Here is a 54,047-nt window from a genome sequence, read left to right as displayed (position 1 = left end):
ATCATATTGTTATTATCTGGTGGGTCTAAGGGCCACAAACAAAGTCACTCCCATCAGGCATGACATTCCAAAGTTTAGAGATTGCATCCTCAGAAGGGCAAAAGCCAGCCCTCTCTTTGAATAGGATTAAGTTCTTCACTATTCATTAACATACGTATATGAGTATACATACACACATATGTATGTATATATCTCAGTGCTAAGTATTTTGACAGGAAATAGGCACCAGTGGTAATAAAAATGCTAAGAAGAAAAATTAGAATAACGGGATAATGACAGAAGGAATGTTTTAAAAAATATTTTGGTCAGGAAAGGCTTCACTAAGAAGGTAAAATTTCTTCAGAAACACAAGTCCAAGATCAAGGTCTGGACTGATTTAGTTCCTGATAAGAGCTCTCTTCATGGCTTGTAGAGTGCCTCTGTTCTCACAGGGTCTTTCTTCTGAGGACTTGTGTCTCTCTGGTGTCTTTTAAGAATTCTCTCTTGGGAGTTCCCGTTGTGGCCCATCAGAAAGGAATCTGACTAGTATCCATGAGGATGTGGGTTTGATCCCTGGCCTCCCTCAGCGGGCTAGGAATCCAGCCTTGCCATGAAATATGGTGTAGGTCATAGATGCGGCTTGGATCCTGCGTTGCTGTGGCTGTGGCATAGGCCGGCAGCTCCAATTTGACCCCTAGCCTGGGAACTTCCAGACGCCACAGGTACAGCCCTCCAAAAGCAAAAAAAAAAAATCCTCTCAAACAATCCACACTGCTTCCTTCTCATTTTGTCCCTGCCATCTCCAATATGACTCTTCAGTCTTATTTACTGAAATAATTCATATATTTGTCATAACAGGTGTATCCAAAGGGTTCATTTATTGTAACTATTCATTCCTATAATCCTAATATTTGACAAGTACTCCCAAAATGTATAATCTCAGTCTGCTCTCTCTGTGCCTTTAACTAAAATAACCAACTGCTTTCTAGACATCTCAATTTGCATGTTTGGAATGTTTCACAGGTGCCTCAAACTCTACAAGAATTAATTAAACACATTAAGTCAATCCTCCCGCAAGCCCTTCAAATCCTCCTCATCCTATATTCACCACAGGATAATGTTATCTTTCCATTTGATCACCTTTCAAATCTTAAACTTGTAAGTCATCTGACCCTTTCCTCTAATTTTCCACATCCAATGAATCATCAAAAAATCTTGACAATTTTTGTCCCCTACTGTCTCTCTACCCCTCCTTTTTTCTCTTTTTAAAGCCACACTTGTGGCATATGGAAGTTTCCTAGCTAGGGGTCGAATTGGAGCTGCAGCTGCAGGCCTATACCACAGTCATGGCAATACCAGATCTGAGCTGCACCTGTGACCTATACCACAGCTTGTGGCAATGCCAGATACTTAACCCACTGGGCAAAGCCAGGGATCAAACCCACAACCTCATAGAGACAATCTTGTGTCCTTAACCTGCTGAGCCATACTGGGAACTCATTATCCCCTCATATCTCTTAATTCCAGTCCTTTCCATATGCCATCTTGCTCTGTCATCCCATTTGGTTTCCCCTATATCATAGCCTATTATTAGTCTCGCTACATCCACACTTACCTCCTCCATTCTTTTCTACTCAAAGCAGTCAAAGTAATCACTGCCCTACTTAAAATGTATTATTGCTCTTTTTCTGGCATGTAAGGTCTTTCATAGTTAGGATCCTTTCTATATCTTTGGCCTTCACCATCAGTCTCTTAAGTTTCAGTGTAGAATTTTCTCTCTCCAACCTTTTCATTATCTTTTCATAAACATTGTTCCTTCTACCTGTAATAATCTCTTTACTCCTCATTAATTTAGCTAAAGTCTACTTATTTCAAAAGTCATCGCTTACCCTCTCATTCTTTAGAAAGAACTAACCAGACACCAAAATTAAATTATTTTTCCTGTAACATCTCATGGCTATTGGAAGGTGGAGGACTCTTCCTTTACCCTCCTGTTTGGTTTTGGGGGAACTGCAAATTAAACTGACAAAAGGCAGATTAGCAAGTCATAAAGTAGATTTAATCACACACCTATGGAAGTTCACAGAAAACCGGGACTCAAGGCCATAGTACTACTTGGGGCTTATATACCATCTCATAGCAAAGGGAAGGAGGGGAAAGTTATTTATGGGAAAACAAATGACTTTAGGAAAGGTAAATGAACCCTTATGAGAACAGATGGAAGATATAATTTTGTTACAAAGTCTTTTCAGATGTGGTGTTGATTTGCAGTCTTCAGTGATAAAAGTCAATCTTCCCTGGTTCCTCTCCCAGAGAAGAGATTTAAAATAATTGAGTTCTTCCGAGTTCTTTTGGGAAGCTCTGCTTTTAGGTAGGTCAGAGATTTCAAGAACTCAAATGTCTCTGCTCAAAGTAATTTTTATTCCACAGCAATGTACTCTGGACTTCCTCACAGCAAACAATACACTTATTTATTTAGCCCTTATCTTTTACTCAAGACTGTAAGCAAATAAAAGCTGATGCTTTATTTGTCTTGTTCAGTGAGTATCACCACAATCTTTAAATCAGTACATGTGTACATAAACTGGGTATCTCCTGCTAAACATCCAAGCTTGTATTGCCCAGTTATTTGATTATTCAAGAATAGCTTGTGCTAGACCCTCAGTTGTGTGGTCAATCAAAAATAGACAGCTTCATACAACACAGGAAACTTCAACTCCTGTTTCATTTGCATTCTCTTAGTGTCCTGCACTAAATTTGGGTAGACAGGCTCATCTTATGCTTCTGGATAAAGTTAGTAACTAATGATAATCCTTTAAAAGAGGCAGGGACATTTTATACTTAACTATATTTGAAACAGGTGCTAGGGTGTTTTCATGACACAGCTACTAGTAAAGAAAAAAAAATGAACTCATTTCCTTTAGGAAACAAAGCATTCTATCCACAGGTTCTTTCACTGTGCCAATCAACATTTACAGAGACCGATTGGAAGCAAACTCGGATTTTACCAGGAAAAGTATGAAAGTAAAACTCAAACCCCATTTCTTCATATGTTGTGCGTAGGGAAAGAAAACCTGCGAGCCTCTTGCTTGCTCTCTCTTCAAAAGTACAAAGATAAACAATTAAGGTCACAAACAATTTCACTTGGGCCAAGCTCGGGACCTACAAGTCCCCGGACCCGTGACGTCACCGGAAACGGCTTCTTGTGACGCTCAATATCCCTCCCTCTCGCGCTGGGCGCCGGAAGCAAAGCGGAAGTGGGCGCTCACTGGCTTCCGGGCCCGGTCGCCATTTCCAGCGGTTGTAGCTTCTCACGGGTTGTAATCCGCTGGGACAATGAGCTATGACTACCATCAGAGCTGGGGCCGCGATGGCGGGCCCCGCGGCTCCAGCGGGGGTTATGGAGGAAGCTATGGAGGAGGCCGTGGAGGAGGCCATGGGGGGAACCGAGGTTCCGGAGGTGGCGGCGGCGGCGGAGGAGGGGGTGGTCGAGGCGGCCGAGGCCGACATCCAGGGCACCTGAAAGGCCGCGAAATCGGCTTGTGGTACGCGAAGAAACAAGGACAGAAAAATAAGGAAGCGGAAAGGCAGGAGGTAATCTGAGACTCGGTAGTGGAGGGGGGTAAGGCAGGACTGATTTTCTTTTCCATCTTGCTGCCCCCTTTCTTTCCTTTTTTTGTATCTTAACTTCGTTTCTAAACTGATGCATGTGCTCTGTGAAATGCAAGTGCTGAAGCGTCCCATAGTGGATATTGTTACAGTTGACGGTGACTCTGTGCATCTCACTTGAAGCAGTTGAGATTTATGTGGGCTCAATGTGTACTTTGCTTAAAAGACGTGAGAACTGGAGATAAAACAAATGTTAAATTCAGGGTCCAGCCGAAATTTACTGGGGTGTTACTGTCATAGTATCTCTTCCTACCATTTCCCGTAGAATAATTAATGCCACTTTCATTTAAATTCCTTGCTTGATGAACTCTAAAATAGCAACTTTATACTTGAGATACAGGTTTGTGCAAAACAAAAACTTTCAACCACTCTTTTGAATGTAGATCCTTCAGAAGAATATTCCAACTTTAATTTTTAGTATTAAAATAAACACAAACCCAAATGTTTTGCTTTTATGTTGGGCTAGAGAGGTTTCTGCTAAAGTAGCTCCTATTTGAGAAGTAAACCTAGGATCCTAGAAGTGGAAGAAATTTCAAGAGATAATTTGACTTGTCTCTTCAGGTTGGTAACTAACTGTCCATTTGATTTGTATCCTGAAGAGGTGTAATAAAGGAAACATTAAAGATCCCAGAGTGGCCTATTCTCTGTTCTGATAGTAATTTTATGTATTTATATAGATATACATATATGATTAAACAAGTTTTCTTAATATAAGCTTTAGAACAGCTTTTTAGTGACTTTAAAAGCATCTTTCATGTTAGATAGAGTGTAATTGAATCACCATTTAGGCTTCTGTTTTAAAATCATCCCATTTCTTTATTTTTCTTTTATCCATGTCATTTTTATTGATTCTTTGAGGATGTATCCATCTTCACATTATCATATTCTCTTAAAAAAACCACCACCAACACCATATTTCTTTGACAACCAAAAATTAACTTATTGAGCAAACCAGTTTTTCAGAAGTTAAGGAAAAGACATCTAAGTCATCTTGAAATTGGAAGAATAATTGAGTGATTAGTATTAAAGGTACGTAATAACTTCTTAACTATCAGATTTTGTTTACTTCTTGTTTCACACAAGGTTTATGCATTTGCTTTGGGGAATCTGAAGAAATATGATATTCAGGGAGGGAAAATAAGAACTAAATAGATGAAACACTAAGTAAATCAGGAAAAATTCTTCATTATTATCTTCATTATTATTTCCATCTGAGGCCATTTATTCATTAGATTGTTATGAAAGAAACTCTTGACTTCCACTTCCTCCCCAACCTTCTCCATTTAGTAAAATTACTACCATTTATTCACTTGCCAAGGCCAAAATGAGATTTTTGATTCTTCTCTCACATTTCGGTAAATCCCTCTTCTGCCTTAATCTTAAATCCAACCACTTATCTCCACAGCAGTTACCATAGATCAAGCCATTGTTTTGTTGTCTATTGTGACCTCCTAACTGGTCTTCTATTTCTGCTCCTTCCCATTAAGTCTGTGTTTTGTAGAGCCTTAGATCATCTCATTCTCTAGCTCACAATTTGAAAGCCAGGTGGCTTCTATCTGTTTAATATATTTCAGTTGCAGCCTAACATATTTGCCAGGAATCTTGGTATTTTGGCTTCAACATATTAGGTTTCCCTGTCTAGTATTTTTCTGAGCCCATGTTCCAATCTGATGTCATTAAAGCTTTTGTGAACAAGCTTTTATTTATTTTTTGTTTTTTGTGCGTTTGTTTTTTGGCTGCACCTGCAGGATATGGAAGTTCCCAGGCCAAAGATGTGGCAACACCGGGTCCTTAACCCGCTGTGCCTGGGTCAGGATCAAAACTGTGCCTCAGCAGCAACCCGTGTCACCACAGCGGGGCCTTCTTTGCTTTTTTATTATAGTTCTCTAATAGTCTCCAGAATGTATCCATTTTTTTCTACTGAATATGATTGTATTTCAGTTAATTGGCTCATCCTGCCTCTTTCTTTGATCACATTCAGCCCTTTGTGATTGCTTCTGAGTCAGAATTTCCATAGGTTTTACTTTTTAGGTAATTCCTGTGTTTACAAAGTGACTGCATTCTAATGATGCACTCTTACTCTTTCAATAAATATTTTTGAGCATCTGATATATTTGAAATAGTATTATAGGCACCATGTAAATAAGCTTACTTACGGAAATTGCAGCATGTTAGGGTTTATGCAGTGGTTAGAATACAGTGTATTACCGTAAAGAAGATGTGGGCAATTACCTAACTCAGATTAGAAAGAGTCTAGAAGATTTCCCAGAGGAAGTAGCCCTTAATCTGAAACTTGAAATAACCCCGTGTATTTGGGATTTGAATGTTTGGAAAGGGATTTTTGGGCAGAGGCAACAGCATATGCCACAATCTAGAGGTCAGGAAGAAAGTCTTCAAGGAACTGAATAACTAGAGCATGGAGAATCATGAAAGGAGGGTAGAGCAAAGGCTTTCACACTTTTGACCACTTCCCACAGAAAGCAATATATTTTAATTTGCAACTTAATACACATATGTGTATATCAGAACAAAAAGTTTCATAAAATAATATTTAATTACCCTGGGACTTTTGTTATTGTTGTTTGTACCTTTCTGCCCTCTTTTTTTTTTTTTTTTTTTTTTTTAATTAGTGCTGGTTATGTTCCTTTAATCTTACAGACAGCAGTGTGAAAGGTCCTGAACTAGAAAATAAGCAGGGTTTGAAATACTTAGCTCTTGCTAAGAGCTCCAGCAAGCTGTGAAAACATTTTAAGCAAAACATGAAATGATTGGATTTGTGTTCTAAGTTCACTCCGGGTAGCAGTAAAAAAGGCAGTTCTGGGACAGAGAGACCAGTAAGTAGCCCTTGGAGTAATTAAGGTGAGAAATGACAGCTGGAATTAGGACATAGCTTAAAGTGATTTAAGAGGTTCACTCAAAATGATTTTATCTGGAGGATAGGGGAAGCAGGTATGAATGGATGGTACTTTAGTGACTGTATAAAGAGCCAGCTTGTTGGAAGGAAGATGATGGACTCAGCTTAAGGACTCTGAGTTTGCTATTATAGAGTATACAAGTGGTGATTTCAAGGAGGTAGAAAGCAGTGTGGACCTGATGCCTAAAGAAATCTAGGCTTCAGGTAAACATTTGACAGTTTGTGGGCCTGTGGATGGTAGTTGGACTACAGAAGTGAATGAGGAGTGGGTGCAGGCCTGAACTCTGTGGATCATTGCTTTTCAAACCTGAATCACCTGGCATCTTATAAAAAAGTACAAATAGGGTGGGTCCAGAGAATCAACTTTCCTTACAGACTTCCAGATAATGTCACTGCTGCTGGTCTGCAGGTCACTCAGGCTGTACAGTGTAGAACAATTTAAGAGGAAGAGAAGCTTGCAGAAGAACCAGGGAAGGATCAGACAGAGGAGAAACATAAGGACATGGATATTGTTTTGTAATCTAGGAGTATGATTTAGAGAGAAAAGAGTATATAAAAAAGAAAGTAATCAATGGTGGCAAACTGCACAGATTTCAAGTAAGGTAAGAGCTCAGGACATCTTGAGTTTAGCAACAGTCATTGGTAACCTCAATGAGAACCCTTTTTGTGGAAGTATAAACCAGATTGTAATGGGGTGGCTAGTGCAGGAGAAAAAAATGGGGCACTTTCAGGCATTTTTGCTGTTAAGAGGAAGAAAAAAAGTGGGTGGGAGACTCTAAGGAATGATTTTTTGGTTCATTTTTAATATTTTAAAAGTAAGGAAATTTGACTATGTTTAAAGTTCATGCACTAGTGGTAAGGAGCCAGTGGAGGGGAAAAGTTTATCAGAGAAGACCATATTATGATGCACTAGTAGTAGGCAGCCTCCAGATCTTGATGACTTATAAAGCAAAAGTTTGTTTCCCATTCATATTTCTTGATGATTGGAGTTCATTAGAGAGTTCACATTATGAGAATGAGGTAGACAGAGCCTCCATCCATTGGGAACATAATTGGTTTTGGTCGCAACAGAGGGAATACAGTAAATTGCCCCTGATTCTTAGAAACTCCTCTTCACATTTCTCTGGTCATGTGGCCATGGGAAATGTATTTCTACCTTATATTGAGAAAGAAACTAGGATATTGTTTTATATTCAGCCTTAAAGACTGCTAGAGAGATGGAGAGGGAAGGAGTGAGCCCTTGGGGAAGGAAAAGGTGGAATTAGTCATGGCTTAAGTGGAGAGATTAACTTAAGCAGGAAAATGGACTCTTCCATTTTACTAGGAAGGAAAAGAGCAAAGGATGGGCTCTGATACACTTGGGTTTGGGTTTGGTGGCAAGCAGTTGAGGACTTAACCTTTGGGTTTTTTTTTTTTTTTTTGTCTTTTTAAAGCCTCCTTTGGATTTTCTTTTTTTTTTTTTTGTCTTTTTAAAGCCGCACCCTCTGCATATGGAGGTTCCCAGGCTAGGGGTCGAATTGGAGCTGTAGCCACAAGCCTACAACCACAGCCACAACAACATAGGATTCGAACCGCATCTGCAACCTACCCCACAGCTCACAGCAACGCTGAATCCTTAACCCACTGAGTGAGACCAGGGATCATGGATGCTAGTCATAATCATTTACACTGAACCACCACAGAACTCCTGGGTTTTCTTTATGAAACACTGTGTGTGAAATGTTGAGGGTGAATGGAAAAATAGTTATGAGTGTGTTACAGAGAATGGAGAAAGTTTCAGAGTTGCAGATACTTAGAAGCTGATGAGATAGACAATTTGCTGGACATCATTGAGGGTCTCCTTTGCCAGGAATTTACAATTAGAAGCAGAAAGAATGTTTGAAGGTGTCCAAAAAGGAGGGAAATAGTAAAAAGATCAAATGCTTAGATAAAACAGCACAAAACATAAAATGTGTATCTGTCTGAGATTCTTCAGGCAGGAGGTGAGGTAAAGTGAAGGATGGTGGAACTGAAAGAAGGTTAGGAGAGAGGCAACCTGCATAGAAAGGCTAGATCCAGGTTTGGAATTTCAGCATTCCTAAATTCACTGCCCACAGCCTCTGGAGCCTCATTGTGTGGAGAACCTTATTAAAAATAATTAACGAAAAAGTGTAAATTATGTTTGTATTAAAAAGTATAAAATTTTTCAGTGGCAGTTTTAGTTTTCAGTCATCCTGCCTTGTAGTTATTCAAAATTCACGTAACAAGGTGAACATGAGAACTTTGTTCTGCTAACAGAGGTAAAAACTTCAAAATGTAAAGCTCTGGTTGAATAAATGCTTTAGTGTGAATGAGTTTTGGTGGGAAAGAAATTACTTTTAAAATTAGTCTTATCTTTGCCTTTTTGAAAGTGAATGGAAGAAACTAGAGTTTCGAGCCCTTGAGGTGTTTGGAATGTGCGTAAAAATTAAGGAAGCTGTGTTTGACTTCTCAGGTCTTCCATCTCAGAAGAGGCTTTAATCAAAGTATTGCTAAGGATTCTAAAATTTCAAGGGCCAAGAAAAAATGTAGAAGTTGATAATTATCTTATGTAGCTACTCAAATCAGTAAATGTTAATATGTGCTGAAGGCATTACAGAATTTAAAGCATAGGACAAAAATGTTCTAATAGTGGTCTTCTGTGTTGGTGGTTCCCAAGACTACCCTCAGGGTCTATGATTCACTAGAAGGAAACACGCATCTCTGAAATGCTGGCGTATTCATAGTGACAGATTTCAACAGCAAATTATTACAGAATAAAGTTGTCAGAAGTCAAAGGTACTGCATAGGGTGGAGTCTGGAGAAACAAGGTGCAAGCTTCCAGTCCTAGTGGAGAAGGCATATCATATACTGTGGAGAAAAGATACATTAATACAATATGGTAACAGTTTTAAAAAGATTTCTATTCAGTACAATTATTAAAAAGCAAAAAATTTAGACTTCATTGTCCTGTCAGTAAATAGGTTTTGCTGCATTTTGTAATTTCCTAATGTTTTCCTATCAGCTAGAGTTTGCCGTATTGGACTTTTTAATCGCATGAGCATAATGATGCTTTTAGCAATAAACATTTTAATAATTTATCAGAAGTCTTTTGGAGACGTCCCAAAAGATTTCATTGCTTTCTTTTGTGTGTGTGTTTTATTTCTTAAAGAGAAACACAAATGTCTTACATGCTCGTTGTAATAAATAGCTTTATCCATTGATTTGATAGACTTCTCTGAAGGGCCTGCCATGTGTCAGAATTATATCTTGAAATACTGCAAAAAAAAAAAAAAAAATAGAACGTGAAAAGTGAATAACCTTTTAAAAATTAATACTAATGAGAACAAGATCCTAGTGCACATATTTTCTGCAACTGGCTTTTTTCATTCAATACTTTGGCTGTCTTTCCTGTCTGTATACTTTAAAGGAAAAAAAATCCACCCTTTTAACTGAGTTTGCTTATAATCCAGTTACTTACAATTTGCTTTATAAAAGAATAGTCTTTAAAAGTTCTTGTTCATGGAGTTCCATTGTGGCTCAGTGGGTTAAGAACCTGACTAGTATCCATGAGGATTCGGGTTTGATCCCTGGCCTTGTTTGGTGGGTTAAAGGATCTGGCTTTGCCACCAGCTGAGGCATACATCACTGATGTGACTCGGATCTGGTGTTGCTGTGGCTGTGGTGTAGGCCGGCAGCTGCTGCTCCAATTCAACCCCTAGCCTGGGAACTTTCCATCTGACCCAGGTGTAGCCCTAAAATGGGAAGGAAAAAAAAAGAGTTTTCTTACTGTGTACAGTGTAACTCATTTTCTTCCATGTCTTCTACACCAAGAAAACAGTGTAACTCAGATTTTCTCTTCCAGTCTTCTACACCAAGAAAACAGTGTGATTTTCTCTGTTGTGTCTTTTTAATTAAATCTCATTGTCTGAGGCAACTGCGTTACCTGGATTATCATTTTAATGAGCACTGATCACTTTATTTATTCCCTCAGCTCAGCCTTCTTACTTCCCCCAATTTATTCCTCCTTTTAGTGTAAGATTTAAATGCTTTTAAAGCTCACTGCAACCAAAATAGTGTGTGCAAGTTTTTAACTTTTGTTTTTACCAGAACATTTGGGTTTTAATAAATTTAATTGTGGGTATCTTGAAATTTAAGGTAGGGGAATGATCATAACAGTATTATTTGAGGGTAGGAAGTTAAGGGAATCAAAGTTTTAGTAAGGGACAAATATGCTTTCTTTGCTAATAATACTAGAACTACTTTTATAGGTATATACTAGAAAAAGGACTAGACAGATAAAAATGTTAATTAGGTCTAGGAAGTTGAATTGGGCTAGAGGGCAATTTGGGGATGATTCAAATTTCTTTTATATGTTTGTGGCATATTACTTTGCCTTTATTTTTTTTTAGTTGTCAAATTATTTTGCACATGCTTTCTCTTTTTCCTTTGCACAAAATAGAGAGCCGTAGTGCATATGGATGAACATCGAGAAGAACAAATTGTTCAGCTGTTACATTCTGTGCAAGCTAAGAGTGATAAAGATTCAGAAGCACAAATATCCTGGTTTGCTCCTGAAGATCACGGGTAAAGCAAAAAAAATAAAAAAATAAGAATGACACTTCTTTCATAGGATTGGGTAGAAAAAAATGATAATAAAAATAACATCTTTGGACTCATCTATAATTGAAATCTGGCCTCAGCGTAATCTTTGTTCTTATGTAGAATGAGCATGTTTGTCGAAAGACTCAAAAATTTCAGTGGCATATTTTTTCCCACAGGAGAGCTTAATGGTAGGAATGGTCTATCTAGTTAAGAGATTTATTGAGTTATTATTTATTGTTCTTCCTACCCATTATCTTTGTGTTTCCAGAATTCTTGGGGGAATGGGTGTGCAAGAATTAAATTGCCTCTGTATTAGGAATGTATAGGAGCTGTATCATTGGGGAAAAATTAGAAGTAAGTTTTTCTAGGATTGTGTAATATAGCATCTCATTTATAGCTCAGAAAGAGTGGCAGGAAGAAAATGAAGTTGTGAAATAAAACTTAGAAAATTAGATAAAGAAAAACATAAGTCACTGCAATGAAAGAATGACTTGTGTGGATTTTTTTATTTTTTTAACTACCACAAAGAATAACTTCTCTAGTAGTATCTATTTGAAGGGCAGAAGAATTTGAATTCATTACAAAAATGAATTTTCAAATTGCTCTACTAAGAGAAGAGAATTAAGCCTTTTGATTTTGGTGATTCTGAAATTTTTAAATGGCACATTGTTTTGATTTAGGGCTTGAGTGGCTCTTAAATCTTTCATCATTTTTAAATTTTTGTCAAAATAGGTACGGTACTGAAACTTCTGCTGAAAACAAACAAAACTCAGTAAAGAAAATCGAGAATCAGGAAAAAAAAATGATAAATCAAGAAAAGAGGCCGTTTAGAATCAGGGACAAATATATTGACCGCGATTCTGAATATCTCTTGCAAGAAAATGAACCGGATGTAACTTTAGACCAACAATTACTGGAGGATTTACAAAAGAAAAAAACTGACCTTCGATATATTGAAATGCAGGTAATGGGAAGCAAGATGGGGGAAATTTTTACTTGTCATCTCTCTCTCTCTTTTTTTTTTTTTTTTTCCTCTCAAGAGCTGTGCCTCTGGGCATATGGAAGTTCCCAGGCCAGGAGTCAAGTTGGAGATGCAGTGGCTGGCTTATGCCACAGCCACAGCAACGCCAGAACCTAGCTGTGTCTGTGACTTACACCACAGCTCATGGCAACGCTGGATCTTTAACCCCTAACCTGCCTAACAAGGTCAGGGATCAAACCTGCATACCCATGTGTAGTAGTTGGGTTCCCAGCCTGCTGAGCCATAGTGGAACTCCTCTTGTCATTTCTTTTGATACTTGATAAAAATGCATTTATGATTTAGAGGTAGCTGCCTGGTATAGATCAGTGAGATTCCTCATCAAGGCATCCTCAGAATTTTTTCCCTCATATAGTACAGAAAAGTAGTGGGAATGGAATTATACCTAAGTAGATTATGGATGTCTATTACAGAGGAGGAATGAGAATCTTAGATTAAGTGACCTATCTTATGGTTACACAGCTAGTAATGGAACAAAGTCTAAAGGTGTGTTTAAGAGCCCGAGTGTTTAATTCCTCTTGGAAATATGCCATATTTTTTCTTTATGTCATAATTTATTTGGCAAACATTATTCCGCTTGCTAGATGCTTGTCATTGTGCTCTGTTTTCCAGACTAATAAAACATTCCGTTTGCAGACTGTAATTTCATTGCTAAGTTCATTAGTTCTTTTTTATAAAAATTTTTTAAGTCTTGATACTTTATATAAGCTCTGAGGTAGTAAAAATACTTTTGGACCCTAGCATATTTATCTATGGTATTTTATTTACTAGGATTATAATTTAATTACATTTATTTTGTGAAGATTAAAAAAATTTTTTTAATTTCAGCATTTCAGGGAAAAGCTGCCTTCCTATGGAATGCAAAAGGTAAAATGAATATACACTATTTAATTTTATTTGCAAAATACTTAAATACATTATATGTCAAGAAGAAATATAAATTAATGAATCTTTCCCTAAAGGATATTCTTTTTGTTGTTGTTGTTTGTCTTTTTAGGGCCCCACCTGCAGCATATGGAGGTTCCCAGGCTAGGGTCGAATTGGAACTGTAGCCGCTGGCCTACACCACAGTAACTCGTGATCTGAGCCACGTCTGCAACCTACACCATAGCAATGCTGGATCCTTAATCCACTGAGCGAGGCCAGGGATCGAACCTGCAACCTCATGGTTCCTAGTCGAATTCGTTTCCACTGCACCACAGCAAAAACTCTACCTAAGGGATATTCTTGGGTGTTCTATTCTTTTGAATTGTTGAAGTACAAAAAAAAGAAAACTAGTTCCGACAGTTTTCCTGACATTTTCTCTTATTTATGTCCATGATTGGAACCTTTAGAGTTTAAAAAATAAAGTTCTCACGTACAAGTTGCTTGGGTAAATCCCCTTGCTCTTAATTTGAGACCAAATATTTTATTTTATTTTGTTTTTTGTCTTTTGTCTTTTGAGGGCTGCAGCTGCGGCACATGGAGGTTCCGAGGTAGGGGTTTAATCAGAGCTGTTTCTGCCTGCCTACTCCACAGCCACAGCAATGCCAGACCTGAGCCGTGTCTGTGACCTACACCACAACTCACAGCAGTGCCAGATCCTTAACCCACTGAGCAAGGCAGGGATCGAACCCGAAACCTCATGGTTCCTAGTCAGATTCGTTTCTGCTGCGCCATGACGGGAACTCCAAGACCAAATGTTTTAATTACAATTGAGGCCCTACTGAAAATACAGTGTCTTAATTTATTATGCTGCTTCGTAAAATCACTCTATATTGAATAATATAGTCTCCTATCCTCTGACCTCTCAATCTTTATTTTGATTTTTCTTTGCTTTCCATAGCACTTACTACCACCACTTACTTACTACTACATCGGTGTGTCTTCCCCTTCTAGCAGTGTATATTATTGAGGATGGAGTCAGTTTTGTTAATTACATACCTTTTGACTTGAAACAGTGCCTGACAGTCTATAGAATGTCAGTAAATATTTGTTGAAAGAATGAATCACATTCTCCTTCTCAGTACTTGGCACTATAATTTTGATGCTCAAACTTGGAATCTGTTCTGATGTATATGTTGTGTTAGAATAGATAAGAAAGTTTTAAATAGTTTTCAGGTTAAATTGTTTTTTAAATAAAAATTACTCATAACAGCCCCCTAAAGTAGTGGGATGGATTTGTTAATACAGTGAATATTAACTTAAAAATACTGATGTTTATCTAAGATTCTTAAGACGGATCTTTCCCAAGTAGGTGGTTTTTCACATACCTAAATATTAGCCATTTGATTTAGGTATTTAAAACTTGACTTTATTTTAATTACTTAAAAGGAAATAGTCTTTTTTTTTTTTTTAATTTTTTTTTTTTTTTTTGTCTTTTTTGTTGTTGTTGTTGTTGTTGCTGCTATTTCTTGGGCCGCTCCCGCGGCATATGGAGGTTCCCAGGCCAGGGGTTGAATCGGAGCTGGAGCCACCGGCCTGCGCCAGAACCACAGCAACGCGGGATCCGAGCCGCGTCTGCAACCTACACCACAGCTCACGGCAACGCCGGATCGTTAACCCACTGAGCAAGGGCAGGGACCGAACCCGCAACCTCATGGTTCCTAGTCGGATTCGTTAACCACTGCGCCACGACGGGAACTCCGGAAATAGTCTTAAATTTTCTTCTTCCTCGTTCTCAAAAACAGTAAATGAAACTTGTCTGCAAATGAAGCCATATTTATGAATTATCGTATAAATTCTTAGTGTTTTCAGTAGTTGATAAGGTATCAGGGGATTCGCCCTTATATATACTCAGTAGCCCCACATGACTTTTTTTTTTTTTTTTCCTGCTTTTTAGGGCTTCACCCGAGGCTCATGGAGGTTCCCAGGTTAGGGGTCCAATTGGAGCTATAGCTGCCGACCTGTGCCAGAGCCACAACAACAAAGCTGAATCTGCAACTTATACCACAGCTAATGGCAACACCATATCTTTAACCCACTGGACAGGGCCAGGGATCCTACCCACAACCCCATGGTTTCTAGCCTGATTCGTTTCCGCTGTGCCACGAGGGAAACTCCATTCTTTTTAACTAATGTTAATTCTTATGCATGGGATTATAAACTCTCTTATTCTTGTCAGTATGTTTAACAGTGCTTTGGCTCTGTTCTTTTTATAATTTAGTGCTTCTTATCTTTTGAACACTGTTAGATCCACATATTTAAACTGTCAGTATTGCCTATAACAGAATTTTAAAGGTATTAATGTGCTTGTTAAAAATAGTTACCTTCAGTTTGGTAAATAGTTTGATAACTCTTTTCAGAGTCAATCTGTGATGTCCTTCACTTATTTTCTTTTTTGAAATAGGAATTGGTAAATATGATCGATAACCATCAGGTCACAGTAATAAGTGGTGAAACTGGTTGTGGAAAAACCACTCAAGTTACTCAGTTCATTTTGGATAACTACATTGAAAGAGGAAAAGGGTCTGCATGCCGAATAGTTTGTACTCAGCCGAGAAGAATTAGTGCCATTTCAGTAAGTAATCTCTCTTTTTTAAGAAATTCCCCGCTTTGTTTTTGATTCTCCTTATGTAATCTTGCTAGAACTTACTGATTTTTGAAGGTTGGGGTGATTCTTAACTAAGACTGAAAGATTGAATGACTTCTATCTTGCTCATCATAGATGTTTAGGAGTTCAAGATAAGTTATAAATCCAGACAATTTTCAGTATAAAACTAAAAGAATGAAAAACTGTTGTTTACAGAATTTATTATTAGCTTCAAATAATCTCCATTACTAGACACTTTATATTTACTCCTTTATTCATCAATGCTGTTTTGAACTCTCTCTGGTTTTTTGGTGTTTTTTTTTGTTTGTCTTGGCCATGGCATGCAGCAGCTTAATATGGGTTCCCAGACCAGGGATTGAACCCCTGGCCACAGTGGTGAAAGTATCAAATCCTGACCACTAGTCCGCCGGGAGACTTCTTGTATTTTTGAGGGGTTTTTTTGTTTCTTTTTGTTGTTTGTCTTTTGGGCCACACCTGCAGCATATGGAAGTTCCCAGGCTGGGGGTCAAATTAGCTTCAGCTGCCAGCCTATGCCACAGTCACAGCAACACCAGATCTGAGACGTCTGCAACCTACACCGCAACTCAAAGCAATGCCAGATCCTTAACCCAGTGAGCGGGGCCAGGGGTTGAACCTGCGTCCTCATGGATACAAATTATATTCATTACCACTGAGCCACAATGGGAACTCCCCTTGTTTTTATGATCTTGTAATGCAATTCAGTAAGAGGGAGTTTATCATAAAAAAAAAAAAAAAACAGGGCATTCATATGTAAAAGGTATAAGTACGTGTTTATACAGGTGTGTATATATGTGTGTGTATATATATATGTACGTGTTTATTACAAATAACATTTTTTGTGTTTAGTTGGATGACCTATTTAAATATATGAGTTATATGTTTTTTAAAGATGTTTGAGGTTTCTTACAACATTCACTGTGTTATTACATTTATTTCAGTATTATAATTGTATGTGTAAATTTAAATTAGAGATTTATGGTTGCGTTTGGTTTTGTGATAGTGCTGTGTATTGTATCTCTAAGTCATTTCATACAGAATCTGATCAGAAACTGCATTACCCATTATGGCAGTATTTTGGAGGAACTATAGTATGCACTTTAAACTATGGTTTCTAAGAGATGTTTTTAGAAAGTAAAGCAACAATCTATATGGGAGGACCATATTCCTGGAAATGGTGTGAGTTAATAGAATGGTGAAAAATAGAGCACTTTTGTCATGACACTGTTACATAGTTGTTAGACCTAAGTTAGTTAAAAATCTAATTTTATAATTTTCACTAATATATACAGCTACTCAGTTACTGTATATATTGATAGTAAGAAGAAATGCTTACCAGGTTTGTTTGGTTTTTTTTTTTTTTTTTTTTTTTTTTTTGGCTTATTTTTCCAAGATATGTTGTATTTCAGTGGGCAGTTAATAAGTACTAAAAAGTAAAATAATGGTGTAAATCAATGTATATAAGGTATAATGATTGGGAAATTTTAACTTCTGAAGTATTTATTAAAAATAATATTTCTGGGCCTCATAAATCCCTGTTTTGTCACAAGGTCACTGTTGGTAACTTTTAGTTCCATAAAACATTATTGGATTACAGGAAGATTTTATCTATCCAGAGCTTTTCTTTGTCAGCCATTACTTTCAGAACATAACTAACTAGGAATTGAGCATACCGATCTCCACCAAAAAGAAAAAAGTATCAACATCTATTTACCCTCAGATTACACATAAGTTTTACAAATTTAGATTATGATTTCTGACTTTTTTAGAAAAGTCAGAGAGGATGCTATAGAAAGTCACTTAACTCATATGAAAATCCAGTGAATAGTGTTTCAACAGTCCATGCTTTTAATAGATGTTTAGGATACTAGAAGAAATTATTTCTTTGTAACTATATTTTACTTTAATTAAAGGTTGCAGAGAGAGTGGCTGCAGAAAGGGCAGAAACTTGTGGCAGTGGTAATAGTACTGGATACCAAATTCGTCTCCAGAGGTAAAGAATGTTCGCTTCTTATTTATAGGTAGATTTTAGTGAAACTTTGAAGTTAGACTCACAAGAAAGATTTTCCTCCATTTTTATGCTGATTATTACTGTTAGACTTAAAGTAACGGCAGCACAGGATGCTTACAATCCACGAAATCATTTTTTTAAACCTAAGTTTGGATTTGAATTGGCATTTTAAAATGTCTTTTACATTATGAAATGGTTAGAAAAGTAACATTTTTCCTGGATATACATTAGTAGGCTATCACTCCCCTTGATATGAATTGACCTCCAATGTATTTTGGTACCATCACACAGACCCTGATTGACTTAATTGCTTTTGATATCTTTAACCCCCTATCCAACTTCACTGTATATCTTCAGTCCTTTTATGCAGCTCAACATTGTTTACCTTTTGAAATGAACCAATTTTCCAGTCACTTGAACCAAAGTTTAGTCCCCTAAGTATTTGGTTTTTTTCTGAATGTTAATAGTTATGCCTTTAAAAAGAAATCATTAACATCATGTTGCAACTACAAAATGTTGTATTGAACTTGAGTATAGTATTTCTTATTATTCTGTTGTGGTAAGTATTCCTGTAACTAAAAGATTAAGTATGAACATTTTCATTAAAACTGAAAGCAGGAGTTACCGTCATGGCTCAGTGGTAGTGAACTCAACTAGCAACCATGAACATGCAGGTTCCATCTCTGTCCTCGCTCAGTGGGTTAAAGATCTGGCATTGCTGTGAGCTTAACGGTGTAGTTCGCAGACATGGCTTGGGTCCCATGTTTCAGTGGCCGTGGCGTAGGCTGGCGACTGTATTCCCGATTTGACCCCCTAGTGTGGCCCTGAAAAGACCAAAAAAAAAGAAAAAAAGCTGAAAGCCTTATTTACATTGAAGATGTTCTTCTAAATTTTTGTGGTACTTAGTAATTTATTAGTAAAGAAAACTAAGAATTAACTCATGTCTTTCATTCACAGTCGGTTGCCAAGGAAACAGGGTTCTATCCTATATTGTACAACAGGAATCATCCTTCAGTGGCTTCAGTCCGACCCGTGAGTATGTTTCAAATCAGGACGTGTAGTTAAATATCAAAAGATGCAGTTATTAAATTGGATTTTATTAATTTATATAAGTAAACTGATTCAGCTTTTAAATTTTATACTGAGTTACAAACTTAATACTTCTGTTGTAGGCATTTGTCTAGTGTTAGTCACATTCTGCTTGATGAAATCCATGAGAGAAATCTACAGTCAGATGTCTTAATGACTGTTATTAAAGATCTTCTCAGTTATCGACCTGACTTGAAAGTAGTATTGATGAGTGCAACATTGAATGCTGAGAAATTTTCAGAATATTTTGGTGAGTACAATTATAATTGTTATTTTAGAAAGTTATCACAAAACCACTGGATTTGGGGTTACTTAAAAAAAACCTAATACAGTGGTAGGTACAGAGCAGTCAAAATAAATGTTTAGTAATTCATTTTATTTGAATGTTCACCTACTATCATCTCTTGTCTCACAGATTAGAGAATTGGGCCTGTTTTTAAAAATGGTGGAATTGGCTCTGTTCTCATAATGAGGTCACATAGCCTTTTGATGCTACCACCAGATAAAGTATCATCACTGAAGTCAAACCACAGATGGAGTAATTTTATCAACTTTTTTGTGATTCTTGTGTGGCTTTTATGTAATATCACAGGGTGGCAGTTTGCTAATAATAGTAATAACCAGCAGCTACTCTGGGACATCTTCAATATGGTATATTTGGCATGTCTTCATTAATCTTCATAATACATTGTGAAGTATTATTTTCACTTTTACAGATGAGAAAACAGCCTCAGAGCAGTTACATAGTTTACCCAAGGTTGCATAATTAACAGAAGGTTAAGAGGATTTGAAACTAAATTTGACTAGCTGCAGAGTAAGCTTTTAAAATTATGTCTCACTTTCTCTCCTGCTTGTAATTGTTGAAGGAAGGTGGAGAAAAGGGAGGGAGTTAAAATGGAATAGAACCACATTTAACATGCTTCTGTTCAATGCAGTTGACTTTCAAACTTGTGAGATTAAGTTGAACATATTATATCGTGTCTATTTCTGTCTCAGTCCTTTTTGATGAGAAATCCAGAACAGACATTGAATACTCAAAAGTCAAAGGCAGAGTTGTGGTGCCACCTCAGGTACTTTGGTCTCTGCTGCAGTGTTGGCCTTTGTTTGCAGTATGTATGGTGTGTTTTGCTTGGTACAAAACATACATATAGCATTTAAATAATAAATTATTTATAATAGTTAACAATATGTACTAAGAGAATTCTTTTTTTTTTTTTAAACTAGTGATTCTGAAATAGTAAGCAGCAATTTAATATTTGATTGGGTCTTACTTTAACTACTTCTTTTCTTCCCTAATTCTGGGTACCAGAGGGATCATGCTTCTTATGTAGATTTCACTAAAACTTGGGTTCTGTTGGTACCATCATGGCTAGTGATGAAGACAAAATAGACTTCTAACTAAATGGGTTTTGAATCCAACTTAAAATGCTCTATTCTTTGGTTATTCTAGGTTACTTTGTAGAACTGTGAGATGTGTGTACAATTTGGTAACAGTAAATTGGTATTGAGTGAAGACTAGACTGCTGCTTCTTATTAAGCTGAATATGGAAAAATAGGGTAGAGCTATAAAATTTTCAGGATCACTTTCTGAAGTTAAAAATAGTGAAGTCATTCTATTTATATTCTTGATTTTACTTTTTGAACTTGTGAGTACAGATTAATGTTTTATCTACCATAATAGGTAACTGTCCAATGATACATATACCTGGTTTTACTTTCCCGGTTGTGGAGTATCTTTTGGAAGATATAATTGAAAAAATAAGGTAAGTAAATATTAGGAACTAAAAGATTGAAAGTAGTAATATGTCACTATTCTGTTAAACTTTAGTGTCAGAAACTCACACTTAACCATTTCCTCTTAAAACTTTGTTTTCCTTAAACCAGGGATTCCCAAACTTGGTTGCACATTAAAATCACCAGGAGCCTTTTAAAATCCACATTTACACTCCATACTTTAATTATATTACAAAGTATGGGCTGGTAGCCGGGCATTGCTATTGGTTAAAGATTCCACAGGCAGTAAAGTTTGGGAACCTCTGTCTTTAGTGTTGAATCTCTTCTCATTCTCCTTCCTGGTTTTTGTTTGTTTGTTTTTAAGGCTGCAGGTGTGACATATAGAAGTTCCCAGGCTAGGGGTCAAATCAGAGCTACAGCTGCTGGCCTACACCATAGCCGCAGTAAGCCAGATCTGTGCTGCATTTTTGACCTACAACCGCAGTTTGTGGTAACGCCGGATCCTTAACGCACTGAGCGAGGCCAGGGATCAAACCCACATGCTCATGGATGCTACTTGGGTTCGTTTCTGTTGAGCCACAGTGGGCACTCCATCCTGCCAAAATATGATTTTCCCCTCAAGTTCTCAGACTTTCCTCAGCCTTTTATGGTATCTCTGTGCAGTCCCCTTTTCTATGACCATAATTCCATATTTTCACAGTTTTCAGAACAGTAATTGCAAAGCCGAAGTTCTTCCTGAACTCTCAACATGTTACCTAACTCAGTACTCAGCAGCATCACAGATTCCTTGAACTCCACATTTTCAACAAAAATTCCTGATCTTGTATTTGATTTCCCCCTTCATGCTTCTGCCAAAAAATTAAAACAATGTTTGTTGCTTAGTATGCCTCATAACAGTTACTGCTGTTATCCTCCACCCAGTTGTCCAAGCTGTAGAACAGAAGAGCTGACGTTTATTAAGCTGCTACATTACTAGGATATGTTAACTGCTTTACATGCTTAGTAACTAAACTACTCTTGTCATTTGGTATCCCATCCCACTCTCCCCCAGGAAATTCCTGAGAGCTTTCTCCTTGAACTTACCTTCTCATTTTTATTTCTTCTCTTTAAGGTCGTTTTATCTGTCCTGTGTTAATATAATAGTTCCTCTCTTGGCGGTCTTCATTCTCACAACTGCTGCCAAATATTTTCCTTTAAAAAAGCTGGTCATGTGAACTTTCTTCCCTAGGGCAAGCCCCTTCAGATTTCTCTTTGAAAATTAATTTTAAGGAGTTCCTGCTGTGGGACACTGGGTTAAGGATCTGGCATTGCTGCAGCTGTGGTGTAGGGTACAGCTCCATCTTGGATTCAGTCTTTGGCCCAGGAACATTCATATGCTGCAGGGGCGGCCAAAAAAAGAAAAAAAGGGAAGGAAAACTCAATTTAAGAACCTTTATTGGTTTGTCATGGCTTATAATAGAGTACCTCAGCTGGTGGGCCCAAGTTTTAGATCCCCTCAACACTCTAGCTATTAGCTGCTAGCAGGCTTTTCAAAGAGCTGAACAAAATTATCTTAGTATTCCCTGATGAGAAAGGGGCTGGGAGAACACAGCCCATCAGATCAAGTTCCAGTTCTTTAGCCAGTCACCCCAAGGCTCTTTATAGACTGGCCCTGTCTTTTTCTAGCCTCATGCACCCTATGGTCTGCCCATCTTTAATGCACTGTTCTCTACTATGCCAGCTCCTGCCCTTTCTTTGATGACTTTGTGCTTATTACTTGTTATTTCCTCCCTTTAGAGTTACATTTGCCACCTTCTCCACTATTGATTATGTAAGAGCAGTCCCAGCTTCATTGCACATTAAGCCTTCTCCAGTCCCTCTCACAGAGTGAGTTACTTTCTCAGCTAGACAAGCAGAGCACTTTTATCATATTTCATATAACATTTATCTTATTGCCATGTAATGTATCACTTTATATTTGCCTCTTGCACTATATTTCAAATTTTCAAGGTCAAGGATTTTTGTCCTGTTCATCTTTGTAACTAGTGCATAGCACAGTGCCTGGTCTATAGTAAACACCTGAATAAATATATAGATAGATATAGGAACATTTGTGCTGAAATTTTTCAAGACTTCACACCTTACTTGTTAAAAGGAGGAAGCCAGGAAGTGATAGTGGTAAGGTGAGAACAAAGATCCTACTGAGTATTTTACATGGAGAAAAGTTAGCTGAATTTTGGGTGGACATTTATTTAACAATTTTTTTTAACTTTATGGCTTGCACTGTGCAGTAAGATCTGAGCATAAGACAAGGAAAGACCTGGTACACACTCTCAGAGCTTAAATCTAGATAGGGAGGCATATAAGCTGTTACTTTAAGGTGTAATTGAACTCTTCTGGGGAAGTGAAGTGTATATTAAGAATGAGTTTATAAAGTAGGTATGGGCTAGATATGTCAGGAAAGCTGTGAAATTCAGAGTAGTAAAGAGGGAATTGTGTGTTGGTGAAACAAAAGTGAAAGAGTGTGTGTTGGTCTTCCATACTCTGGTTTTATCATCAATGCTCATAAATTTTTGTGCTCTCCCTCCTCATTTTCCACTTTCTACCATGTTTCCCTCTTCTTACCCTAGCACATTTACCAGTTGTGTTCTAAGAGGATAGTAGGCAACAGCTTGACAGTAATGAAAACAAAGTTTCAGGGATCAGTAATCTAAAATTACATAAAGATGAACTGCTTTCTTAAGCTCCCTAGAAGGCAGGAAGTGTACAGGAAATTGTAGTGGGGGGTGGGGGTGGGTGGATGAGGTTTTGAAGCAAAAGAATGTTGTCTCTAATAGTCAGCCCTAAGAGGGGAGTGGAAGGAGAGTGGTCATTGGACAGAAGTTTTCATCAGAAGACCCCAGCTAGTCCCTTCCTGGAGGAAGAGCTGCATTATAGGGAAGTAGGGAAGAAAGTAGAGTGAGATGTTATGGAGGGTTGTGATTGGGTACTGGGGTGGGGGGGTTACCTCTGGTTTTGGAATTGCTGGGAAGGGAGCCAACTGTGGGTCCATCCTGCTGACTAGACTAATCTCTGTCTCAGGTTGCCCTACTTCACGTTGGTGCCTCTATATGTATCGAAGACTTAGGGGAATCCTGGGTCACAGGTACTGAATAGGGAAGGGGATTGATTAATACTTTCGGGGTGTCTGCTATGTGTCAGGCACTGTGCTTTTATCACTTTTTAAAAATCCTCATGCCAATGCTGTTATGAGAGTAATGATCTCATATAAAGGAACTAGCCAGAGGTTTTTACCTTGCCCAAGGTCATACAGCTAGTCAATGGCAGAGCAAGGACATCAGAATCATTCTGTCCGACTCACAAAGCCCATGCTCCAAATCTCACATTCCATCCAGATGCTGTCCCCTAGGTGAACTTGAGGGGCTTTGGGGTTAAATTTAGGTTCATTTTTCTTTGTTTCTCTCCACCTCTGTGCCTTTCAGAACCCACTTGTGGTAGGTAAGATTCTTGGGCAGATGCGTCCTCTTTTTAGCAGTCACTGCAGCTTGGTGGAGTCATAGTGTAGTACAGGATTGACACATAAGAGATTTGAATGCTGATGCTGGCTCTGCCATTAGCTAGGTCTGTGAGACTGAACAGAATTAAACAGTTCTCAGATGTAGGTCTATAGATCTATAGCTACACTGTCTGAATCTCCTGGGGCAATAATTAAAATTCCTGGATTACCAGACCCCAGCCAGACCTACTGAATCTGAATCACAAGGTATAGGATATAGGAGTCTACTTTACAAACTCCCCAGGGGATTCTTATGTGCACTCAGGTTTGGAAACCTCCTGTATTCAAAATCTGAGTCTTTTAGGCAGTCATTAGTATTATTTTGGACTTATATTAATGTTAACTTCTAATTTAAAAGCAAATTTAAAGTTACCCTTAGTTATTTCTAAATTTTGATTGCTACAGATCATCTAGAGGTTTATATACTTTGATAAGGAAGAATGATTTTTACCTAAAATGTCATTTTATGTATTAATGAATACTTAAATTGATATTTAGCATTCACTAGAAAATAATAGTGAAGATGTTCTTTAAAATTTCTTCTTAAAATCAGAAATGTAAAAAGTCAGATACTAGCTAAAACCAGAATTTCAAAAACATGAAGCTATTTAAGAATGTCTTTATTTTAGATATGTTCCAGAACAAAAAGAACTCAGATCCCAGTTTAAGAGGGGTTTCATGCAAGGGCATGTAAATAGACAGGAAAAAGAAGAAAAAGAAGCAATCTATAAGGAACGCTGGCCAAGTTATTTAAGAGAACTCAGAAAAAAGTAAGTGTTTGAAAATAACAGAGGCTTAATGGCTAAAACAAAGAGATTTGTTTTCTTAACTTTGTATATATTTAAGGATGGCATTGCAGGCCTCATATTCCAGTTGAATACTATGCTGATTGATTTGTAAACACAATTATAATCCCAGTAATTCTTTCCTATCTATTATGTGTTCCCATTTGCAGATTGAATCAATTTTAAGATTTTATAGCAAGTTAAACTTCAGGAAACTCAAGTATTTCATGACTTTATTTGACTTTGATAGGTATTCTGCAAGTACTGTAGATGTTATGGAAATGATGGATGATGATAAAGTTGACCTGAATTTGATTGCTGCCCTTATTCGATACATTGTTTTGGAAGAAGAGGTTAGTTTTGTTTTTCTTCAAATGAAATAATTTCAATTTTATTTTTGTATCAGAGCCATGAAAAAATAAAAATTTCTTAAATGCCTTTTAAAAATAGCCCATGAAAGAACTAGCTTTTGACACCAGAAATAGGAATTTCAAAATAACAAAAGATTTATTAGACATTTGACCTGTTTGAAGAAAAGACTGAACAAATGAAATATCTGGATTATAAATCCTGTTTTTAAAAAGTGAACTTGTTTTCTTTAGTTATAATTAGTTACTAATTATAACTAGTCCTGAGCTTATATATTTATTTATTGATTTTTTTGTGTGTTTTTAGCAACGGACCTGAGGCATATGAAAGTTCCCAGGCTAGGGGTCAAATCGGAGCTGTTGCCACTGGCCTACACCACAGCCACAGCAATGCTAGATCCAAGCTGCATCTGCAACCTACACCACGGCTCATGGCTACACCAGATCCTTAACCCACTGGGCAAGGCCAGGGATCAAACCCACATCCTCATGGATACTAGTTGGGTTCATTACTACTGAGCCATGACAGAAACTCCAAGCTGAGCTGGTATAGTTTTGATGAAGACTTAAGGGTTCACTCACAGTTGTACTCTTGGTATATTTTGTTATATGATTCTTTGTAATGGTTATTTCCCTCCATATAGGATGGTGCAATATTGGTCTTTCTGCCAGGCTGGGACAATATCAGCACTTTACATGATCTCTTGATGTCACAAGTGATGTTTAAATCAGGTATTATAAACATTATTTTGTTACATTTATAAGAATGGTGCTTGAATCATATGTAGCCTGATTTTTTTCTTTCATTTGAGCTTGGTGGTCTTAGTCCAGGTTGAGGTTTTTCAAAAGTTGGATCTTTTTTCCCCCTCTCAAGTTCTAGGTCAGAGGTGAAGATGGTAGGTATGTAGTAAAGTTCTTTACTTAGTATTATGGTGAGACTCTTTCCCTTCTCTTCCTAAATTTGCCTAGTAAAGATTGGCCTTTGAGGTTTTTGTTTTTTCACTCGTTACTGCACTTAGTTGGGCAGGAAAGAAATTTGAATTTTTCTGTTAGCTCAGTAATTTATAATATCACACCCTTTCCCTGACTATACAACAGAGTCACCTGTGGCACTTCTTTAAAATGTAGATACTCAGACTGCATCCCCACCCCAAGTATTAGACTGTGACCTGGACATCTAAAGTTTTGAAAAATCCCTTAGGTGATGATGATTGTTTGACAGCATGTTTTGAGAGATGTAGCCTCTTGTGTCTTAAGGAAATGCACAGGGACATTTTTCTGCTGTAAAATTCAGTTAGCTTTTTCAGGAGTCATTATTAACTTCAGTAAAATACAAAACAAATTCCATTTAGTATTTTACAATTCTAAATATACTCCCTAACATTACTCTGTTAAGTGCTTTTTTAACAAAACTACTAAAAATACATATATTTTTTGTCTTTTTTTTTTTTTTTTTTTTGTCTTTTTAGGCTGCACCCACGGCACATGGAGGTTCCCAGGCTAGGGGTCTAATTGGAGCTGTAGCCTCTGGCCTACACCAGAGCCACAGCAATGCCAGATCCAAGCCTCGTCTGCAACCTACACCACAGCTTACAGCAACGCTAGATCCTTAACCCACCAAGCAAGGCCAGGGATCGAACCCACAACCTCATGGTTCCTAGTTGGGTTGTTTGTGCTGCACCAAGACAGGAACTCCTAAAAATGCTTTGATCTAATTTTAATGGCTAAACTAGATTTTATTCCTTGTTAAATCCCATCATGGTAATGCTTTCAAAGCACTTCTTATAATTAAAGTTATTTACTATTCTCTACCTGGCAAAATATTTTTGCTGATTACTATGACTTCTCTATAATGAAATACTGCTTTCTGTATTGAAGAAGTATAATTGTGATTAAATTATACAACTGAATTTTTTAAACAACTGGAGTATTTTTGGCTGAACCTTCAAACTTTGCTTTCTTCTCACCCATCATAAATGGTATCAGATAATCTTATAGTTCTAAAAAACATGAATGTGTATATATTTTCCAAGAAAAATGCAATGAAAATCATTTCAGAGGGGAGTAGGGAAAGGACGTGATATTACAGATTACTAACTGCATTAATTTTTCTGATTTAAATGAATTATTTTCAAGATACCACCAGCTTAATTTCTTTTTAAAAAAACTTTCAAAAATTTAACAGACTAATTTTTAATATCATCTGATAATCCAGTCTATAACCAGATTTTCCTGTTTTTCCCCAAAGAGTTTTTCCCATCTCACTTGTTCCAACTATAGAAAAAGTCAAACTGATGGATTACTTACTGTAGTTTTAGAACATCAGTCCCATTCTCCTCTTAAATTTTCCCTATGGTGAAAAAGACTAGGTCCAACTTTCTGGATTCCTCTGAATCTTTATGGTGTCATTTCATTTAATCCTCTCTCACCTCTGTTTTCTGAAAACTAGAAGTTAAATCTCCGTTAGAATTAAGTATTTTGAGTTGATGTATTTCATATTGTGTCACAGAGACAAGTAATTCAGAGCATTCTGTTTTAGCAGTACCTGTTGCTCGATAGCTTTTTATTACTTTTTAAGTTTAGGAGGGTCATAGAAAGTATTTGGGGAGCACCATATCTCCTTTGAATGACAACAGTTCTTGGGAAATAGCTTGGGTTACTTGGACACTGGTGCTATTTCTAACAAATTTACCTTTCCCTAACACTTTCCCTCCTTCCATCACTATACTGCCAAAGTTTCTCTCTGCTTCCTAATTATCATAAAAGGACCTAAGAGACTTCATTTTGAAACTTAAACCATACATAAAAAATTTCTTATATTTCTAACAAAATTATGTTAGAAATGTGGGTCACTTTTGGAATGTATCACATTTAACCAATGTTACTGTTTTTTTTTACATCATTATTTTTAAGCAGGACAAGGAAGTATGGGTGTAGACTTAGTGATGTATTTCTAGTATAATTTGAGGAGATTGCTTCCAACTTTTAAGCATTCTATAAGAATTTAGAGCGTATGAAATAACAGAAAAAATGTCAAGGACAGAAAATAAAGTTGATCTAATCGTACTTAGGAATGTAAATTAAAAATTGTTGTGGCTTAGCACTAGAATTCATTATTCCATGTATGTCTTTTGGAGCTTTCCTGCAACCATTTATCTTAAAGTTTAATTTGCTTTTTAATTTTCAGACAGATTTATTATTATACCTTTACATTCACTGATGCCTACAGTTAACCAGACACAGGTATGTTGTTAAATTTATTTATCTCTCAAACTGAGGCAGGCTTTAAGGACTGCTTATTGTGTGTTCTGTTATATTTTATTTTCAAGACATATTTTCAAATAGTAATCCATATATAAAATAACTTCTTTCAGAACCTTTGCATGTGAGCCTTCAGGGGGTGATTGCTCAAAAACGAATTAAGAGAGGATAATCCACAAATCAGATTAGTTTTGTCGACATTAGGGAAATGTTTAAAGATTGGTTTCACCAATATTTTTTTGGTTTCCCAAATGAAAAGGTGTGTGAGTACCAATAAAAATATTCCAGCCCAGAAATTAATAATCTTTGATGTGCTACATACAGCTTGATGTTTGAGATTTTGATTGAATGGAATACTTTCAGGTATGAGATTTCAGTAGTGTATTATTATGGTTTTGGATGTTTTGGCTGTGTCACATTTAGGGATTTCTTCAGTTAGAATGAATACTACATGCTCAAAGGCAAGATAATTTTCTAGACTGTGGTGCTTGCAGGTCCTATTAGAATGAGATGGAGCTGTTTTTTTCACACCTTTTCTGAGAAAATATCAGGACTTTTTGTGTTGAGACCTTTTTAATACCCTTTTTGCTGGTACATTAGTCCTGAGTAAGGCTTAACCAGCTAGATTAGATATAGCTGAAGGAAGAAAAGAGAAAACTCTTGATTCCAGAGATAGACAAAAGAGCATCTGGTGTGGAGGTACTTCCATCTCCCACCCCAACCATAAATTATTTACTCCTTTGCTAGAGGGTATGTGACTAGACTGGCAAACAACATTCTGTCTTTTGACTAACCTTTTTATAAATGAGGGGATAAGTTCGTGCTTTTTTTTTTTTTTTTTTTTTTTTTTTTGCTTTTCAGCTAAGTGGTACATGGCTGCATGTCTTCCTTCTACTTGAGTGGCTTTGCCATCATGACATTTTTGTAGGATTCTCCATTTAAAGGGTTTTTTTTGTTTTGTTTTGGTTTTTTTGTAAAAAAAAAAAAAAATCATTTGATCTCTAGTGTATGGTGGCATGGTCAGCTGACTGTGATTCCACTTCCAATGATTAGGCCTCTACCTGGTTGGTTGGTGATCTTAACTTATATGGTTTCGGGTAATTCATAATTCTTAAACTTAACTTCTGTCCCTCTCCCTTAAAAGCTTGCCTGTATAAGACATTTGTACTCACCAGCATTTGTTAAAAACCGTAAATTTAAAATTATATTTAAATATCACAGTAATTTATGTTATTTAAATATATATAAATTCACATTATAAATTTGAATTATCATACTTCATTTGAAACTTGTTTGTGATAAGGTTGTGACATGTGTGAAAGATTTAGTTTGGTTTACTAAAAGGGGATTTTGTAGTATTGAAGATGACATATCTTATAAATATATCTGTGAATATTAGATGCATATGTCAGTGAGTAAACACAGAATGCCAAAATGAACAATATCTAAAGTAATTCCTCTGATTGCAAGAATGATGTATCAGAATTTAATTCACTCTTAGGATTTTGTTGTATTTTATCTTACAGGTATTTAAAAGAACCCCTCCTGGTGTTCGGAAAATAGTAATTGCCACCAACATTGCAGAGACTAGGTAAAGGTTGTTTTAATTAAGGACTATTGATGATTAGTTTGAGCCCCATAAATTATTAACACACCTTAAGTTTTTTTTTCTGTAAAATACTTTGTAATCTCTTAAAAATAAAGCTATTTTAACATAGTCATGGTAGTGAACATAGGTTTTGTGGTTTGTTGTTGTTATATTAACCTGTACTGAGTTTTTAGAAATAGCCTTTAAAGTGGATGTTTCAAAGCTTTCCTGAAACGCATGGGAACTGAGGTCAGGTTTTCTGGTTGGGGGTGGAATTGTTTGGCAGTTTGGTCTTAGTTATATATAGCCCTTAGAATGTATTATAATCCCTTTAGAGATAGTGATATATCAGTACAGTCACTATAGCAGATTGTCCTATAGAAGCTGATACTTAATCATGGTACTGGAGGGCCCCCAAAGATAGGTGTGAGGGTCCTCAGGCAAACTATGAAGTTTGGCTGTGGGAACATTGCAGTTTAGCCTGTGATCTGTAGGACTGGTACCACTGAAAGTGCTGATGTTGCCTGTGATTTGCTGCTTGATCCCCATTATGTTGGTAAATGTGAGAAGAGTGGTGAAAATCTTGAGTCAATTTGATTCAGTCAGTTTGATTCAGTTTAAAAAAATGCTCTAAATATCCCCACTTGTAGGCCTGTTATAGGTTAGTGTATTTTTGATGTGTTTCTAACATTTTTATGTATCTATTTCCAAACAGCATTACCATAGATGATGTAGTTTATGTGATAGATGGAGGAAAAATAAAGGAGACACACTTTGATACACAGAACAACATCAGTACAATGTCTGCTGAGTGGGTTAGTAAAGCTAATGCCAAACAAAGGAAAGGTCGAGCTGGAAGGTAAGATGGGAGCTTTGACTGAAGCCTTTAGAACACACGAAAGTTTTATGTAGCAAAATGTGGTTGCTGGCGTTTAAAAATATTTAGGGAGGAGTTCCCGTCGTGGCGCAGTGGTTAACGAATCCGACTAGGAACCATGAGGTTGCGGGTTCGGTCCCTGCCCTTGCTCAGTGGGTTAATGATCCGGCGTTGCCGTGAGCTGTGGTGTAGGTTGCAGACGCGGCTCGGATCCCGCGTTGCTGTGGCTCTGGCGTAGGCCAGTGGCTACAGCTCCGATTCAACCCCTAGCCTGGGAACCTCCATATGCCGCGGGAGCGGCCCAAAGAAATAGCAAAAAGACAAAAAAAAAAAAAAATAAAAAAATAAAAATATTTAGGGAGTTCCCGTCGTGGCTCAGTGGTTAACAAATCCGACTGGGAACCATGAGGTTATGGGTTCAATCCCTGGCCTCGTTCAGTGGGTTAAGGATCCAGCGTTGCCATGAGCTATGGTGTAGGTTGCAGATGTGGCTCAGATCTGGCATTGCTGTGGCTGTGGTGTAGGCCGGCGGCTACAGCTCCGATTAGACCCCTCGCCTGGGAACCTCCATATGCTGCAGGTGCAACCCTAAAAAAGAGAAAAAAATAAAAAAATAAAAAAATAAAAATATTTAGGAGAGGTACATTTCATATTTCTAAAAACTTAACTGCAAACACATTTTTAAATGGGGAAGCTCTTTACATCATGGTTGCTTTGGAAAAATTATCTGCCAAGTTTTTTCTTTTGTGATTTTTCTACCTATCAATATGGTTTATTAGAATTAATATTTTTATTTATTATATTAGTTATAATTTCTTCTTTTTAAGCATACATTACTAACAATGGTATGCTAATAATATTTGAATGTCAGGTCATCTTCTGAGCACTTTACATACATTAACTTGCCTAATTCTCACCACAATGCTACGAAGTAATTTATTATTATTAAGGCGCAAAGAAATTAATTCATCTTTCCAAAGTCACACAGATTCTTTGGTAGGCGAGCCAGAAGTTGAATCCATGTGGTCTGGCTCCACAGTGTGGGCTTCTAATCACCATACTTCACAGCTCTACTAGCTTTTCCACTCACTATCAGTTAGCAATGAAAATACCTTTGTCCCATTGGTGTGGTGATAGAATGAAAAATAAAAATATCTGTCCTAATGATAGGAAAAAAGACTTGCCTTTAACACAAATAATTGCACTTATTATTTGTTTTAATGTATACTTGACAACATTTTTACACCTTTACTCATTTGAGTAGTAGAATCATGTCTGGAGTTTTCTTTAGAGTTTTTCCTTTGCCTCTTATTGGTAAAACAAAAAGATGCCCATTAATCTTTAGATATTCACTGAAGTCAGGAAAGGAGAGTGGAAAGAAAACTTTACCGACCACTTTATCAACCATTTGTTTAAAGTTTGTACTGTATCTTTAAAGCTCTGACTCAGTTGATATCATCTTTGTTGATTATGGAAGTGTGACTTGACTTCTAGGTGGTTTATTAGATTATGCAGTTGGTGCTGTGCTTAATGTACCTTCTAATCAGTAAACAAGGGATAACTTGATTGGGAACCTAGCAAGACTGGGATTTTCCCACATAGACCATCGCTGCTGAATATTGATTCAAAAAGTCTATGCAGTGGTGAATGGGTTTTGCCACACTTTTATAAATGAGTAGTAAACACACTAGGCCTTAGGTTTGATCCATGAAACAGTTATAGAAATGAAGTATTACATTGTATCTAATTTGTTTTCCCCATTATCCTGGTGAAAGTTAACTGGAATCACAGTGCTTTAATTCTAATTGAAAATAGTCCTCTGTATGTATAAATTCCTTTAACAAACCCTAATTAGATTGATAATTATTTTGAAGTCCAGAGCAAACTATATTAATTATGTGAAGAAGGCTCTCTTTTAGTTTCTACAGGCATGCTATATAGTAGATAATGGGTCTTTGTAGACTCATGACAGAAATAGCTAAGATTTATAGAATTTATTTTTATTCCTATAGAAAAATGGCCTCCCTCTCCTTTAATAACAAGCTCCTCTACAAATATTTATTCTGCTTGAAGATGGCATGCATTTCTTCACCTCTTCACATCTATCCTTAGCATTATGCAAAGAATATTATCATTCAGGTCACTAGATGCAAACAGTAAAAAATAAGAGTTTCCAACATCCCTCTGCAAATTCGCTAAGTAATGCATACCTGAATGCTTTTAAAATAATATAGACAGGAGAACATAATGCCAGGATTTGGTGCATAAAATGCTCACAAGACACAAAGAGATTAACCTCAGTGTACTGCTATTGTTGTGCATGGCAGTCTGGAATCTGTAAGATAGAAATAGGGAACTAAATTATTGTTAGGGGAAGGGAGTCTGTATTTTTTAAAACTAGGACTAAGGGTGAGTAGATTTAGTCAAAACAGATGGGGAGGAGTTCCCATTGTGGCTCAGTGGGTTAAGAACCTGATGTAGTATCTGTGAGGATGTGGGTTTGATCCCTGGCTTCGCTCAGTGGATTAAAGATCCAGTGTTGCTATGGCTGTGGCATAGGCCCACAGCTGCAGCTCTGATTCAACCCCTAGCCTGGGAACTTCCACATGCTGCAGGTGTAGCCCTAAAAAGGAAAGGGGAAAAAAAAAAAAACACAGATGGGGAGATAGACTATATATGACTAATTAAAATGAAATAGTAATTAAGTAAATTAGTTACCATATGGCTTGTAAGAAATAGATAACTCTGGAGTTCTTAAAAAGTCACTGATAATACTCTCTCCTCTTTCCTTTTTTTTAAGAGTTCAACCTGGTCATTGCTATCATCTGTATAATGGTCTTAGAGCAAGCCTTCTAGATGACTATCAACTACCAGAAATTTTGAGAACACCTTTGGAAGAACTTTGTTTACAAATAAAGGTAAATTAGGTGGAAGAAAGTAAGAAAGTAAATGGGGTTCCAATTTTCAGCATCTTTTATAGAAGAAAGTAGTATATTAACTTGCCAGAAAGAATTTTTACCATGAATTGTTTTTGTGTGGTAGTACAATTGATCCTCTTGCTTCTTGGGAGTTAAGGGTGCCGAAAACCACGTACTGCCTTCTCTTCAAGGGAATGGATAAATGACTCACCCAGGGGTGGGTAGTTGAAACAGTTTGGATGGAATCAGGACTCAAACCTTTGTTTTTTTGATTCCACATATTGTGAGCTATTATTGAACACAAACTTTTCCCACACTTAAAGTTATCTGTGAAATGAAAGTACAAGTACTGTATTTATTGGAAAAAAAAAAAATCTGCATGTAAGTTGGACCCATACAGTTCAAACCCCTTCAAAGGTCAACTGCAAACTGTTTTTAAGCTTCCGTGAGATGTTCATTAAACAGTTTTTAATTATGTACTGCTCTGGAGCCAGACTACCTGTGGTTGCATCTCATCTCCTGTGGCAAACTAGTTCTGTTACATTTGGCAAGTTATTTAAATTAACTTCACATAAAATTTTTAAAACAGTGCCTGGCACATAGTTTTGTCTAAATCTTAGCTTTTGTTAACTACATCATCTTAAGATTATTCCTCATTATAAACTACTTAGCATTTTTCAACATCTTATATATTTTGATGTAATTACCCAGCCAGCCACCTTATTTCAAAGGTAATTGGTAGTCAGCTTGTTTGTTGAGATTTTAACCAGCTACTTTGATCATTAATGGAGCTGGTGGGTGTTAGTAGTATGTTGGTCTTTAAACATGTTTTTTATAAATCATAGATAATTTTAACTTATTTTGGTTAAATAACGTGAAACTCACATTAGGGTTTGATGCTTTACTCAAGTGAGTGACATAAGCAGGACTAAACTCTTAACATATGACATTTTAATTATTTGTCTTGCTACAGATTTTAAGACTAGGGGGAATTGCTTACTTTCTAAGTAGGCTAATGGATCCACCATCGAATGAAGCAGTGTCACTCTCCATAAAACATCTGATGGAACTGGTAATTTTGATTTGGTTTTTAATTCTAACTTAGAGTGTGAAGTAAGCAAGCCAGCTAATTATACAATTTACTCTCATTACTGCAAGGTAGGCCAATGAATGTGTAGTGTCAAATTTGATTCACTCTTTGTTCAGCTTGGAGTATGAAACATCAGAAAGTTATGAAATGATACTTGTGTGATTTTCTTATCTTTTTGGGCTCTTTCCATACTTTTTTTTTCATTGTAGGCCTGATTTAAAATTACATACAGTCTTGAAATCTTTCAGTTATGGGTCCTCTTCACTTGTATATATTTTTTTAATATGGCTGTACCTGCAGCGTATGCGGGGTCCTTTTAAACCACTTCAGTGGGCCAGGGATCCAACCCACACCTCTGTAGCAACCAGAGCTGCTACAGTCAGGTTCTTAACCTACTGTGCCATAGTGGGAGCTCCTTCATTTGTGTTCTGGAAATGAATTTAGCTGTTTTATTCTTCTCTTTCTGGTTACCATGTATGTAGAGCGTTTGTCAAATCCAAGTAACTTAATGACAGTATGGAGGTAGCTTTTCTCCAAAATATATCCCTCTACCGATCATTTTATTCTTAACAGCTTTTTTCTTTGGTTTCTTTTATGAAGTCAGCATTTTAAGGAACTAGTTGCAGTGTCTTTAGTCAAGTGACCACTTAGTGGGTAGCCATCCCTACACAAGACTACATTGAGAAGAGGCATGGGACTGGCTATGAGTCAGTGCCCAGAATGGAGAGAAAGAAGTTAGAGCCGTGATGTCCAACACAGATATCTGCCAGTCACATGACTACATTTAAATATTGGAATTAAATTACAAATTACAAATTCTGTATCTTGGTCACACGTACATTTTAGATGCTCAGTAGGTAGCTACCATATGAACATCACAGAAATAAACATTTTTTTGTCAGTGCTAAAATTCTGTTGATTTTTGCTGGGTTGGGTATGCTAAAGATGTATTTCACTTCTCAATTTTATTTGAGCAATCTATACAGATAATTTTGAGAATTTAGTCCATATGAAAACATTGAAATAGCTCAATGGGAATAATGAGTTGTTTAAGTGAAAAGCCTTTGTAACTTATCTGACCATCTTTGTTGGAATTTCAGTTAGATTTAGTGAGGTTATTGGCATTTTAGGGAGTTGTGCAGTTTTACTACTGACCTCTCTTCCCCTCCAGAATTTTATCTAATAAAACATAGCAATAGAGAGCCAGATGTGGTGATCAGAGAATCACCTTACCTGTGGTGGAGAAAGATGACCACAGGATAGCTGGACTCTGAAGCCAGAATGGGCTTTGCTCTCTCCCAACTGAATTTAAGAACCAGTCCTAATTAGCCATTTGCAGGCAACAAAATTATAAAAAAAGGCCCTGTGTATCCTTGCCAGCAACGGGTCTGAACCCTACATTAAAAAAAAAAAAAAAGCAAAAAACCTTAACCTTTTTATTGTGAAATACAGCTTGCCATTCCAGTATTAAATGAGGCATCAACTCATACTGGTCAGAATGGCCATCATTTAAAAGTCTATAAACAGGAGTTCCCGTCGTGGTTCAGTGGTTGGCGAATCCCACTAGGAACCATGAGGTTGCAGGTTCGGTCCCTGCCCTTGCTCAGTGGGTTAACGATCCGGCGTTGCCGTGAGCTGTGGTGTAGGTTGCAGGAGCGGCTCGGATCCCGCGTTGCTGTGGCTCTGGCGTAGGCCAGGGGCTACAGCTCCGATTCGACCCCTAGCCTGGGAACCTCCATATGCTGCGGGAGCGGCCCAAGAAATAGCAGCAACAACATCAACAACAGCAAAAGACAAAAAGACAAAAAGGCAAAAAAAAAAAAAAAAAAAAAAAAAAAAAAAAAAAGTCTATAAACAATAAATGCTGGAGAGGGTATGGGGAAAAAGAGGAAAATCCCTCCAACACTGTTGGTGGGAATGTAAATTGTTGCAGCGACTGTGGAAAACAATATGGGGGTTCCTTAAAAAACAAAATGGAGTTACCACATGATCCTGCAGTCCTACTCCTGGTCATATATCTGGAGAAAACCATAATCCGAATGTACATGCACCACCGTGTTCACATCAGCACTGTTTACAGTAGCCAAGACATGGAAGCATCTTAAATGTCCATCAACAGAGGAATGGATAAAGAAGATTTGGTACATATATACAGTGGGATATTACTCAGCCATAAAAAAAGAAGGAAAAAATGCTCTTTGTAGCAACACAGATGGACTTACAGATCGTCATATTAAGTGAAACAAGTCAGAGAAAGACATATGTTATCTCTTATATATGGAATCTAAAGAAAAGAATGATGCAGAGGAACTTACAAAACAGAAATAGATTCACAGATGTAGAAAACAAACTTACAGTTACCAAAGGGGAAGAGGGGGAGAGAGAAATTAGAAATTGGGAATTAACAGATTAAACACTACTATATATAAAGTAGGTGAAAAACAGGACCTGTTACATAGCACAGGGAACTATAGTCAATATTTTGTAGTAACCCGTAATGGAAAAGAATTTGAAAGATAATGTAGATACATAACTAAATCATTTTGCTGTTTACCTGAAACGTTGTAAATCTTTTGTACTTCACCTGAAAAAAATTGAGACAAAAAAAAGTCCAGCTTAATGATTTATTACAAAGTAGGCACTATGTTGTTTTTATTCATGTTAAGAAGTTAAAAACATTTCCATTATCCTAAAAGCCCACCTCATACTCTTCCAATCATTCTGCTGTTATTCAGTCCCCAAAAATAACCTCTGTCATGACTTGAATGGTAATCCCTTGCTTTTCTTGGTTTTGCCATTCCAGTATACGCCTTTGTAAAGAGCTCGGTTTAATTTAATCCTTTGCAAACTTTATGTGAATTTATATAGGATGTGGGGGGGGTGTTTTTTGAGCTTTATTTTTAATTTTTGAAAGGGGACACTAGGCTCTGAATTCTTTTACTGAAAAATTTGAGATTCATGTGTATTAATTGCTTTTAGCTATAGTTCATTCATTCTCTTTCTTTTTTGTTTTTTAGCACCTCCAGCATATGTAAGTTCCCAGTTTAGGGGTTGAATTAGAGCTGCAGCTGCCAGCCTATGCCACTGCCACAGCAGCACGGGAGAGTCTTGAACCACAGCTTGCAGCAATGCCAGATCCTTAGGCCACTGAGCAAGGCTAGGGATCGAATTTGTATCCTCATGTATAGTAGTCAGGTTCATTACTGCTGAGCCACAGTAGAAACTCCCTAGTTCATTCATTTTCATTTCTTTACCATATTCTGTTATTATATTACCACTGAAAGGCATTATAGTTATTTCTAATTTGAAGCTATTGCATACAGTACTGGTATGAATATTCTTTAATATTCAGTGCTTCTTGGTGTACATGTTTAAGTATTTCTCAGGGATATACACTTAGGAGTGAATTCATTTGGTTGTAATGTATATATATGATTAACTTCGATAGCTAACACCCAACCATTTTTCCAAAGCTATTGGACTAGTTACACTATTACCAGTGCCAGTGGTAGGAGAGAGTTCTCAGAGCTCTGAAGTGCCAACAACCCTTAGCATGTTGATAGGTGTATAGTAGTTGTGGTTTTAATTTGCATTGCCATGACTACTATTGAATTTTTAGGCATGTTTATTGCCCATTTGGATAGTCTCATGTATAAATTATTGATGCTTGTTTTTCTGTTGTAAAATGACATAGTATACTTTTTGTGTACTCTTTTGTCTTTCTAGGGCCGCACCTGCTACATGTGGAGTTTCCCAGGCTAGGGGTCAAATTGGAGCTGTAGCCGCTGGCCTACGCCAGAGCCACAGCAACGTAGGATCCAAACCGCGTCTGCGACCTACACCACACCTCACCGCAATGCCAGGGATCAAACCCGTGACCTCATGGTTCCTAGTCGGATTTGTTTCTATTGTGCCATGATGGGAACTCCAACATTTTGTATACTCTTGGTCTGAGCCTTTTGTCAACTGTGTATTACACATGTTTGTATTTTTACCTTTCTATTTTTTAATAGTGTTTTTGACAAATTCCTAATTTTAATATCAAATGTGTCAATCTTTTTATTGTTACTGCTTTTTGTCCTTTAGTAAGTCTTTATCCTGGAGTCATGAGGATGTATTGCTTTACCTTTTTTGTGTTCTTTTGCACACTTATGTATGTAATCTATCTGCAGTTGGTTTTGTGTGTGTGTGTGTAGGTGAGGTAGAAAATCAAAGTTTTTAGATAAGTAGATCAGTTGACCAAAACTTTATGGAAAAGTACATCCTTTCCTCTTTGTTCTGCAGCTGTTGTCGTAGATGAGGTGTCTATGGATTTATATGTCTGTTTGTAGGCTCTGCTTTATTCTGTTGGTGTATGTTTCTATCTTGAGCTGGTGGCACACTCCTTAATTATAATATTGAGTCTTATCAAACAGGAACATGATCTTTCCCATTGATTTAGTTATTCAGTCTCTCTTCTGTGTTTCAGTGTTTAAAGATTTACTTCTCAGTTAGTGATAGTTTTGGATTCTATGTTAACTTAAAAATTTTTCATTTTCTTGTGAGTCTGATATACAGAAATTAAAATTGGGGTTTTTTTTTCCTTAGATTTATTAAATGGCATATGATATACACTGATTTCTTAAGACTGACCCAACTTTGCATTCCTGAAATAAATCCCACTTGGTTATGATGTACTATTTTCTTTTTTCTTTTTTTTTTTTTTGTCTTTTTGCTATTTCTTTGGGCCGCTCCCGCGGCATATGGAGGTTCCCAGGCTAGGAGTCCAGTCGGAGCTGTAGCCACTGACCTACGCCAGAGCCACAGCAATGCGGGATCCGAGCCGCGTCTGCAACCTACACCACAGCTCACGGCAACGCCGGATCCTTAACCCACTGAGCAAGGGCAGGAACCAAACCCACAACCTCATGGTTCCTAGTCGGATTCATTAACCACTGTGCCACGATGGGAACTCCTAAAATTGGTTTTGAATGTTGACCTTATGTTTATTAGTGCTATGAAACCCACTTATTCTGATAATTATATATAGTTTTTTTTATGGTCAGTCACATCTCTAAATAATTGCAGTTTTACTTAATCCCTTCCATTATTATCCAGTATCCCTAGGACAGGGTTGAGCAGAAGTGATATGATGGTGTACATTCTTGTGTTCTTAATCTCAAAGGGAAAGCTGTCAGTAATTCATTGAGTGTGTTTTTTGAAGATATTTTGTAGAAACTATCAAATTATGGAATTTTCCACTCGTAGTATACAAAGAGATTTTTATCATACATGTATAATTGATTTTATCAAACACCTTTTCTGACTCTAACAAGCTTGTAGCATCGTGCTGTTTTTCATGTTTAAATTATAATGTATTGAATTACATTGATTTAATGTTAAACCAGTTTTCATACCTGGAACAAACCTAACTTGCTGGGATTCAGTTGAGTTTATTTTGGTTTTAGTTTCTCATGTATAAGATTATTCAGTTTTCCTTTTTCCAAATATTTCTTGTCAGGTAGGTAAACAAGATTATGCTAGGCTCAGAAAGTTCAGAGTATTTTATATTTGTATATATATTTTTTCTATTCTCTGAAAGAGTCTTTATATCATTGAGGTTATTTCCTCCATTAAGTTTAGTAGAGGTCTGTGTCTGATGTGGTATATATGAGTTTTAGGTGTGTGTGTGTGTGTGTGTGTGTTTTCTTTTTACAGCTGCTCCTGTGACATGGAAGTTGCTGAGCCAGGGTTGAATCAGCACTATAGCTGCGGGCCTACACTACAGCCACAGCAACACCAGATCCAAGCTGCATCTGCGACCTATGCTGTAGCTCGTGGCAACAGCTAATCCTTAACCCCACTGAGCAAGGCCAGGGATTGAACCCACAGCCTCATGGACACTATGCTGGGTTCTTAATCTAATCCACTGAATCACAAAGGGAACTCATTGTTTGTTCGTTTTTTTGATTTCATTTACTAAAAAGTGTTTTGTACAATTTTCAAAAGTTCCACTTCATTTACAATTATTACAGAATACTATTATGTTTACAGTACATGCTTGTAGATTATTTTACACCCAATAGACTATATCCTTGTAATCTTAAACTACTATCTTGTACCTCCCACTACCCCACCTCATAACAAATTAGCGGCTTGTTACCAATGGAAGAAGGGCGGTGCAATACAAGTTATATTTTTATTATTTTGTTGTTTAAATCTTGTTTTGAATTGTTCTGGACATTGTATTTACGAAGGTCTCTTTAGATAAAAACTTGGAGATTACGGTGATAGTTTCTGCCACAGAGGATTTATGTTGTTGCCTCTTCTGGGGAAAAACGCCCAATTTTGGGTTCCTTCCCTGGACTTCTGTTTCTCCCCAACTCCTGGTGTCTTCAAGCAGCTTTTCTAGCTGCGCTCAGTGGGATTACTGGATCAAGTTACCTAGGTAATCCGAATGGCAGTCACTCCCATTTTGGGGAATTCTGGGTATCTTTTATCTCTTGCCCTCCTTTCTCATGCCTCCTAAAGTACTACCATGGAGCTATGCATTGTATACTCCAAATACACAACGGTGTCTCATTTTTTGTTTTAATTTTCCCACAACTCTTTTGCCTTACTGGGTGATTTTCTGTATTTCATTGAAGGCTTGCTAATGTTGCTTATTTATACTCTCATTTCTCTTCTGACATTTATAGTAAAGCCAAAATGTGGATTAGTTTTGTTTTTATTTAAGGAAGTTTCTAACCTTTGAGGATATCAGAACTTATCTTTTGATGAGGAAAACTAAAGCGGAACATAATAAAGCATTTGAACGTAAGAGAGTGAGGAGTATCCTGGGTTTTTTTTTTTTTTCTTAGGGCTGCACCTGTGGCATATGGAGGTTCCCAGGCTAGTGATCGAATTACAACTGTAGCTGTCAGCCTTCACCACAGCCACAGCAACACAGGATCCAAGCCATGCCTGTGACCTACACCACAGCTCACAGTAACACCACATCCTTACCCCACTGAGCAAGGCCAGGGATTGAACCTGCATCCTCAAGGATACTAGTTGGGTTCATTAACCACTGAACCACGATGAACTCCTATTTTGTTGGTTTTTTTTTAAGCAAACTAAAATGTGATACTTCACAGTGTCTTTTAAACATAAACTTTTACTTTACAGAATGCTTTGGATAAACAAGAAGAATTGACACCTCTTGGAGTCCACTTAGCACGATTACCAGTTGAGCCACACATTGGAAAAATGATTCTTTTTGGAGCTCTATTCTGTTGCTTAGATCCAGTACTCACCATTGCTGCTAGTCTCAGCTTCAAAGACCCCTTTGTGATTCCATTGGTAAGACATACACAAATAAAAGGCTAGATATATTTAGATACACAGGATAGGTATTTGTTTAGATACATTTTTTTATTAGAATGCCATTCTCTGTTATATACCATCAGAGCGATTTAAGCTGCCTTTATCTGTTTGTAGGGGAAAGAAAAGGTTGCAGATGCAAGAAGAAAGGAATTGGCAAAGGATACTAAAAGTGACCACCTCACAGTTGTGAATGCATTTGAGGTAATATTGGAACATATTTAAGTTCTTAAAATCTGTATTATAGGTTTTAGGAATAAATTGCTAAATGACAATGTTTAAAATTAGGTGAATATTTGAAAAAAATTGTATATCATTTTTCAATTTTGTGGTACCTCAGTACATTTCCCCTTTTGGGAAGAAGTCTGTATTTGTGTTTTAATAACAAAGGAACAAGTGAATAATTTATTTTAAAATTTTATTTGCTATTATTCATTTATATCTTTGTCTTATCAACATTCATGATAGATGGTCTCTTTTTGTTCATTAATAAGCTATACCTATATTCAGATTTAACTTTTTAGTAGAGTTATCATAATCGTGTATACTATTCAGGATAGATTCCTTAAAGCCAGGCTTATCAGAAGATAAACTTTATCATACATCTTTGCAGCATTTAAATGTAATTGGTGTATAGAGTAGTATCTTTCTACTATAGTTATTTTGGTTATCTCTTAATGACTAGGATCATGAGAAGTTTGTTTTTTTAGTTGGTTAATTTCAAAATTCTTTGACTTTTTTTTACAATGAATATGCCAGTAGGAGATTCAGTTATTACCAAAATAAAGACAAACTATTAAGTAGTCTTTGCTTTGGAGAACAGTATCACTATTTCTTCATTTCTTTGCCCCATAGGGCTGGGAAGAAGCTAGACGACGTGGTTTCAGATATGAAAAAGACTACTGCTGGGAATATTTTCTGTCTTCAAACACGCTGCAGGTAATGGCGACTGTTTTGAAGTGATTCTCATATATGCTAGATAAGTGAATATATGTATCCATTTTGTATAATCAGATCTGTAACACAAAGTTAATTATGTGTGTTTGTCTAATGAAGTCAAATGATTATATAGAAAAATAGAAGGAATATATATTAAATCAACTGCATCAAAGTAAGAAAAGTTTTATAACATAATAAAAAACTAAAGAGTCCAGAGGTTAGCAGGAAGACAGAGGCTTACTTACTATTCCTGCACCCACCCTTTTGTCCATTTTGCTGATTTATCCTGAAAAACTTCACTAATACTCCTAAAATCTATTTTAAAATATCAAATAGGGTGAGTATCTTTAACTTTTGGGTAGGTATTTTTATCCTTAACTAACTTGGTATAGTAAGGAAACACTGAGCAGGAGGCATTGGTGAAACAGAAAAACGTAAACGATATATAAACAGGGCAGATGCACATTAAACTTCAAACTCTACACTGAACTGGAGAAGTAATCTCAAGCCAGTTGGAGGAGGAATATCCTTACCTCCCCCATAATATTACACTTCAGTTATGTGGCGTGAACCCCAGCAGTAGACATTTAACAAATCTGTGGAGGTAAAAGAATCTGAATCTAGCGTGTTTAATTAACAAAGTGAAAAGAAGGGTCCTGACCACTCTGAAAGATACTACAGCCATTGAAGAAAAAGAATGAAACCTAGTATCTCAAAAGAAGATAAAACTTCATAGTTAGGAATGGAGTTCCCATCGTGGCACAGCAGAAACAAATCCGACTAGGAACCATGAGGTTGCAGGTTTGATTCCTGGACTTGCTCACTGGGTTAAGGATCCGGCGTTGCCCTGAGCTGTGGTGTAGGTCACAGATGCGGCCTCGGATCCCGTGTTGCTGTGGCTGTGGCGTAGGCTGGCTTCTACAGTTCCGATTGGACCCCTAGCCTGAGAACCTCCATATGCCATGGTAGCGGCCCAAGAAATGGCAAAAAGACCAAAAAAAAAAAAAAAAAAAAAAAAAAAAAACTTCGTAGTAAGGAATAGTTTAAGAATGTGAATTCAGTAAAACAAAGATAAGAGAAATAAACCAGTATAGAATGAAGGAAAAGACTGCTGAGCTAAGAAGACAAATTGGAGACCAAAGAATCAAGGAGCAAAATGGGTAACACTTTGTTTTTATTTTATTTATTTATTTGTTTTTAGGGCCACACATGCTGCATATGCAAGTTCCAACGCTTGGGGGTCTAATTGGACCTACAGCTGCTGGCCTACACCACAGCCATAGCAACATAGGATCTGAGCCACGTCTGCAACATACGCCACAGCTTGCAGCAATGCTGGATCCTTAACCCACTTGAGTGAGGCCAGGGATCGAACCTGCATCCTCAGGGATACTAGTTGGGTTTGTTTCCTCTGAGCCATAACGGAAGTCCAAAATTTTGGGGCAACACTTTAAAGGATAATGTTGCCATAGATGAAAGGCTTGAGATAATCACAGTTTATAGATGCAGCTACAAAAAAAAAAAAAAATTAATCAGTAGAAAGCTTATAGACGGAAAAACAGGGACTGATCCATCATGAAGGTAATGGGTGTCTACGTAGAAAATTCAAGTGTTCCTACTGTACAACTCAGGGAACTATATCCAGCCTCTTGGGATAGAACATGGTGGAAGATAGTATGAGAAAAAAAAATGTATATGTGTGTGTGTGACTGGATTGCTTTGCTGTACAGCAGAAATTGGCACAACATTATAAATCTACTAGAATTAAAAGAACAAAACAAAACTGGGGAAGTTCCCATTGTGGCTTAGCAGTAGTGAGCCCAGCTAGTATCCGTGAGGATGCAGGTTCGATCCCTGGCCTTGCTCAGTTGGTTAAGGATCTGGTGTTGCCGTGACCTGGGGTGTGTGGGTGGAAGATGCCTCGTGGGTATGGCTGTGATGTAGGTTGACAGCTGCAGCTCCGATTTGACCCCTAGTCTGGGAACTTCCACATTCCATGGATATTGCCCTAAAAAGCAAAAAAAAAAGAAAAAAGAAAAAGAAAATTCGGGTGTAATTGAATATGTGTTCAAAAAGATATATGTAAGAACATTTCCCTGAATAGAAAAAAATGAATTGACCACAGTATGAAAAGATGGCTGAATCCAAGTATTATTTTAGGATATTCTATCCAGTCAAGATACTATTTCAAGTATAAAGAGAAATGACAAACAGACAAGAAGGCACTTAAAATATTGCACCTATGAGCTGTTCTTGAAAAACTCACTAAGACTGAAATGCTGCCTGTTAAGAATTATAAAAGAATGCAGGAGTTCCCATCGTGGCACAGTAGTTAACAAATCCAACTAGGAACCATGAGGTTGCAGGTTCGATCCCTGGCCTCGCTCAGTGGGTTAAGGATCCGGCGTTGCCGTGGGCTGTGGTGTAGGTCGCAGATGCGGCTCGGATCCTGCGTTGCTGTGGCCGTGGCATAGGCCGGCGGCTACAGCTCCGATTCAACCCCTAGCCTGGGAACCTCCATATGCCGCGGGAGCGGCCCAAGAAATAGCAAAAAGACACACACAAAAAAAGAATTATAAAAGAATTCAGGAGTGAAGAGTACATGCTATGCCAACTTGATGGTGTACATTGAAATTATTGGAATATAGAAGAAATACAAAACAGTATTGGGAATTATGGATCCAGAATAGGGTGTAAAGGTTATTTTGAATAATAAGCAATAATGGTAATAAAAACTGGGAGTTAGACTAGAGAGTCAATTACAGAAAAATTAGGTGGGGAAACTAAAAGTCACAGTTTGTAAAAGGGCTATGTATACTTAAGTATGACCAACTTTATGTTTCTTAATCTATTTTAAGCTCACAAGGATCTCTCTTGTGATTATAAAATTAAGATTCCTCTAGTTCAGTTTCATTTCTGTCTTTTTTAATATTTAATACTTTTATAAACACTTTCTATACTCTTAGCCCATTTTAAAAAATTTTATTCAAATATAGTTGATTTATAATGTTGTCAATTTTTGCTGTACACTTAACCCATTTTTAGGATAGCATTTCTGGCTAACTCTTCTGTCATTATAGATGCTAAGTGCCTGCAGTATTATTTACTTAGTTAATAATATTTCTGACAGTATTGAATGTAGGGAAATTTCTTCTTTTACACTTTTCTATTTTACTTGAATGCTTTATAATGAGCCATGTATCATTTTTACTCAAATAGTGATTTTTCTTGAAAATAAAAATAAAACAAGAGACAAGCCTTAAGTATTTGTGCCAGCATATAACAATAGTTAAGTCTCAGCAATACATGTAAAGATACTGGTTATTTTCTTTATGATTTTCTGGGTTTTTTTGTTTGTTTGTTTGTTTTTCAAACTATTAGGTGGAGAGCAATTTTGAAAGTTAGTCTTTTTGCAAAGTGAAATAATCATTAAATATCAGTTGTTTATTCCCTACAAGAGGCAGGCCTTTTCTATAAAAAATCAGACAAATATGGTCTCTGTTGCAGCCACTCATCTCTACCATTACAGTGCAGAAGCAATCATAGAAAATCTGTAGATGAACGGGTATGGCTTCGTTCAAATAAAATTTTATTGACAAAGACAGATTTTGATAAATTTTGTAGTTTACCAATGCCTGCTCCAAAATAGCACATTTTTGCACAACTGTTTTATAAAGCAGGGAAAGCTTATCACTACACTTACTTAAAAGTACATGCTTTATAACCCCTATAAACTTGTTTGAAAGTTACTCTAGTTCTGTTTGTTAACATTGCTCCCTAGATGCTGCATAACATGAAAGGGCAGTTTGCTGAGCATCTTCTTGGAGCTGGATTTGTACGCAGTAGAAATCCTAAAGATCCAGAATCTAATATAAATTCAGGTAAAGCAGAAAATACAGTGTAAATAACTTGCTGCTGTTGTCAGTTGTATCAGTATTTTACTCTTTTTTTTCTCTACTTTCCCACCCCCAATAGATAATGAGAAGATAATTAAGGCTGTCATCTGTGCTGGTTTATATCCCAAAGTTGCTAAAATCCGACTAAATTTGGGTAAAAAAAGAAAAATGTAAGCATTGAAGATTACTATGAATTATTTGTAGTTCTTTCAGTCTCTTGAAGTCTTCTAATGCAGTAGGGGCTTATAGTGTACATTTATTCTTACTCATATTTGGGCTATATTGTTGTTTTTTACTTTTGGTCATTAAAGAGAAGACAAACTGTTTAATATAGGCATCACTTCCCCTCATAGCGCTTCACTGACATCAGCTCTTCCATCATCCATTATTTGCTAAGAATGATACTAAAATGTAATACCAGTGTAAATATGAAAACACTAAGCCAGCTATTAAAAACCAGTGCCTGGGTGAACATTGCTTAGAGATTTTGTTTCAGGATTTTTTTCCCCTCTCTTGTAAAACAGATAATTTTGTACTTTAGCTCTTTGAAAATAAAATTGTGGTGAGCTCACTATTTTGAGAAAGAAAGCGTAACTTTTAAATATAAATACAAATAGGGTCAGCGTATTTTTGCCCAGTAGATGAACTCATTCTAGTGAGGAAAAAGAGAAACTGAAAGTCACAAATGACTAGTGGTTTGTGAATTGGTGCCACACTTTTGGAAGATGCTCTAAGTTAGAAATATGTGTCATCTGTCATTAAAGCAATCACTGGCCCAGTGGATTCATAACAATAATTTATTATGTTCTAAAGAAATAATTCCAAATTTTTTTTTTTGAAAGGCATAGGTATCTAGTAGTACTGGGGAAATTATGGCTTTATTAGGCCACATTAGGCATTTCTGTTAGGCATATAAAACATCCTTATATATTAAAATTAAAATATTTGAACTGATATTAAATTTAAAAAGTTGGATAGTCTGTGAACATGAAAAAATTTAGGCCTCAAAGGATAGACTAATGTGCAGACATTGTCCTAGTGCCATTGGTTCTCAACCTGGATGTTTTTGCCTCCTCAGGTACATTTGACAATGTCTGCAGACATTTGCACTTGTTAAAACTGGAGGTATATATACTTTTAGCATCTAGTAGATGGAGGCCAGGGATGCTAGTAAACATTCTACAGTGCACAGGACAGTCTGCCACAACAGAGAATTCTGGTGTTGAGAAGCCCTGTTCTCAGGTATAGGATACGGGTAAAATGAATTTTAACCATCATGGCTGGTTATCCACATTTTAAGTGATGTAATTGCTTTTTTGAGATCAGTATTTTTGTCAGATTCTTGATACATGTCCCTAAATCTACAGATGACTTAATAGAAACAAAACAAAACTTGTTTTGCTTTTTATGGACACACCTGTGACGTATGGAGGTTCCCAGGCTAGGTGTCTAATGGGAGCTACAGCTGCCAGCCTATGCCACAGCCATAGCAACACCAGATCCAAGCCACGTCTGTGACCTATACCACAGCTCACAGCAGCACTGGATCCTTACCCACTGAGTGAGGCCAGGGATCAAACCTGCAACCTCATGGTTCCTAGTCAGATTTGGTTCCACTGTGCCACAATGGGAACTCCCGAAGCTTTTCTTTTTGTCTTTTTAGGGCATTTGGAGATTCCCAGGCTAGGGGTCAAATTGGAGCTGTAGCTGCTGGCCTGCACAGCCACAGCAACACGAGATCCGAGCTGAGTCTGTGACCTACACCACAGTCATGGCAATGCGGATCCTTCCACTGAGCAAGGCCAGGGATGGAAGCTGGGTCCTCATGGATGCTAGTCAGATTCGTTTCTGCTGAGCCATGATGGGAACTCCTGAAATACAAATATTTATATTCCTTTGCCATCATGGGAAGGCTTTATGAAAAAAACATAGTTTTCTTTGGATTGATGCTTTGTTTTGGTCTAAGCCAGAGGTTAGCACATTTTGACATACTGGCCAAAAGCTTATTTATGTAAATTTTTGTTGGAACACAGCCGTGCTTCTTTGTTAACCTGTTGTCTCTGCCTGCTTTCCAGCTACACTAGCAGAGTTGAGTAGTTGTAACAGAGATCATAGGATCCACAAAGCCTAAAATATTTTCTCTCTGGTACTGTATAGAAAAAATTTGCCAAACCTTACTGCTTTAGTGATACAGGGTTATAGGGGTGAAATTGGTTAAATTGCATGCTGAGGAAAAATAATTGCTGATTTTGTTCTGAGTAATGACTCATGACTGTCATTCGTGATTCCAATAGAAGTATTATGGATTCTAGGACCATGAAAAAGATGCTCTTAAAAATAAATAGGAAGGATTAATGAATTATCATTTTTATGGAGTGATTACTACTATATAAACCATAAAACATCTCCCTGTTGAGTAATAATTAAAAACTCCTACAAATCGAGGTAAAATTTTTATGACTATCAAAGGAAAGCCCATAGGAATGAACAGACAAAATTAGAGCTATGTACATTTATTCTAGGTATTCCTGTTTTCAAATTGGGGGTTTGGTTTGAGGCCATTTAAAAACATATTTTTTTAGAATAAGTTTTTAAAAATCATTTATAACTAAAGTTCTTTTTAAACAGAATTCATTTTTTGTATTTGGGTACATAACATGAAATTTTGTAATTGATCATTTCACAGTTATTCTGTAAATTGAAGACTATTAGCATCATGATTGACAGTAAAATGTGTAGACTTCTCTTGGTCTGGTCACTTAGAATTATCTCGGGTATTTATTTCATTCTTTGTCCTTCAGTAGAATAGGATATGTATTAACATAATTAGGAAATATGCTTTCACCTTTCTAATATTTTGAGTAATTATACCTTTAAGAATAGGATTTGGGAGTTCCCGTCATGGCTCAGTGGTTAATGAATCCAACTAGGAACCATGAGGTTGCAGATTTGATCCCCGGCCTTGCTCAGTGGGTTAAGGATCCCTAGTTGCCGAGAGCTATGGTGTAGGTCGCAGACAAGGCTTGGATCTGGCGTTGCTTGCTGTGGCTCTGGCGTAGGCCAGTGGCTACAGCTCCCATTGGACCCCTAGCCTGGGAACCTCCATATGCCATGGCTGCGGCCCTAAAAGGACAAAAGACAACAACAACAAAAAAAAGAATAGGATTTGTATGATTCAGAGTATTCCTTTTTTTTTTTTTTTTTTTTTGGCTTTTTAGGCATGTGTAAGTTTCCAGGCTAGGGGTCAAATCAGATCTGTAGCTGTCGGACTATGCCACAGACAAAGCAACGCAGGATACAAGCCGCGTCTGCGGGATCTACACCACATCTCATGGCAACACCAGATCCCTGACGCACTGAGCGAGGCCAGGGATCAAACCTGTATCCTCATGGGTACTAGTCGGTTTCATTTCTGCTGTGCCACAATGGAAACTTCCAGAGTATTCACATTTAGCTGATATTTTTCCATATTTTATTACAATAAAATTCTCTTTCCTCAAATATAAATTTGAAAGTTTATATTGCAGAAATAAAATGAACTCATTTTTGGAGTTGGTTTTGATTCTGGGATTGCTTTGGAATCCTCAAGAGTTTTTTTTTTTTTTTAAACTACACTTTAATTTTTTTACAGGGTGAAAGTTTACACAAAAACTGATGGACTAGTTGCTATTCATCCTAAATCTGTTAACGTGGAGCAAACAGAGTTTCACTACAACTGGCTTATCTATCACCTGAAGATGAGAACAAGTAGTGTAAGTGAATGTATAAAATAAGGCTCTGAATAACAGGCTTGTACTTTTTAAATTGTATAGTTTTTATATTTATAAACAAAATCTGTTCTCTTAAAAAAATTTTGTTTCTGACATGACGTAACTTCAAGCAGATAACTTGTACTTACAATGTGCAGGTCTGCCATGATGGATCTTTTTATTTTAATTGGGAAGGTTATTTGATTTGTATACTTTTTTTTCAGAGCATGCTTTCAAGAAATACTGATATTTTGATATACAGAAATCTACATTGTACAAAGAATTTTGTTTGCCTGTCAATACACCTTATATGTATTGGTCAGAATATTAAGTGGGAGTCTGTTTATAGATAAATAGAAAACTTCAGCTACATTGGTGTTTTATCACTCAAAATATTTTGTTTAAAGAATAGTGCTTTTTTTATATTGAAGCAAAATATAAAATTCCTTTGTTCTCTGAAGTGATGAAGAATGGCTTGTTTAAAATAGTATTTCTTCAATATTACTCTTTGTAATTACGCTAACAAGATAATACCTGTTTTAGAAGGAATGCACTAACAGATTGATACTAGTGATGTTACTGAGTTAATGTGGTGGTAATCCTTTCAGACACCTTAATGTATTAATTTGCCTTGATTCTCATTATAGATATACTTGTATGACTGCACAGAAGTTTCCCCATACTGTCTCTTGTTTTTTGGAGGTGATATTTCCATCCAGAAGGATAGTGATCAGGAAACTATTGCTGTAGATGAATGGATTATCTTTCAGTCTCCGGCAAGAATTGCCCATCTCGTTAAGGTGACTGACTTTACATGATTGTCTTTGATTCTGCATATAAGTTAGTATGTGGTCTTGTGATCTAGTTACATTAAACATTTGCTTTATTTCAGCAGAGCAGTTGTGTTGAGAAATAGATTCATAGTTTTTTTAATTGTTTTTTGAAATAATTACGAACCATTTTCAGTGGCTCAATATGATGGAATTTTGAATTTTTTTACTCAAGTCATCTACTCATAATTACACTTTAGTTAGTTGCCAACTAAATATTTCAGTCTTTTGTATAATAGCTTACTTATGAAATTCCTTGAACCTGCTAAAGTCACTTTTTATTACATTGTTTGCTAGTATATCTTCCCTTATTGAACATGTGCAATTTTTCCAACTTTAGGAATTAAGAAAGGAACTAGATATCCTTCTGCAAGAGAAGATTGAAAGCCCCCATCCTGTAGACTGGAAGGACACTAAATCCAGAGACTGTGCAGTACTCTCAGCTATTATAGACTTGATCAAAACACAGGAGAAAGCAACTCCCAGGAATTTGCCGTCACGATTCCAGGATGGATATTATAGCTGACAGCTTTTCTGTGGTGGTCTGAAAAGTCAATTTGACAGCCATTTTCCATCATGGTTTAACTTTTGGCTTGATGCCAAACCCTAGGACATGAATACTTTTCATGTGTAAGGTAGAAACCTTCAGTAGATAGTAAAGACTTACTGTGCATGAGTTAACAATGTTATCTGTAGCTATTATAAATATTTAAAAAAAAGTATGTTCTGATTATATACTCTGTAGTGGACATGCCCACATTTTGAGAATATTCCTCTTACATATTTTGAATGTAGTACCACTTGAAAAATTCCTTTGTTCTGTTATGAAATACTACTCTCTTTCTGCCCATAATGAATATCGAACCAGTAAAAATACAATGGTTAGCCAAAAAGCAGTGTCAAATAAGGACTTGAACACATCCACATTTTTTTCTAATGAAACTTCTATCAGAAGTAAATTAATTTGTTCTAATTAAGCCCAGTATTTAATAAAATGTACAGTGTATAAATCTGAGCTAGCTTTTTGGCTTGGTTTCTGCATCTCCATCTATCCATTTGTTGATTTGATGTTTTTTATCTATTTGTACCCTTTTTACATGACCATGTGCAGTATAATGTAGCAATTGAGAGCATGGGTCTGGAGCCTGACTACCTAAGTTCAAATTTTAACTCTGTCACTTAACTAGATGTGTTAGACGAATTACTTGTCTTTGTTTCCTTTTCCTTATCTGTAAAATACAGGTAACAGTTGTGAGGATTAAATATGTTAACATACATAAAGTGCATAGTTTAGTGTCTGGCATGTACTGTGTATTCACTAAATCTTGGCTATTTGTCCCTGAAATATTTTAGTAACAATCCATTATGTTATGCTCCCCCCACCCCATCCATGCTCTGAGTGCTATTTTACCTTCTCAGCCAGTGGAAGCTAATGTGACATGTGCTGTATGTTTTCAACCCTGTGAGATTTTGACAAATACTGTTGGTTGCTATCCAGCAGTCATTTTGTCTCCCTTCCCGCTTGTTTGTCCCCTCTCTGTGCAGGCTTGTGCCCCTGGATGTTGGACCCTCTTCTGGGGATTGGATTGTTCTAAGCCAATTGTGCATGGTCTTATTCCCTTTATAAGTAACAGATGAGGCATGAATATGTGAATCTGTCCTGGCCAATGGCAGCTAAGAACAGATCTGCAAGGGGACGTCTGAGAAAGTTTTTACTCCCTAATAGAGAGGGGAAGTCTAAGCTCCTCCCTTGGACATTGTTTTGTCTGAATCTGGCACTTGGGAGTGCCGCAGCTGTCTCAGGATCACAAGGCTGGCTCTGTGAGTAGGTGAACATTACCAGAGTCCTTTAAAATGCTAGTGAGCTGCTGAATTATCCAACTCTGCAACTGCCTTGCACATGGACTCTGACTTAATAAACCCTTCATTGTTCTAGCTTCTTTTAGTAGGGTCTTTTGAATAAATAGGCAGAAAGCGTAAAAACTGAAGCACATACTGTCCATCATTGCTGAGGACTCTATTTCTACCATTTAATTTGTGATCTAACAGTTTGACCCTTATGTCTGAGAAAAGCTGTACAAGTTAAATTACTGGACATACTGCAAAAAGAAACATAGGAAGAACAAACAGCTTGCTGCATCCTAAAAACTGCAGATTTTATTGTTGCCTTCGAAAGAAGTCAAAGGAAAGGAGTATCGTACAATGACTGGGATGGATTCATAAAGCTCTGAAGATCTTAACAGCACTGGTTCAGGTACTGCTGTCATTTCTGGGAATGTTATG

The 54,047-nt window shown here is 36.9% G+C and overlaps 1 protein-coding gene across 5 annotated transcripts; it reads left to right on the top strand.

Annotated features, from left to right (window-relative positions):
- The first annotated feature begins 3,275 nt into the window (after positions 1-3,275).
- On the top strand, positions 3,276-53,045 carry DHX36 (DEAH-box helicase 36). Of its 5 annotated transcripts, none has more exons than XM_084990074.1 (26): positions 3,276-3,573; positions 11,022-11,146; positions 11,897-12,128; positions 13,032-13,070; positions 15,532-15,702; positions 17,667-17,746; positions 18,722-18,796; positions 18,937-19,103; positions 20,535-20,616; positions 23,648-23,711; positions 24,752-24,892; positions 25,158-25,260; positions 25,920-26,007; positions 28,463-28,518; positions 30,063-30,127; positions 30,840-30,983; positions 33,802-33,919; positions 34,893-34,991; positions 42,156-42,329; positions 42,468-42,554; positions 43,206-43,289; positions 47,071-47,170; positions 47,265-47,355; positions 50,817-50,937; positions 51,582-51,734; positions 52,105-53,045. In XM_084990074.1, the coding sequence occupies exons 10-26, from the start codon at positions 23,677-23,679 to the stop codon at positions 52,288-52,290; spliced, it is 1,845 nt and encodes a 614-aa protein (XP_084846200.1). In that variant the 5' UTR covers positions 3,276-3,573; positions 11,022-11,146; positions 11,897-12,128; positions 13,032-13,070; positions 15,532-15,702; positions 17,667-17,746; positions 18,722-18,796; positions 18,937-19,103; positions 20,535-20,616; positions 23,648-23,676; the 3' UTR covers positions 52,291-53,045. The 5 variants fall into 5 exon arrangements, 4 of the variants coding, with proteins under 4 accessions (XP_084846200.1, XP_084846201.1, XP_020925346.1 ...); XM_084990075.1 differs by having other exon boundaries at positions 3,276-4,677; XR_014824212.1 differs by lacking the exon at positions 23,648-23,711 and having other exon boundaries at positions 47,265-48,427.
- Positions 53,046-54,047: the final 1,002 nt, after the last annotated feature.

The sequence above is a fragment of the Sus scrofa genome, chromosome 13, assembly GCF_054392235.1.
Source record: "Sus scrofa isolate SSC_HxYL_T2T_F1_AM1 chromosome 13, Sscrofa_HxYL_maternal_Yorkshire_Landrace_v2.0, whole genome shotgun sequence".
Classification (NCBI taxonomy): Eukaryota; Metazoa; Chordata; class Mammalia; order Artiodactyla; family Suidae; genus Sus; species Sus scrofa.
Note: the sequence above shows the minus strand (reverse complement) of the source record. Positions and strands in the feature narration are given on the sequence as shown.

Coding starts and splice junctions, on each gene's coding strand:
- DHX36 (XM_021069687.2), top strand. CDS start 3,316: ATGAGCTATGACTACCATCAGAGCTGGGGCCGCGATGGCGGGCCCCGC. Junction 17,747..18,721: donor TACCAAATTCGTCTCCAGAG/GTAAAGAATGTT, acceptor TTTCATTCACAG/TCGGTTGCCAAGGAAACAGG. Junction 24,893..25,157: donor TTAAGAGAACTCAGAAAAAA/GTAAGTGTTTGA, acceptor TGACTTTGATAG/GTATTCTGCAAGTACTGTAG.